At 34.7% G+C, this 57,613-nt stretch overlaps 4 protein-coding genes across 6 annotated transcripts; 3 read left to right on the top strand and 1 right to left on the bottom strand.

Moving 5' to 3' along the window:
* Positions 1 to 7,352: 7,352 nt before the first annotated feature.
* On the bottom strand, positions 7,353 to 9,295 carry LOC105120828 (geraniol 8-hydroxylase-like). The gene is made up of 3 exons (XM_011019214.1): positions 8,344 to 9,295; positions 8,091 to 8,242; positions 7,353 to 8,040 (listed from the first exon to the last, which is right to left on the bottom strand). Exons 1-3 carry the CDS (start codon positions 9,247 to 9,249, stop codon positions 7,596 to 7,598), a joined length of 1,503 nt encoding a protein of 500 aa, XP_011017516.1. The 5' UTR covers positions 9,250 to 9,295; the 3' UTR covers positions 7,353 to 7,595.
* A 5,044-nt stretch (positions 9,296 to 14,339) lies between these two features.
* On the top strand, positions 14,340 to 39,902 carry LOC105120826 (uncharacterized). Its single transcript, XM_011019211.1, has 32 exons — positions 14,340 to 14,556; positions 14,957 to 17,037; positions 17,536 to 18,323; positions 18,651 to 19,358; positions 20,136 to 20,270; positions 21,249 to 21,353; positions 21,557 to 21,670; positions 23,279 to 23,355; positions 23,727 to 23,808; positions 24,654 to 24,968; positions 25,138 to 25,760; positions 26,969 to 27,053; positions 27,284 to 27,478; positions 28,215 to 28,760; positions 28,853 to 28,996; positions 29,161 to 29,619; positions 30,333 to 30,469; positions 31,714 to 31,783; positions 31,874 to 31,957; positions 32,087 to 32,143; positions 32,242 to 32,310; positions 32,389 to 32,475; positions 32,557 to 32,673; positions 33,533 to 33,682; positions 34,765 to 34,849; positions 34,936 to 35,056; positions 35,223 to 35,319; positions 35,413 to 35,526; positions 36,150 to 36,519; positions 37,766 to 38,553; positions 38,879 to 39,001; positions 39,408 to 39,902. The coding sequence occupies exons 2-32, from the start codon at positions 15,003 to 15,005 to the stop codon at positions 39,483 to 39,485; spliced, it is 8,958 nt and encodes a 2,985-aa protein (XP_011017513.1). The 5' UTR covers positions 14,340 to 14,556; positions 14,957 to 15,002; the 3' UTR covers positions 39,486 to 39,902.
* A 7,535-nt stretch (positions 39,903 to 47,437) lies between these two features.
* LOC105120825 (DNA-directed RNA polymerase subunit beta (DUF616)) lies at positions 47,438 to 52,266 on the top strand. Its single transcript, XM_011019210.1, has 6 exons — positions 47,438 to 48,032; positions 48,764 to 48,981; positions 49,189 to 49,365; positions 49,451 to 49,606; positions 51,212 to 51,488; positions 51,811 to 52,266. The coding sequence occupies exons 1-6, from the start codon at positions 47,642 to 47,644 to the stop codon at positions 52,041 to 52,043; spliced, it is 1,452 nt and encodes a 483-aa protein (XP_011017512.1). The 5' UTR covers positions 47,438 to 47,641; the 3' UTR covers positions 52,044 to 52,266.
* A 451-nt stretch (positions 52,267 to 52,717) lies between these two features.
* Positions 52,718 to 56,950, top strand: LOC105120823 (zinc finger protein-like protein). Of its 3 annotated transcripts, XM_011019208.1 has the most exons (8): positions 52,718 to 53,210; positions 53,299 to 53,729; positions 53,862 to 53,976; positions 54,300 to 54,971; positions 55,324 to 55,401; positions 56,218 to 56,331; positions 56,549 to 56,849; positions 56,882 to 56,950. In XM_011019208.1, the coding sequence occupies exons 1-7, from the start codon at positions 52,896 to 52,898 to the stop codon at positions 56,819 to 56,821; spliced, it is 1,998 nt and encodes a 665-aa protein (XP_011017510.1). In that variant the 5' UTR covers positions 52,718 to 52,895; the 3' UTR covers positions 56,822 to 56,849; positions 56,882 to 56,950. The 3 variants fall into 3 exon arrangements, with proteins under 3 accessions (XP_011017510.1, XP_011017509.1, XP_011017511.1); XM_011019207.1 differs by having other exon boundaries at positions 56,549 to 56,950; XM_011019209.1 differs by having other exon boundaries at positions 52,719 to 53,210; positions 56,552 to 56,950.
* Positions 56,951 to 57,613: the final 663 nt, after the last annotated feature.

Raw genomic sequence — 57,613 nt, 5'->3', positions numbered from 1 at the left:
GATCAGCTCTATTGGATAGGCGGTGTGCTCCGGATGCTTCATGGACGTGTCCTGATCTCAACACGGTGAAGAGGAGTTGACCTAGAAAGAGCAAAAAACTCTCAAGTCAGGTAGTGCTCTCCGGATGCTTCATGGACGTGTCCTGACCCCAACACGATGAAGTAGAGAGAAGTAGAGGATGAAAAATCCTGGTTGGCAGAGAGTGGATGGATAAATGATCGTTTGAGGAGAGGCTCGGTGGTCTTTTGTTCGAGGGAAGGATTGTTGGGTATGCGATCAAAGTCCCACATTGGTTAGAAATGGGGAGGATCAAGGGTATATAAGGATGGACAAATATCTCCATTGGTATGAGGCCTTTTGGGTATAATCCAAGAGCAAATCCATGAGGGCTTAGGCCCAAAGTGGACAATATCATACCAATATGGAGATAGTTGATGTCCGTAGTCCTTACAGCTTCCAGTTGTATATCTTATATTCACGACACTAACCGATCATGATAATTACTAGCAATAGCGGTTGATTTATTCTATAAGGAAGTATTAAAGAGTTGCCACTAGAGTGAGACTTAACTTTTGGAGAAGAAAACTTGGTTAGCCAACCACCAAGAGCTTCAATATATACCTTCTTTATAGATATATTAATAGTGAAACAAAAAATGCATTTGTCAAATTCTGCCTGAAGATGAATAGTAGCGCGTGAGATGATAAGAGTCATTGGAGAACTTTTTATATGCTACTAGATTATGCACTTACCATTTACCAAGAACTTTTTATTTGGATTTCTGATTTTCACACGTGATTGTTAGTTAGTTATGTAGTTATAATCATCTGGGAAGTTAGTTGACAATTAGTTTTTTCAGTTAATAGGTGGTTAGTTGAAATGGAATTGTATAAAGGAAGAATTGTAAAAAACATGATGGTCACTACTCAAATCAAACCCTTTTCCCAAAGCCTTGATTGCCCTCACCTGTATAGGCTTCTCTTCCCAGTGCTTTTCCTTTTCTGGAAGCCAGTTGAACCTTAAAAAGAAAAAAGCCAATCCTTTTTTCTTCAAGTAAAAAGAAGTGGGGTTTGGTACTTTATAATCGAAGAAGAACTGGAAGATGGATGGCCTACAAATTCGACTATAAGGAAATCAAGTTTGCAGCTTGATCCATGGATATACAAAGAAAACATGGTTTAAGGTGTTTGATACAAGTATTGCCAAGTGGATTGTAGATACATATTCAAAATGTGGTTCCATAGTGATAATATAGGTATTCCAGGAATGAGTTTTTTCTCAATTAACGATAATTGAGAAACAAATCTTTTGCATCATGATGGTTCATATTGTTGGGAAAACTAGGAACAACCGGACACCAATTTACCCGGATCAATTCAGCGGAATACAATTACAATTCATAAGTCCCAATTCTTTCCCTCTTTGTGCAATAAAACAGAATCAAACAATGATGAAAAATAATGCAAAAATCACAAAATCAACACCAAGATTTTTAACGTGGAAAACCCGATGCGGGAAAAACCACGGGACCGTAGTCCACCTAAAAACTTCCACTATCAACAAATAATGGGTTCATAATCATTCTTCCTCAGATTCAACTAAGGGATACAACATATATATCATCAAGAACAACTTATTCTTGGATTACAACAAGATTAAAGGAGAAATATTTGAGAAAAACTCACAAAACTGACAGCCCCGTTTTCTGTCAAAATGGCCAGCTTTCACACCACCAATCTTCGATCCAACCGTTCAGAATGAAGATCAACATGTCTAGAAGCTTCTGTCAAAATCTCAGCCCGATCCAACGGTAAACAAGCTGGAAATTGAAGAAAGAATGAAGGCTGCTCTGCTGCCTTTTCTTCTCTTTTTCTCTCTTGATTTTCTTCTCCTCTCTTCTCTTTTCAAATCTTGTGCTACAGTACCCGAACCACTTAATTTTAAAGTGGTCAGCTGCCTCTCTTCTCAATAAATATGGTGGTCCCACTATCACATGGTGTGGGACCATACACAACACATACTTCATGAGGGTTACTTCAGAAAGAAATGGAAGCCATTAAATCTATAAGAAATCAGAAAAGTGTTCACAGGTTTTTCATGGTCATTCAGAAGTGTTCAGATGTGTAAAGACTATCCTAGAAAACTGGTTTGATTTGAAAATGATTTCCATTTTTCCATTTTTCTCTAAACATAAAACAATATAGTTTGAACCGGTGCGACGTCGAGCTCGATAACGTGTTTGAGGACAGGGCTGACGATGAGCTCCCTGGCCCTCGTGCACATAAATCAGCATCTTCCATGGTTGCTCCCACAGTTGCTTCTGCAGTTTCATCCAGCTCCTTCACTGGACCACTAAGCAGCCCAGCCACCCCAGACCATGTTTTACCCAGACTGTGTAATGTTTGAATTTCATGTTCTTAGAAACAGGGAAAATAATTAATCACATAGTTTATCGAAGAAGAAATTCAAAAGTTGGCTGTGTTAGCACTATATCAAATCCAAGGATAAAACGTGAACTTTTTTGCTATTCTGTCATAGCTTACGTAGTTAGCTTAAAGCACCTCTTGTGGTTGGCATTTTGACACGCGCGCGCACATGGAGAAAGTTAATTTCTCGTGTAATTATTTGCTGGACATATATACTAACACAATCGTTGATAGAAAGCTTTAAATTTTATATTGTCAAATTGTCTCCTATTTTTTGCTACAAGCATAAAAGGGCAACAAAACCTACAAATGATGTTTTTTCATACAAGCTTGTTTCACTACACCATTAATAATAAGATGTTTTTTTAATTATAAAAATAAATAAAAATAAATAAATAAGAGAGAAAATAAAAATCAAGATTTATAAAAAATGATAAAAATATTTTTTTCTATAATTTCTCTTTACTCTCTTTCATCAAAATAAATCACAGAATATAAAAAACATCATCAAATTTCCAATAAACAACTTAGATTCCAACAAAAACTTTTAAAATCCTTCAAAATAAGAAACCCAACCTCATGAATTATCATATAATTAACATCTAAAACCACCAGTCTATATTAAATCTAGAAATGCAGTAATAAATCTAAAATCTTTGAAATCTAGCCTTCAAACAATCCCCAAACATCCATTACTGTCCGACCATAAAAAAGAGAGCATGGATCCTTAAAAAAAAAAAACATTAAACCCATCCATAATGGAAGGTGTTTATAGAAAGCAGAGAAATTTAAAATAAAAAATGAGGTAAGAAAATCATTAGAGAGAAGAATAGAATTGCCGAAACAATCATAATGGTAGTGCTCAAACGATAATGAAAAGGAATAAAAAAATCCACATGCGATGGGCGATGCCGAATAATCAAAGAGTAAGCAGTGTTAGGTTGGTTGCCATTAATGTGCAACAACCATTTACTATTGCATCAACCATGTGCACTCATCCAAGATGTCAAAGGTTGGCAGCCACCATTGTTGAAGAAGAGCTGGAGTTGGCAGCCACCTTTGTTGAAGAAAAGCCTCCATGAATGCCTATAAATAGAGGCATATGTAAGAGAGCAAAGTGTGTGAAGAGTTTTGTGAGAATGTGAAGAGAGTAGAGAGAAAGAGAGAGCTGCAATGGCAGCAGCCTTGCTGCCATTGCAGCAACTGTAAGTGCAGCAAAGGAGGACTAGGAGTAGAGTAGAGTGAAGTTATCATTCTTCTCCATGTATTTATTTTGTATTCTTTCTCTAATCTCTAATAATATAGACTCTCTCCCGTGGATGTATGCGGTTTTGCCGAATCACGTAAATATTGTGTCAGTGTGTTTGGCCTCCTATGAGGAAATATCAGTACATCACCGATCGGATTTCCCAACAATTGGTATTAAAGCTTTTGGTTTAAAGTGGTGTTTGATTTTGCTCAAAAATAAAAGTTGTCAAAATTATGTTTTGACCATATCACTGTGTAGAGGAGGAAGAGACGAAACCATTGGTGAAAACCGCTTTGAAATCGAACGTCAGAAACCGCCACACGCGCCGACGGGGTGACTGTCCACGTCATCAGCCACGTCAGCTGTTCTGCACAGTCATCAGACACGTCACCACTCTGACCAGTCAAACTGCCACGTCATTAGCAGCTCCGTCAGCTCTGCCACGTCACCCAAAAATCCATCTGGGACTGTCACATCAGATTTGCTGACCCCATATGTCCTACGTGGCTGACACGGCATCACAACTACGTTAACTCCCTGGGTTTTGATCCAGTGTGGTGCAGTGACTATTCCTCCTGCCACGTGGCGTCATCTGTAGTGTCCAATAATCCCAAAGTTTGATTGTTTAAATCTGAGCCATCTGAAGTCCAATTCGGATGATCTCAGTGTCATTTCTAATATTTTTGGCCATTCCGGACACATCTGTAAGGTTAGATTTTGCATATTCGAAGCCGAGCCAAACTGCGAGCCGAGGGACAGGATTCTGTGTGGCGGAGTCTACGTGCAACCGGTTCTGAGATTGAATCTGGGCCGTTTAACAGGCCAGAATTGTTTTGATCAAATCTTAGCCGTCTGAAGTGCGATTTGGACTATTTCAGACTTGTTTCCAGCTAATTTGATCATTCCGGATGCAATGGTATGGTCCGATCATTGAGATTAAGATCAGAAATGGCAGTGATGAATTATTAAAGAGAGATTGGCCGATCAGGAGGCATCTGATGGTCATCATGGTGGTCGATGGAGCTGAAGAAGAAGAAATCACACATGTTTGCCCAATTACATGTGTTGAACTATTATGTGGGGAATTTTAATTACCTTGAGGGAAGGTACAATTGGGACACTCTGGACACCCGATCATTTGGACAATTTGAGGTGGAGAGTGAAATTTTATGAAGACCAATCTTGACGAATCTAAGCACTGGTAGTCTCACCAGATGTTGAGAAATTAGGTATAAAACAAGGATACCCTAGATTACTTGTAAAGGAAAGCCGCGACAAAGCTAGCAAATGGTTGTATATACGAAAAGACAGTACGATGGATAGATATGGCCTAAGAAGTTCTGGCTAGGAGATTGGGTTTTAAGCGGGACCGTTATGACCCCTCTAATCTTTCCTGGGAACTTGCTTAGTGGAAGGATTATCCATACGGTACTATTTTTATATATGTGATAGTTTGTTGTGAAACTGTTGAAGACTAGTAGGATGATGGCACAAAGGAACAGTTGGGTTCCATATGATCAAGGATCTGATAAAGTGGTGATTTCTCCAAGGAAGTTAGATTTGGTGACTGTAATTTCTCGAGGGGAGAATTGATGAAGACCCTGATAATGGTAGAGAAATACATCAAGGAAATGAAGATTGGCACCCTATTTTGACTTGGATAGATGTTATGACAGGATGAGCTGCTGTCAAACATAAGCAAGAAATAGGGAGAAATCTGGAGAACAGAAAATGCACGAGGACACACGGAGATTATGTAGGAGTACCCGGAGGATCCAACGAGGTACTATAATGAGATAAAAGGTGCAAGGAGAAGAAGAGTTCCTAAATGAAGCTCAGAGCAGAGGCTATGAAAAAGTTGTACAACAAGAAGTCTCTTGTGCTCTTGATAAAGGCAACAAACAAGGACCTTTCCAATACATGCAAGGATGGAAGGATGAGTTGTTGCAGATGCACCTAATTGAGGGGGTGCAAACGCCTGTGATAAAAGGCGACCGCCTATGATGAAAGGCGATGACACCAAAGGGAGTTGGTATAGGTGGAGCTGTCAAGTGTAATGATGAAAGACATAGAAGCTCCAAACATAGAAATTGAGGTGGAGGATTGCGAGGAGTATACCGCAACTTTTCCTTTCTATGTAATCAGTGGCAAATAATTTATGAAGCCACTTTGAAGCATCTCAACTGAAAGAGGATGCGGTCGCCTATAAAAGGCGAAGACACCTTAAAAAGAAGGTATGAGGACTGTGAGATGAGCTCATGATCAGACCGCCGTATGATGACGAGTGGAGACACCTCAGGAGAAGGTGCAAGGGCCGTGGAAGGAGCCCAGTTCAGAACGCCCCAGAGCCAATGTGATGGCTAGGTATGAATGGACAGATAAATAGCCAATGAAAGGGCTATGATGAGTATGGAGACAAATACAGGATTGACTTTCATGGATATTGCCCCCATGCTAAAGATCAATGAGCTAGAAGACATTTGCCTTGGACAATAAGTGGATGACTTGTGGAGCATTAAGACGCGACTGCTATGAAGGAGCAGAGGGCATGCACAGGTTCTGGGAACAAGTTGACTCTTGTCAAGGTGGTGAGCTCGGTAATGGTATTGTAATACTCAGAATATGAAGACAGATATGGATCAACCTTTTATGGGCTGCCCCCATGGTTAAAGGTGGAAAGCTATCTAGACTCTTGAGACTAAGAGCGAGAGACTCATGGAGAAGTAAAGCGTGGTTCCTAGGGTGGAACAGAGGGCAGGCGTAACTCCTGGATGAGTAGACTCTTGGAAGAGTGGTGAGCTTGTGATCATATTGAGATACTCAGATAATAACTGTCTCACTTGAAATATCTGTTTGAGGGGGTGTTATAAGCCTTGATGTGAGGCTTGATGAATCATTCCGGACCGAGCATGGTTAATACGCTCGAAGGGGAATGTTGTTCCAGAGACAAGCGTTAACATTATTCATATGTGATATGGCAGACCATCTGGTTATAGTGATCCTTTTGTGTGAGAAAAGGTGTGTTTAGGTTACTCTGATGATTGAAAGGTTTGGCAAGTACCTGTAAACTTGGCCACAAACGCTCTCAAAATGAAAAACTTGGAAGAGCTGCAAGATGCAAGCTTGTGTTGAAGAAGAAAGAGGACAGTTGCCCCACATGAATGGCAAAGGGGGTGATTGTTAGGTTGGTTGTCATTAATGTGCAACAACCATTTACTATTACACCAACCATGTGTACTCATCCAAGATGTCAAAGGTTGGCAGCCACCATTGTTGAAGAAGAGTTAGAGTTGGCAGTCACCTTTGTTGAAGAAAAGCCTCCATAAATACCTATAAATAGAGGCATATGTAAGAGAGCAAGAGAGAGCTGCAATGGCAGCAGCCTTGCTGTCATTGCAGCAACTGTAAGTGCAGCAAAGAGAGGGCTAGGAGTAGAGTGAAGTTATCATTCTTCTCCATATATTTGTTTTGTATTATTTCTCTAATCTTTAATAATATAGATTCTCTCTCATGGATGTATGTGGTTTTGCCGAACCATGTAAATATTGTGTCAGTGTACTTGACCTCCTATAAGTAAATATCAGTATATCACCGGTCGGATTTTCCAATAAGCAGAAAATAAGCTAACGAAAGGAAAAGAAAATGAAATAAAGAGGAGACAGTAGAACGAGGGAGAGAAAGCAGACCAGAAACCCATAAACATAACAGAAAATATCGTGCGCAAGATGTGTCGACTTCCCCTTTTCAGAGTCAATAAAGTTTGGACAGCTCGGTTTTTATTTTATATTTCTAATTTCGGGAAACAGTTCCCCCAGTTACTTACAAGGCGTTCCCTCTCCAAATCCAGCAAAAGGGAATAGAACGTAATAATATCTCATTCATCGTCCCAGAGGCCATGGTAACATTGTAGAGAAATAAGTTCACGTCTTCAGGGGTATAGCCCGGAGAGGATCACTCTTATGTAATGTAAGCCCAAACGCTTCACTCATGTCTATATCCTCTGGTGTCAAGTCATCAGCAATCTTCCAATCAAAAGAGTGGATGAGAGATGCCAACGTCAAATGCACCATCTTGTGGCCCAAAGGCAATCCAGGGCAACTCCTCCTTCCTGCTCCAAATGGAATTAGCTCAAAACCTCTTCCTTTCATGTCAGCTTGGCATTCTAAGAACCTTTCAGGCTTGAACGAATTAGGATCAGGCCATATGGCTGGATCTCTTCCTATTGCCCAAATATTGATTAGTATTTGTGCATTTTTGGGCACTGTGAAGCCTTGCATCTCTACTTCGGATACGGCTTTACGGGGCAGCAGGAATGGAACTGGTGGGTGCAGCCGAAATGTCTCTTTAACTATTGCTTGAAGGTAAAGACACTTGGAGATGTCTGATTCTTGAACTGGTCCTTCGACTTAAGGTAAGGACACTTGGAGATGTCTGATTCTTGAACTGGTCCTTCGACTTGTTGGAGCTCATTTTTGGCTTTGAACATTTTATCAGGGTTCCGTAATAACTCTGTCATTGCCCACTCTACTGTGCTTGAGGTAGTGTCAGTGCCGGCAACGAAAAAATCCTGATGTAAACACGTAAGATAATTAATTTCTGAACTGAAGGTTAATGTGCAGAAAAACTTGGTCATAATTAACAATTAGATAATCTAATCTCAATACTTACAATAAGCAAAACCTGTATTTCAGTGGAGCTCAATTCAGAATTGTTTTCTTGGGCTAGAATCAGCAGGGTATCAAGTACATCATGGCTTGCCTTGGATGCAACCGAAGAAGAACGTAGTCGTGTCCTCTCGTTGATGATACTATCAAAAATTTGAGTTAATCTTTTCAAATAATTATTCGTCTTTCGCCTTATACCTTGTGGATCTACTAATCGAAGTATTGGGAAATAGTCGGCAATATTTGACTTGCCAATTTGTTCCAAGAAACCCACCACAAGATCGCTGAACTCTTGAGACAAACCAGAATTGTAATTGGTTACATCAAGAGAGAAGAAGGTGTTCGAAATTAAATTAAGGACAGTTGTGAAAACAGATCTACCAACGTCGACAGCATGTCCGTTGTTGCAATTTTCATGAACATATTCTAGCAATTCTTGAACCTTTTTTTCACGGAGGGCTCGGCTGGCATCAAGCCTTTGCGAAGTGAACATTTGTGTGGCAGCGAGTTTTTTGAGAAATTTCCAATGAGTCGACACAGGCAACCATACCATTGAATTTTTGTGGTAGTTATAGTGTTGTACACGAATAGCATCTGGGATTGTTCTGCTAGACAAGGCTTGGTCATGTTTCTGTAATGCTTCTTTGGCAATATTCGGAGAGGAGATGACTATTGTGGTTCTGCTACCAAGCTTGAGGGTCATTATAGGTCCATAAGTTTGTGAGAGTTTAGCAAATGTTCGGTGGGGCTTGTCACTGAGGGCTAATATGTTTCCAATAATCGGCAATTGGCGAGGACCAGGTGGGAAGACGGTGCAACCGGACTTCCGGCGAAGTAGAAAGGATGCGTTGAGCACGTGTAGACATGCCCAACAAAAAGAGATTAGTAGCAGGTAAATAAGGTACTCCATTGGCTGATATTTTCTTATGGCCTCTCTTTATCTCCTCCCTAGTGTGCTAGAGGCATGCATATATAAGGTTTTTTTTTTTTTTTTGGGGGGGGGGGGGGGTTTGAAATGGATTTATTAAAAAATTTAGGATGTATTTAAGATAAAAAAAATTTAAAATATACAAACAAAAGTTTTTTAAAAATAATTTTTTATTTACTCATAATTTATTTAAATCATATTAATATTTTATGTTAAAAAATTTAGGTTAGAAATTAATAATAATAATAATAAAGTTTTAACTCTAAAAAAATGAGAGAACTCCACTTTAATCCTGGACATGTCCGTTAATTAATCTGGCTTTAACAAATTTTAGGTGAAATGTTTTGGATGGAGGAGAGATGATTGTCACTCCTTAGCTCTTTTTCTTGGTGACGGTAAAAGTTAAAAAACATGACTGATGTCTATGCCGTCCGTGACCATTTGGTTACCCCAAGGCAAATCCCAACTCTTATCCCGCTTCCGTTTGGTGGTTTAAATTGGATAGTTTATCTCAAAAAAAATTTGTCAAGTGCAGTCATCGGTTTTTTAAAGTTTTTATTTAAAAAAATAAATTAATGTTTTTTAGATATCTTTTACATGTTAATATAAAAAATATTTTTTAATTAAAAAATACAGCTCTTATCTAGCTGTAAAATTCATTGAATCAGATCTAACCATGAAGCCCTAAAGGTTCAAATAAAAAATATTAACACATTTCAGGCGTTGCAGGATTAATAATTTGCTAATTTTCTTGAAACAGTGAAGGAACTCCATCAATCTGATTAGAACTCTGACAATATCACGTTCCTGTTGCTGGTTTGTGTCCACAAGTTTAATGGAAGAGTGTGAGCTGGCCCAAATGCCGAGACTAATTTCTACCTCGTTGGGTCCTGCTGGTCTTCATCGATTGTCTGATATAGAATCCTTTTCATGAAATGCAGCCATATGTTCCACAACTTTCATCAATTTTCAATGTCTTATTTTGACAAGACATTGGCAATCGTTTCACTCACGTCCATGATCTCTGGTTTCCAGTCATCTTGGACAGATCAGCGCCAGCTCCAAATAAAATTAAAATTAGCTCAAAATTTATTATGTTTAAATTTTGTAAAAATACTTATTTTTTAAAACATTTTAAAATAATAAAAAATTTCTTATCATTAATAATAAATTATTTATTTTAAAATTTTATTTTTCATCACACCTATACACCTAAGATATTGCAATATGTCCAATAAGATCATCTTAGTTTATGTGCATTTATAAATAAAATATTTAAAATTATTTCATAACAAAATAACTTAAAATTTTAAATTTAAGAAGATAATTAAGGCATAAAAACATAAGAAAAATATTAAAAATAGGTTGAAGAAGAGTGTCAAAACTTGGAGAGAGAGAAAAAAACTGGTTCGAAAATGTTTTTTTATCATTATCAAAAATACAATTTTTCAAATAAAAACTTATATTATTTTCACATGTTTTTTCACCCTAAACACATGAAAAAAAACATGTAACCTACTTTTCCTTGCATGATTAAAGTTTGAAACCACTTTTATTAAAAAAAAATTCAAAAATAAATCAATCCACGTCAAAATATAAATTATTGATGATGAGAGTTGGGTCAATTATAGAACTCTCTCTCCTTCACCTTTTCATACCTTTCTTTTATCTCTCTAAATCATGATAAACAACAAAATTTATAATCAAACTATAATAATTTAAAACAACATGGACTTTTAATAAAAAAATTAAAATTTGAGATATTAAATTGTAATATTTGACCAGGCATAATATAAATAAGTGAAACTAAATTGGAATGAATGTCAGCATATAAAACCAAGCATATAAAACCATGATATCATTATTTTAAATGGCTAAATTTAAAAAATTAATAATTAAAGTTTAAAATAATTAACAATGCAGGCATCCTAAAAAAATTAACTAGAAAATGTAAAAGTATAAATAAACAAACAGTGAAACACCCAGTTAATTAATGATTACCTATGATAGAAACAAAAGGTAGAGTATGATATATAAATACTATGATTGTTTTTAAATAATTTTTTATGTTAAAATACATGTTAGGAATTTTAAAAAAGAATTATTAGAAAGCTAGTACTTGCCTTTAATAAATTAAACTACAAATTTATATGAATAAAAAAGTTTATTAATAATAACTAAAAATTAAAACAAAAAACTAAAAGATAAATACATATAAATGACGCTGCTTTCATTCCTCAAAGAAACAATTAGCAAGTGAACTTGCTTTATATTGCTAGCAGTATTTCAAGTTAATTTTTAAGGTGAAAAAGTATATCAACATTATAAATGCATGTTTCGATATTTAAAGTTTTTTTAATTGAAAAATGAAAAAAAAACAATATAAACACTAAATAAAGTAAATTGAAAAATAAATAAATAGATTAATCATAAAAAGTGTTATTAATACTAGTTAAAAACTAAAATAAAAGGCTTATCGGTCTTTCTTGCAAAAAAAAAAAAAGATATACACTTGCAAATATTTTATCTCTATTATCATTTTCATTAAGCCATATAATTTTTATTCATACAAGTAAAGCTTATCTATTTAAAATTTAAGAGAAATGAATTTTTAAGAATATTTTTATGATAATTAAAATAAATGTTTTTAAAAACTATAATGATTTATGTTTTTAAAAAATAAATATATTTCTCTTGTAAATATTCTCTTCTGTTATTAGTGATTTTTTTTATTTTGGTGGAACATTCTTTCATTTATAACATGGTTATTTGAATAAATCCTTGAAGTAATTAAAATAAATACCTGTCAAAACTCCACTAATTTAAATTATATAAGAAACAATGCATTTATTTAGTCAAAAATTCATTTTTAGTATTCATAAATTTCTTTTTATTTTTGGAGGGAAAATGTTTTTTTTTATTATCATCAAAAACATGTTTTTTCAAATAAAAACTTATATTATTTTCACCTTTTTTTCACCCTAAACACATGAAAAAAACATGTAATCTACCTCTCCTTGCATGATTAAAGCTTGAAACCACTTTCATTTTCAAAAATACATCCATCAACATCAAAATATAAATTATTGATGATAAGAATTGGGTCGTTATAGAACTTTTTCTCTCCTTCACTTTTTCAGTGCCCTTCTCTCATCTCTCTAAAACATAATAAACAATAAAATTTATAATCAAATTATAATAATTTTAAATAACATAATGAAAAAAATTAGAACTTAAGATACCAAATTATAATATTTGACAACGTATAATGCTAGTAAGTGAAACCAAAATGGAATTAATATCAGTATGTAAAAACATGATATCATAATTTTAAAGGGCTAAATTAAAAAGAAAAAGATCAATGATTAAAGTTTAAAACAATTAAATCCTAAAAAAATTAATGAAAGTATAAACAAATAAATAGTGAAACACCTTGTTAATTAATAATAAATTTGATAATAAAAATAGAGTAGAGCTTGTTCGAGAGTGTAATTGTAGTTATTTTTTAAATAACCTTTTGTGTTAAAATGTATATCAATAATGTTTTTATTTTTTAACAATTATTTTTTATATTAGTATATTAAAATAATTTAAAAATACTAAAAATATATTAATTTAAAATAAATAAATATTTTTAATACACATAAACAACAGCCTCAACATATAAAAAAATCGAGCACCATCTAAAATATGTTTTTTTTCTTTACTCTTTTTTTCAATACAATACAAGATTTCCAATTTTATGTTTTCGTTTACGAATTGGCCCGGTAATATTCGTTTTTTAAGCCCACGTATTCAAGGCCTATAAATAAGCCCCAAGAGCCCATTTGTTTCATTCATGTAGATCTCAGTGTCTAATCTGGCAGCCCATATTCCCAAAGCCCTGTTTATTTATTTCATATACTCAACGTATCTCCAAAGCCCTGAACATGGAATTTCGAGCCTTTTCTTTTTGTTTCAACATAACCTCCAAAGCCCTAGGAATTTTTGGTTTTATATTTTTTAAGCCCTTTTATTTAATAAAAAATAATGTTTTAGAACTATTTATTTAATTATTTATTTTTATTTATCATAATTTTTTTGATTAAAACTACTTTTAATAACGTGGATTTTAAAAAAATATGTTTTTTATTTTAGAAAAAATATACTTTCTAAAAATTATAAAAATATTTTATTATTTATTAATTACACCTGATTTCACTATGAATCTTTTAATTATTATATATTTAATTTATTTTTATATATATTTTTATTTTTATTGTTATTTAATTTTTTAATTCTTAGTTATAAATTTGATATTATTTTTTTATTTAAATTAATTTATAAAATTAATTTTTTTATCATCATTTTTCAACTTTTTATTTGTTAGATTTAATTTATATTCTTTAATCTATATTTATTTTATTTAAAATAATTTATAAAATTATATATTTTTAAAATATTATTATTTTTCAATTTTTTTATTTATCAAATTTAATCTTTATCATTTTAATCATTATTTATTTTATTTAAATTAATTTATTACAATAAATTCTTTAATTGTTTTACCCCATTAAATTTTTTGATTTGTTAGATTTAATATTTATTTTTTAATTTTTTACCCCATTAAATTTTTTTATTTGTTAGATTTAATATTTATTTTTTAACAAGTTAAAAAAATTAATAAATTATTTTGTAATTTATTTTTTATAACATAAATAAAAACTAAAAACTATTTTATAAATTATTTTTCATGATGTTATTAAATTTAAAAAATAATTTATTTTTTTAAAATGTATTTTTCATAAAAACTAGAAACTACTTTTCAAAATAAATTTGTTTTACAACAAAGCCTTAGTTTTTTTTAAAAAAACTTAAAATTAAAATTTAATAATTTTAAATTTAATTTAATTTTAAATTTTAATTTTAATTTAATTTTAAATTTTAAATTTTAAGTTTTTAATTTTGAATTTAAATATTATACAAGACATACAAGACAGGAGTATAAATTTATTTTATTTTACTTGCAAGGAAAGCAAGACAAAACAAAGATTTTCTCACCCATAAAAAAAAGTTTCAAAACTCAAAACCAAATAAGCCTAATAATGAAGTCACTAATTAATTTAACCACCCTTTGCTTTGCATTGGTTATTGACTGGGCTTGCTGAATCCATATCTCTCTCGCGTTCAATTCGCCTCCTCTTTCGTCTTCTCCGATCCTCTCCTCTCCTCTCCTATCAAAAATAATTTTCTTTTCTTAAAAAATCATTACTTTTCCAAAATCGAACCTGACCGATTCTTTTCTCTAATGTAAGGATCAATTTCTTATTACATTTTCAATTTCTTGCTGTCATTGGGGATTTTCTCTGATCTGAGCCTCGTCATTTTATTTTACATCTCATTTTCTAACTTTTGATATTGAATGTTATGTGTGTTCGAGAGAGGGACTTACTTGATTGGTTATATGGTGATTAAAGAGATCTTGTTGTGATTATTCAAGTAAAAAGGCAGATTAGTGTATATACTTCATTTATTAAATTAAATGTATGTGATTTCGAAGCTAGATCCGCTGAATTCAAGTGATTCAAAATCATTTGAGCTAATTTCTTTTGCAATTCGTATAAGCTATTTTGGTTCTGTAGTATTGAAATTGTCTAGCATTGGTTTGAAATGGTATTCTATTTTGAATTTTCTTCTGTTTGGTTAATAGGTTTGCGTGCGGTGGGTAAATGTGTTGTCTTTAAAAGAAGTGGAAAATGGAAGAAGAAGAAGAAGAAAACAAGGAGATTGGAGAAAGTTGTGGTGCTCAGGAAGTAGATAGTTTTCTAGAGGAAGGTAGGGTAGGAGAATCTCCTCAGGAGAATGTAAATGTGATTAGTCGTGGTCAAGAGGAGATAGAAAATGAAAATCTGGTTATGGATGGGGATATTTCTGTAGATACTGATGATGATGATCAGTTTGAACTGGTGTCTTTAAAAGATCAAGAAAAGAGTTTTGGTGAGTTTCCGGCTAATAATATCAATTCTAACCGGTCATCGAATTCAGAGAGTGAGAGATTCTCGTTTGATAGGTTTGGAGAAATCTCTCCTAATTCATACAGTAATTATGGTGTTGAATATGATTCTTCCTCTGTCATGGAAATTCAACATGATCGCTCTGCATTGAGCCCTGGGCCTGAGACACAATTTGGTTATGCAATTAAGCAGTCACACTCGTCAACCAGTCTAGATTCTGGTTACTTTATTGATGGATTTTCACCAACTGGTTCACCGCAAAAGGTTAAGCCAAAAGCTGCAATGCCAAATGTGTCCCCAGAGTTATTGCATTTGGTGGATTCAGCTATAATGGGAAAGCCTGAAAGCATGGACAAGCTGAAGAACATTGTCAGTGGAGTTGAGAGTTTTGGAAGTGGAGAGGAAGCTGAGGGCATTGCTTACTTGGTTGTTGATTCCCTTTTGGCCACAATGGGTGGAGTTGAAAGTTTTGAGGATGAGGATCATAATCCTCCTAGTGTAATGCTGAACTCTAGGGCAGCCATTGTGGCAGGTGAGCTTATTCCTTGCCTTCCTTGGATAGGTGACAGTGAGGTTTTCATGTCCCCTAGGACACGAATGGTGAGGGGGTTGCTTGCCATATTACGGGCTTGCACAAGAAACAGAGCCATGTGCTCTATGGCTGGTTTATTGGGAGTACTTTTGGGGACCGCAGAGAAAATCTTTGTTCAGGCTGGTGGGTTAACAGAACATATGAGATGGGACGGGACTCCTTTATGCTATTGTATCCAGTACCTCTCAGGTCATTCTCTTAATGTTGTTGATTTGCATAGATGGTTGCAAGTAATTACAAGAACGCTTACTACTTCATGGGCATATCGCTTAATGCTAGTGTTGGAGAAGGCTATGGGTGGAAAGGAGTCAAAGGGACCAGCATCTACTTTCGAGTTTGATGGTGAGAGCTCAGGTTTACTTGGTCCAGGAGAGAGTCGTTGGCCGTTTACCAATGGTTATGCATTTGCGACATGGATTTATATCGAATCATTTGCAGACACATTGAACGCAGCTACTGCTGCAGCTGCTATTGCAGCTGCTGCAGCAGCCAAGTCAGGAAAATCATCTGCTATGTCAGCTGCAGCTGCTGCCAGTGCCCTTGCTGGTGAAGGGGCGACCCACATGCCTAGATTGTTCAGTTTCTTGTCTGCTGATAACCAGGGCATAGAGGCTTACTTTCATGCTCAGTTTTTGGTTGTTGAAAGTGGTAGCGGAAAGGGAAAGAAGGCATCTTTGCATTTCACTCATGCATTCAAGCCACAATGCTGGTACTTTATTGGTTTGGAGCATATTTACAAGCAGGGACTGATTGGGAAAACAGAGAGTGAACTGAGATTGTATATTGATGGATCCTTGTATGAAACTCGTCCTTTTGAGTTCCCTCGGATTTCAAAGCCACTAGCATTTTGCTGCATTGGGACAAACCCTCCTCCTACAATGGCTGGTTTACAACGACGTCGTAGGCAGTGTCCTTTGTTTGCTGAGATGGGGCCTGTTTATATCTTTAAGGAGCCAATTGGTCCTGAAAGGATGGCACGCTTAGCTTCCAGAGGAGGGGATGTGCTGCCTTGTTTTGGTAATGCTGCTGGGCTTCCCTGGCGAGCTACAAATGACCACGTTCGAGCAATGGCAGAAGAAAGTTCACTTCTGGATGCAGAGATTGGAGGGTCAATTCACCTTCTCTATCATCCCAGTTTGCTTAGTGGGCGTTTCTGTCCCGATGCTTCTCCTTCTGGTGCTGCAGGTATGTACATTATGCAATTATTTCCTTTTCCTTTATCTTCTACATACCATGGTGCCTGTTGTATCACTATCTGAAAGAAGATTTTATGTCTGAAGATGCCCCTCTGCTAGTGCAGCTATGCCTGTCTTTTTTTTTTTTTGCGCTCAATTTTTATCCAATCCTCATGTTTTCACTATAATAAATAATTCAATGAGTGGAGTTAGAAGATTTTATATTTCTTTACTTTTCTCTTTCCTCTCTTTTTTATTATTCTTATCATTAACAGTTAAGCCCAGTTTAAATTGTCTTCCGTCTGGTTCACCTGTTCATTGCCGGATTCAGTCCTAAATGACCTGACAACAAGTATTAATTTTTTTTTAGTTGAGGGCTACAGCATCAATTTTAACAAAACCTTTGATATCTTTTTGTGTATGGTTGAGGGCTTTCTTTTGTTTGATGCCCTGAATAATTTGGTCACTTATATGTTACTTCTTAATTTTTCTATTTGTGTCCGCTAAGGCATGCTCCGACGGCCAGCTGAGGTTCTAGGACAAGTCCATGTAGCTACACGAATGCGACCAGTGGAGGCTTTGTGGGCGTTGGCTTATGGAGGCCCCATTTCCTTACTTCCTCTAGCAGTAAGCAGTGTGCATAAAGATAGTCTGGAACCAGAACAAGGAAATGTTCCCATGACCTTTGCCACAGCTACTCTGGCTGCTCCAGTATTCCGAATAATTTCCATAGCTATTCAACATCCTGGGAACAATGAAGAATTGTGCCGCACTAGAGGGCCTGAGGTTCTCTCAAAAATCTTAAATTATCTTCTCCAAACTTTGTCTTCATTGGATGCTGGGAATTGCAATGGTGTTGGAGATGAGGAACTTGTTGCAGCCATTGTTTCCCTATGCCAGTCCCAGAAGCATAATCATGCCCTCAAAGTGCAGCTTTTCACTACGCTGTTACTGGATCTGAGAATTTGGAGCTTGTGCAACTATGGATTGCAAAAGAAGCTTCTGTCCTCACTAGCAGACATGGTTTTCTCAGAGTCATTGGTGATGCGAGATGCCAATGCTATTCAGATGCTGCTTGATGGCTGCAGAAGATGTTATTGGACAGTTATCGAGAAGGATTCTGTGAATACGTTTTCATCGAAAGAGGCAACCCGTCCAGTGGGTGAATTGAATGCTTTGGTTGATGAACTCTTAGTGATCATAGAACTTCTAATAGGAGCAGCATCTGCTGCAGTGGCCACAGATGACCTCCGTTGTCTGCTTGGGTTCATGGTTGATTGCCCTCAACCTAATCAGGTAAAGTTACTTTATTGACCATTATGTTTTGCTTATGATGTTAAATGTATATCAGCCATTTCAGCAGTCTGTATTTCCCCACATTTAACATGGCCTCCCATGTGAGTTTTCTCTGTGAACTTTGTCTGCTTTTTTTTTAAAAAAATAATAATAAGATTCATATATGCAGAATAAAAAAATAATAATAAGATTCATATATGCAGAATCTTGCTGCTGTATAGATGTGATAAATTATATGGTCCATTTTAATATTTTATGATGTTCTACACTGGCCACTTGCTTATAAATCTATCCTAAATGACTCCTGCCAAAAAAATCTTCTTTCAGGTTGCCAGAGTTTTGAATCTCATCTACAGGTTAGTCATACAACCAAATACAGCTAGAGCTTGTACGTTTGCAGAGTCATTCATAACATGTGGTGGTATAGAAACACTTCTTGTTCTGCTTCAGCGAGAAGCAAAAGCCGGTGAACATAGCATTCCAGAATCAGTGGCAAAGAGTGATGATAGCTTACAAGTTCAAGAAACTGAACTAGATATTGGTAAGGGTACTTCAGAAAGAAGAATGAATGATGAAAAGGAAAAGGACTTGACTTCTCTGGATCAAGATTATGAATCTGAACGTTTAGATAGTGGCGGTGGTGGCAGTCCTGCCACCTCTTCCCCTGGCATGAAAATTGAAAGGATGTCATCTGTTTCTGAAAACCCATTTATTAAGAATTTGGGTGGTATAAGCCTTTCTATTAGTGCTGATAATGCAAGGAATAATGTTTACAATGTTGATAAAAGTGATGGCATTGTTGTTGCAATCATTGGGCTAATAGGCGCTCTTGTAACTTCTGGTCATTTCAAGTTTGGTTCACATGCACCCTCTGATACTACTAGCACCTTTTTTGGTGGTGGCCTGCATGATGGCAGCGGTACAATGTTTGATGATAAAGTTTCTCTACTACTTTTTGCACTACAGAAGGCTTTCCAAGCAGCGCCCAATAGGCTTATGACAACCACTGTATACACAGCTTTATTGGCAGCCTCGGTATTTTTTTTCCAGTCTCATCCATTTCAATGAATGTGTTTATTAATGAATATTCTTGTTTTTCAAAAATATTTATTGTCATTGCAAAGTAAAAATATGTAAATGTTTCCTTATGATTTCAAATACAAATCCTCGAATGTTTTTCCTTACTATTTTGTTTGCTAAATCCTTTTGAATTTTGATGAGGTTTTTATTCCAAATCAACAAAACATGAAAGATTTAGTCATTCTATCATTATATCTCTAGGAGACCATAATTCTATATTACATGCTTTTTCCATTGAGGGAACATGCATGACTTTTTTGCACACACTCGTGCTTATTCTTTGCACTAGAAAGTCAAGGCTTAACGGTGATGTTAAGATTGGCAGTTTGCATTGCTGGTGCACCTTGATATTTCTTCTTGCCTTGGAATAACTGCTTTTTTATAATTGATCACAAGCATTCTATGTATCTACCTATCCACCAGTAGCATGCATAACTAAATGTTTGGTCATGTTTCATAGTTAAATAAAGTTGTATTTCAAAACTAAATATTTCATAGGAAATGTTGATTTTATTTCTGTTGTGAACGCTTCACCATATTTTATTAGAATCAGGTAAAACTGTTGTTTTAACTGTGGTCTGTAAGCACATTTAAAGTTGTGAATGAGATATTATGAGATTGTCTGTTGTTCTTAAATGTCTTGAAAACTCTAAATGGATGGCTTCATTATGATTTTTTTATTCACCAAAACTTCAAAACAAATCTTGTAAATCACTCCTTTGTTCTTTTCAGATTAATGCTTCCTCAACAGAGGAGGGGCTGAACTTTTATGATTCTGGACATCGCTTTGAACACTCACAACTTCTGTTGGTTCTGTTGCGGTCTCTGCCTTATGCATCTAGAGCCTTGCAAAGCCAAGCATTACAGGTATTTCCTTTTTGTGCAACATGCTATGTTTCTGTGCTGTTATTTCTGTGCAGGCATTTTTTTTGCTTTTCAGATCATTGTTGAACTGGATTTGTTTCTGGTATATAAATGAAAAAGAATGAAGCTTTATAATTGCCCAAGTTGTGCAGAAATTCAGTCTGCACTTTTTTGTCACATTAGTGTTGTTATTAATAAAGGCTACACAAGTTGATCTATGAGGTTTTATATGCTTTAGCAAATTTACCTTTAGCTACACTACTATACAAGAGTTTCCAATAGAGGGAATTTTTGAACTCTATGCTAAAAACACAGTAATAGTTTATGTTTCTTTAAATAATTGGAAAGCCAAAGGTGGACACCAGATATGGATTCTTGTAAGGGAGTGCTAATTTTATGTCATTTCTACTATGAAAGAAGTGGGTTGTAGATGCTATCTTTATTTTATTAAATGAGGTGACAGCCAAGAAGCTCCCTATAATACATTATTTTAAAAATCATTTAGACAGTAAGATTTAACAATGAACAACATATTCTCTAGTTTTTGGAACTTAGATATTGGAAGATTTTGAAGTACAGGAACTTGAAGGCTTATAATTTTCATTAGTATTCTATTTATTGGTTCTCCATAATATAGTTAAGTGGGTTTGCTCCTGCATCCTATAGTGTTTTTTCCCCATAGCCCTAGCTGATCAGCTAACAGGAGTATAGATAAATGTTCAGTTTTATTTCAGTCATCATGTTGATGCATAATTATTTTGTGGATTCTTATTTCTACAACAAATGTTTTTACGAAGTGTTCGAGGTAATGCATGATGTGCTGAATTGCTAGAAATGGCCATGTCAAAACCCCTTTACAAATAGTTGAAATAAGTTGAATATGTAGTCTAAATTCTCTTTTTAATCTCACATTTCTAGTTTTCCCGATCAAGGTCCTCTGTATTTTTAGTTTCTGAGCTGCTGCATTCTATATGATTTCAGGATCTGCTGTTTTTGGCTTGCAGTCATCCAGAAAACAGAAGCAGTCTGACAAAAATGGAGGAATGGCCTGAGTGGCTTCTAGAGATTCTAATCTCTAATTACGAGGTAACATAACCTGACATCATTATGGATTTATTTTGCTGATTTTATACTTAAATGTTATTTTGTAAGGGGCATGACACCTAGTTATGATAAGAACATTTTATATTTAATTGAGAGCTTTTATATTGATGTAGCAAGCTTTTGGAGTCATACTTTGATTATTCTTATTCATTTTGTGTTTTTAATTGCATTACTTGTGTTTTCAGATGAGTGCAACCAAAGATTCTAATGTGGCTAGCTTAGGAGACATAGAGGATCTCGTACACAACTTCTTGATTATAATGTTAGAGCACTCAATGCGCCAGAAGGATGGTTGGAAGGTGGGTGTTTTTCAATACCTTTTCTTATATTTTTTATATTATACATATACTAAAAGGACATGGTGTTTTCTGGTAGAAATGGTATAATGGTATAATTTTCCTTTTTTTATTGTATCAGTGGCAAAATTGTAATTTTCAGTTTTTCTTATATTTTCTCTCTTTATACTTGGCATTTTTATCATTTTACATTTGGTCTATTTATCACCATTTTTCTTCTTATCTTCATTTTTTTGTAATATTTTTCTAGTTTTTCCATTTTTTTCCCTTATAGTTTTTTTTGGGGAAAAAATATTATTTTTAGTTTTTACACTTTTAATATTTATCACTCTACACTAGGCCTATGTATGCTCTTTTTTTTTGTTCTTATCTTTATTCTTTTGTATTTTTTTAATTTTTTTACATTTGTTTTGAAAAATTATTATACAAAGACTAAGAAAATGATGTTTCACTATAGTAGTTGCAACATTGTTTCATTCATCTACTACATTAAAAACTAGTTTAAGATCTTACATGTTTTTATTGACGCATATGATCTTTATTATATGTAAGTATCAATTTTTTAAGTCATGGCTATATTTTTTACTCGATGTAAAAAGACATGTTAATTACACCTACATATTAATTCTTTTGTGTAAGAAAAAAAATTTATTTGACTCGCAACGAGGCGAGTTGGATAGATGCCTTAACACTTTGTTATTTGCATTTATTGGCACAAATGATTCTTGGTGTATTTAATTAAATGCATGTATAGGCCTTTTGATTTATAATTAGAATTAAAAAAAAAACACATTTGAAAAGCTTGCATATTTAATTTTTTTTGCCATAAAAATTATCTGACCCATGGTGAAGTGTGGGTCAAATAACTAGTATTACTCTATTCCCTGTTGGAAGATAGGATCCATAGACTACTTTTGATTGCTTGACCATTATGTTCCTGTTCTCTATTATTGATTCCAATAAAATATGTTTATAGTTTCTTCTGCGTATCTTGGTGTTTCCTGCATTTGACTAGAGTTAATGAAGCATCATTGTTGAATCAGCTCAATAATTGCAGATTTTGAAATGATATCCTGGAATTACTTCAGCTCAATAATTGCAGATTTTGAAATGATATCCTGGAATTACTTTCACAAATTATAAGCTTTGTGACAAGTGCAGTATACTGAAATTTTAAAGATATTAGAATCCTGCAAGTTAGAAACAACCTCAAAGTTCTCTTTGGAAGCTGATCTTCATTCCTACCTGTGGTTTTAAATTAAAAATAATATTGTGTTTTACAGATTTACAGCTATTACATAACTGTAGCTGTCAGTTATTGCCCTTAGGTGACAGTTTGAAACTTACTAGTTGTGCAAATACCTTCTGCATACACTGCTATGAAATCACAGCTGTTAATGGTGCTTATTATGTGGCAGCTTGAAACATATTACTAGTGTAAATATCTGTTACATATACTGTTTTGAAACAGTAACTGCCAATATTTTTTACCTGTACTTATTTTCTATATGTCAAATCTTTTCTGATATAATACACCCTTGTCAAATCTGTGTTGAGTGGATGTGTTTCCCTTAAACCCTGCTTATATTAGCTTTCATTTCCCCTTTACAGGATATTGAAGCTACAATTCATTGTGCAGAATGGCTTTCTATTGTTGGGGGATCAAGCACAGGAGACCAACGAGTTAGGTATTCCCCTATCTTACCGGCCTGTTATGAGGTTCAGTTAATTTCATGGATCATGATTGTCCCTATGTTGGCGGACTCAAAAACTGATAACATCAATTCTTGTCTCTTAGTGGGTTTCCAATGAGTTGATTCATTTTGTTTCCTTGGATTTTTTTTTCAATGATTATTGACTGTACTGCATGGACCATATGGTTGTTATCCAGATATCTATAGAATTCCCAAACGAACTTCACACTAGCTTCATGTGATATTTTATTCCTTTTCTGTAACCCATAAACTCTGAGCTACAGCTATTATTCCTCTCTTATTGATGATACCTAATAGCCAATATTTGATTTCTCTATTTGGTCAATCTTTTTCATCATTTAAAGACGGGAAGAATCACTGCCTGTATTTAAAAGAAGACTCTTGGGTGCATTGCTAGACTTTGCTGCAAGAGAATTGCAGGTTCAGGTAACTTTTGTGTTTCTCTGCTCTTTGGGAATATTATGCCATGTCATTTTTTATGCAATCTCGATTTTCATTTTGGATGAGTCTTAAAATGTATAAAAAGCTGAAGCAGGTGTGACCACCAATAGAATTATGCTAGAATAACACCAAAATGTAGAATTGAATCTGCATGGAAAATGTGCACAAGGAGTGGCAGTAGAGCAAGAAAAAACTTCCACTTGCTAATTGATATGTTCTTTTAATACTTTTAAAGCATTCATATGATTTCCCATTTAGGTTTTATCAACTCTCTTCTATTCCATTTGGAACTTAGTTCATTTCACCCAGAGTTCTATCCAGTTGTGGCCTAGCAGCATGTGATCTGACAATAACTTGCCTAGCATAATGACGACTGATATGCTGTTTTAAGGTGTTACATCCAAAATATATGTTGCCAGAAGGGGATATCCACATTATTTATTAGGGCATGCCAAATTTTATTTTTACCAATTCCATGTCAAGCACTACCAGCCCAGACTTCAACATAACATTCTTTATGATAACAACTAACTTCCATAATCAAACAAATTGGCCTAGTGTATGGGGAAACAAATATGAGTGCTGTGACTTTGTTATCATATGCATCCACTTCAAAGACTTTGTGGCTAGGTGGAGAGCTAGAACATTCTGTGACCATAGTAAACTTTGTATTTAATTGATGAATTTGCATTATGTGAAACTGTTATTACTGCTTGATTAGTTGAAACTCTTACTAGAAAGAATGGTGACAGCTATCTTTCACCATTTCTGGTTGGATTATGAGAGGATAATTGCACTTACATCCACATCAAACTTTTCTTTTGCTGCAGACTCAAGTAATTGCTGCTGCAGCTGCTGGTGTTGCAGCTGAGGGTTTGCCACCAAAAGATGCTAAGGTTGAAGCAGACAACGCTGCTCAGCTTTCGGTGGCTTTGGTTGAAAATGCTATTGTGATTTTAATGCTTGTTGAAGATCACTTACGATTACAAAGCAAACTTTCTTGTGCATCACGTGTTGCTGATAGTTCACCATCTCCGCTTTCTCTTGTATCTCCCCTCAATAATCGCTCAAGTTCCCTTGGTGTGGATTCATTTGAAGCCTTCGGTGATCGCAGATCTAGTGACTCTGGGGGACTCCCTCTTGATGTATGTATAATTTTTTCCCTTATGCTTGGCTTCTTTATTCATAGCACTTGGCAGCAAAAGATCTATGAATTTTATGCTAATTTCTACTCGGGATGTTTTGACATATATTTTCATCAGTTAATAGAATTTAGAATTTTATATTTCATATACTAACATGTGACTTCCTAAGGTCCTTGCTTCAATGGCTGATGCAAATGGGCAAATTTCTGCGAGTGTGATGGAACGTCTTACCGCAGCAGCAGCAGCTGAGCCTTATGAATCTGTTTCATGTGCTTTTGTGTCATATGGGAGCTGTATGATGGATTTGGCTGAGGGTTGGAAATTTAGGAGCAGACTATGGTATGGTGTTGGCCTGTCTTCAAAAACAGCTCCCTTTGGTGGTGGTGGAAGTGGATGGGAATCTTGGAGGTCTACTCTAGAAAAAGATGCAAATGGAAACTGGATTGAACTTCCTTTGGTTAAAAAGTCAGTTGCCATGCTTCAAGCTCTGTTATTAGACGAGTCTGGACTTGGTGGTGGTCTTGGTATAGGTGGAGGATCTGGTACTGGAATGGGTGGAATGGCGGCACTATATCAGCTATTGGATAGCGACCAACCATTTCTATGCATGCTCCGTATGGTGCTTCTGTCTATGAGAGAGGAGGACAATGGGGAGACCAGTTTGCTCATGAGAAATGTAGGCATGGATGATGGGATGTCAGAAGGATTTGACCGACAAGCTGGCAACATCATGTGTTTAGAAAACAGTGCTCGAATGCCTATGAGACAACCACGATCAGCTTTGCTGTGGAGGTAATAGATGTTTTTTCTTTAAACTTTTTTTTTTCCTTGAAGTTTCTTATGAGATAATGATCTTCCAAACTTCTAAATGAAATCCAAATTCTACCACGGAGATGTTCCTTTAAGTTTTGTCAAACCACTGCTAACACTATGTTGCCGGAGAAAATTGAATAAGTTTTCATGGGTGAGAACTCCCTCTGAGTATCTTCATACTTTTTCATAAGTATTTCTGAGTATGATGATTTAGTTCTCTTTACATGAAGCAACACTGATAAGTTGTGGTTGTAAATCAGCATCAAAAGGGGATAGGAACTGATTTTAAGAATAATTAGGCATATGTTATTGGCTGCAACCTCTTGCAGTTGGGTAACTCAATTAAGAAATCAAGCTACTTGATATTTTATACTGAACTGGGTAGCACTTGTTGGTATGCGTTTATTATAGGCACTCCCTTCAGACTTGCTCAAGTCAACACTGACTGGGGTGGTGCATCATTGTATTGGAAGAATCTCCTAGTTTCAGTTCTTGGGATTTTTTTTCATTTGATCTGAAATTATGGTCATCATGTTGCCTATTTCACCTCTCCAGCTACCACTGTCTTGCTTCTTCGTCTTTTTCACAACATAAAACCTGAATGTTTTAATTTCAGGTTATTGCTGTTAATTTATAGCGGGAAACAAGTGCAGTTTATGTTTTTCCTGGGCTTACTTGGACTATAGACTTGATGAACTGCTAGGGAACCTACACCATCAAAAATAGGCATTTAATGTTTTTCTTTTAAACTAATGAATACAGCACATTATCAGATAAATTACTTTACAGCTCATGTTTTGCTTCTTCATAATTTACTGCAATCTTTGTTCAGGTTTTTGTTAACCAATATAGGTAGTTAATTATAAACAGTTTAAATTCTTACCGGGAAAAGTGAGTCCTGCTTTCTTTGGGGTGCAAGAAGCATCATCATTTTCAGTGTGATTCAGCTCTCTCATGATATGTGTGGACTGTTCTGTGCGTTTATTTTTGTTTCCTGTTCATTCTCTTCTTTTCTATACCAATGCATATTCACAATAACATGTTGCATAGATGCTATTTTATTTATTACTGCTTTGACATGGGTTTTTGTTATCCTCAAGTCCTTAGTGTAATCTTTTTGGCTGTTGTTCACTACCATGTGCTATTGGCATGCAATTCTTGAACTAATTTGTGCTATCCATCTACAGTGTGCTTTCACCTGTTCTGAACATGCCAATTTCTGATTCAAAACGACAGAGAGTGTTGGTTGCATCTTGTGTTCTTTACTCTGAGGTTTGTTCTGCATAAAACTGTCTTGGTATGGTGTAACTCTAGACTACAGCTGTCGTTATATCCTCAGCTCTTATCCATTCTGTTGTTTATTTGTATCTGAGATCTTATTTTACAGGATTCTTATTTCTGCTTTCCACTTGCCACATGCTTATGCAGCTGGATACTGTGGTTGTTTTCATTTATGCAGATTCTTTTTTAGAAGTTAACATAGTGTAACATGTATGTTGCAGGTATGGCATGCTGTTGGCAGAGACAGGAAACCCCTCCGTAAACAGTACCTTGAGGGTATCTTACCACCATTTGTTGCTGTATTGAGGAGGTGGCGGCCCCTTCTTGCTGGAATTCATGAGCTTGCAACTGCTGATGGTTTAAATCCTCTTGTTGTTGATGATCGTGCATTAGCTGCTGATGCACTACAAATAGAGGTTAGTGAAGATGTTTACTTTGTTTAGTTATTTTCATGACTGTATTTTTTTGGCACCAATTCTTTGATGCTTTACTGGAGGGATTTTATTTTATGCTAGTTATCATATTCTTGTGCACCATGGTAATGTATGTTCCTAACAGACTTTTGATAATTGTTCTGCTGATGTATTTGGAGGCTAAGTTTTTTAGCAATTTTGTGTCCCAGAAGGCATATAAAGTGTTAGCTCATGTGGGAATTGTATTTAAGGAACTTATTATGATTTAGCATGTTAGGAAATGGAAGAAGATGGGTAGAGGCATATAATTGGAAGCGAATGTCTGTAAAACATCTCTAGGGTGAGTGCATGCCTGAAGTGGTGTTCATTTCTTTGTTTTTAAGCTTACGGTTGTCATCTGTTGCTAGCCTCTTATGGCTTAATTTCTTTCAGAACACAGTAAGTGCATTATTTATTTGTCTGTTGTCATTACACTGGTTTGGAAAAGTATTATAATTCTGCACCTAAATACTACCAAGAATTCATCTTTGCTTTTCTTTCATATTTCATTTAAAATTGTTATTTATTCTTGTTCGAATGTTTTTTCTTAAACCTTGGATAGCCAGCACCTGCTATGCTGTGGTTTCCATTCCACACCTTAATCACTTTTTAGAAATCTTTGGCGTTTTTCTCAAAAACAAAATAAAAATAAAGTTGGAATTGCTGTATTACATGAGGCATTTTAATCCATTTTCTCCAGGCTGCTCTCTGCATGATTTCTCCCGCTTGGGCAGCTGCTTTTGCATCACCACCAGCTGCAATGGCATTGGCAATGATTGCTGCTGGTGCTGCAGGTGGAGAAACCCCTGCTCCTGCAACAACTACACATCTTAGACGTGACTCTTCCTTGCTGGAGCGAAAAACTGCTAGATTACATACCTTCTCAAGCTTTCAAAAGCCTTTGGAAGTGCCTAACAAAACACCAGCTCATCCTAAGGATAAGGCTGCTGCAAAAGCTGCTGCGTTGGCAGCTGCGCGTGATCTTCAACGTAATGCTAAGATTGGTTCTGGACGGGGCCTTAGTGCTGTTGCAATGGCCACGTCTGCACAGAGAAGAAATGCTAGTGATATGGAGCGTGTTAGGAGATGGAATATTGCTGAAGCCATGGGAGTTGCATGGATGGAATGCTTACAACCAGCTGACACAAGATCAGTCTATGGGAAAGATTTCAACGCTCTATCCTATAAATTTATTGCAGTCCTTGTTGCTAGCTTTGCTTTAGCAAGAAACATGCAACGATTAGAGGTTTGAGTCATGCTAGCCTTGCATTATAATTTCTTGTATGATATAACTACCTGGATGAATTTTTATTTTTATTACTATCATTATTTTGCTAGGTTGACAGGCGTGCTCAAGTTGATGTTATATCTCGTCATCGTTTATCCAGTGGAATTCGTGCTTGGCGCAGACTTATACATTGCTTGATAGAGATGAAGAGTCTTTTCGGGCCCTTTGGGGACTCCTTGTGCAATCCTGAACGTGTATGTTGTGTGAGATAACTTACAGAAGTGTATTGCATCATCAAAACTGTTTGGCATTGACATGTTTTTATCTAATGTATTAGGTTTGCTGTTCTCATATTAAATTTCTTATTTATTAGATAGAGTAGCTTCTTTTCTGAAAAATTGTTTTTACAATTGTGTAGGTTTTCTGGAAGCTAGATTTTATGGAAACTTCTTCAAGAATGAGAAGATGTTTGAGGAGGAACTATAAAGGGTCTGATCATTTTGGTGCTGCTGCTAATTATGAGGATCAAATTGAGATGAAGCATGATAAAGGAAATGTTCCTGTTCTGGCAGCAGAAGCAATCTCTGTGGAGGGACTAAATGAAGATGGGGAACGTACAGAAATTGAGAATTTTGATGGTAGATCCTTTGATACTGAGCAGAGTGGGCAGAGTCAGCTGACCTTGTCTGGAGCAACTGATCAAAATATGCAGCCTCCAGCTGAACCTAATGACATTCAGCTTGTCAGGGACCAAGACTTGGAAAATGCATCTGCAGTTGCACCTGGTTATGTACCCAGTGAACTTGATGAAAGAATCATTCTTGAACTTCCTTCATCTATGGTCCGGCCGCTGACAGTTATGCGAGGAACATTTCAAGTAAGCTCTATGAGACTAGCATGGCATCCTTTTTTAATCATCCACCAAATTCTTTCTCTTTTTCATGTTTTTAATCTTAAATTTATGATGTTAGTCTCGTATAATTTCAAATGGTGCTAAATCAAGATCTTAAAACTGGGTGCAAGAAACCAGAAGCAAAGAAATTTTGTTTCTGATGAGGAGCACTTGGAAATTGAATTCAACCATTTAGAGCTTCCTTGGTTTTGTCCAATTTTGGAATATAGAGACGCAGGGAACTTTAAGTAACACTGTAATTCATGCTTGTTGATTTTATAATTATGGTGGAGGATCATGGAGTTGACTGATACAACTTAGATGCCATTTGTGGTAATTTTCAAGCCCAACTTGTAGTGGAAATGATGCCAGTAGGTGTGAGATGTGGCCCTATGATATTGTTGCAGTGTTCAACGAGCAGCAATTGTCTTTGGTTTGGAAGTTTTCCGTATAAAACCATTCTGATTTCTTTTCATCATTTACCCTGCTGGTGGTGTGTGCCATTGTAGCACGTGGCATTCAATCTTTTCATAAATGTGTCTGCAAAGCACTCTACTGCTTTCAACAAATAGGATGTAAAGTAGAGCATTTTGCCTGTTTCCCTTTTGAGAACTTGAAAACTAGAAACTCTTGACATTTTTACTCTGAGCTGTTAAGTTGGATGTATTTACTGAGCAAATAAGTAACTGTTTCTTCAGGTAACTACTAGGAGAATAAACTTTATAGTTAATACCACTGAGAGCGATGCTGATGGAATGGTATCTTCTGAATTGGGAGTCCAAGAAAAGGATCACAGTTGGCTGATGTCTTCCCTCCATCAGATTTATAGCCGACGGTAAAATTTTATTTGGCTTTTATTAGTGTAACTGGAATTGTATTTCTTACTGTTTATTCTTTAATTTTAACAACTAAGAATCTTTATAAATTTTTTCGAAGATGAACAATTTGAGTGTCTTATATTCTGATAACATGTTTGATTACACAAGTTGTTTGTCAGAAGAATGCAATTGTATTAGGTGGGTCATAAGTATATGATTTTAAATTGAGTTACAACAAGGAAATATAATAACTTTGGCTTACCAAAAACAGCTGACACACTCTTTTCTTTCGTAATATGTGGGGGGTGCAAGTTGGTTTGGTTTAACGGGTCATCTGTTGGTTGACTTTAGGGCTCTTGGTTTGCTCCAGCTGATTTATGATTTTACATGTTCTGGGTTCACATGTTGCATTAGCATGCTAGCCTGATATGCAAGCATCATTGATAGAAAGTTTCTTGACTTACTTTAGAAAGATAACACCAGATTCATGCAGGTTGCCTCTATTGAGATGCTTTATTTATTGTTTTCCCACACGAGACACTACATTAAATGTCATATATTTGAGTAATTTGTATTATAGATATAATGATTTTTAGCAATGTCTTCTGAAACACAACCTTGATTTTCCTTGATCTGGAAGGATTGATGTGTTATTTGGCACGGTCCTTATCTTTCCTTAACCTTTGTAAAATGGGAATAAGGAACCTGCTGTCAAGTGACTGTACTCACCTTAAAGCTTTTTACCTGCTCAGTGCTTATTGCATTCTGTCTGGTCATGAAATCATTGTGCTTTCTCAATTGCTAACAACTATGAAATCTTTAGATTTAAAATACTTTAGGAGTCATTCTTGAAGTTATTTTTTTTCTGAATTCAGAATGTAAGCAGCTTTTCTATTGTATACTATTAAATGCATTCTGGTCCTACTAAGAACTGGCATTAGCACATTATCTAAATGTCAGTCCTACTTTCCAGAAATTGAGCTGTTTAGCAGGTGTGATTCTTGGTTGACAGACATTAGAAGTGTGCATTATAACCTGCAACACGCATATCCTTTTGCCCAACTTCATATGATGCCTTGCTTCCAGAATTTTATTATTTTTTCAACTCATTTACTGACCATAATAATATCTTCTGGTATCATTTTAAATGCATGAAGTTATGACACTTGCAGCAGAAATTGTTATATTGTGTAGCAAGGCCATAATATCATTTTGCTTTTGCTCTTCACTCATCTCCATACTGGTTTGCTGCCATCTTCAGGTATTTGCTAAGAAGAAGTGCTCTGGAATTGTTTCTGATTGACCGATCGAACTTCTTCTTTGATTTCGGGGTATTTCACTTGAAATTTATCCTGATCATTTTCTTCTCCCATGCTAATAGAATTCTGCCACTAATATTTGGTTCTTATTTGTCTCTTTAGAGTACTGAGGCACGGAGAAATGCTTACCGAGCTATTGTTCAATCAAGACCTCCTCATTTGAACAATATTTATCTGGCTACTCAGGTTTTTAAATCTCTACCTGACTATAAAGTTCTTAAATGGGTGCACGTGTGTTTTTGTGCCTGTTGGATGTTTTTTTGTCTCTCACTTTGCTATTATATCAAGAAAGCTGCTTGTGTTTTCCTGTTGTAGAGACCTGAGCAACTTCTGAAGAGAACTCAACTTATGGAACGTTGGGCAAGGTGGGAGGTATAAACTCAAATTGACTTCAGTAATATGGCAAGTTTCATTCACATTTGCAACATTAATTCAGAATAATAACAAATTTCAACGCAACCATTGTGCAGATTAGCAACTTTGAGTATCTAATGCAACTCAATACTCTAGCTGGGCGTAGTTATAATGACATCACTCAGGCATGTTTCTCGGGTAATTTCTTGTTCTAGTGTGGAAGGTTGTGCTTGATATTTCTAAATTTTCTTGTTACCTTGCAGTATCCAGTTTTTCCATGGGTTCTTTCCGATTACAGTTCAAAAAGTTTGGATCTTTCTGATGCTTCTTCTTATCGAGATCTTTCAAAGGTGACATAACTTGAATTAGTCTTCAATTATAGTAGAACTGCACTCTCTCTACTGTCATTATAGCTTGATATATACTTGCAGCCTGTTGGTGCTTTGAATCCTGATCGGCTGAAAAAGTTCCATGAGAGATATTCTAGCTTCGATGATCCAGTCATTCCAAAATTCCATTATGGTTCTCATTACTCTAGTGCAGGGACAGTAAGTTATTTTTCCCACTTAATCTTGTGAAGTTTGTCCTCCCATCATAATTGTCTTTACCTGTGCATTTCATTTCATGAAGATTCTTCATTTCCATAGTTTTCTCGTATCATGATTATGGGATACTAGTTACGAAAGTTCTTGAAATCAAAGTGTAGCATATCGGGGAATCACAAAGAAGAGAAACCTATATGGGAAGAGGGTACTTGACAATGTTTATGATGCCTCACAATTTACAACATAGTTATCAGAAGATAAATGCCTAAGTCCTACCTGAATTAGCCTAAGTAAAGATGCAAATTATCAGACCCTATTTAAAACGGAACCTGGTTGCAAGATACAGATTTTGGATGAATGTTACAGATTTTGAAACTACTAGTGATTTATGTAGGTTTTTATGAATAATATTCATTTAAAATTATAAATAATGCATTCTACATGTGATTTATGTAGGTTTTTATGAATAATATTTCATTTAAAATTATAAATAATGCATTCTACATGTGGTTTGCAGAGTAGAATTGAGGTTTTTGGATTTTTAACTCGATTCTTGTATTTAATTGAATGTAGATTTGTGTTTATGCACCAATTCCATCCAGCTTGTGGCACAAGTTCATGAAATACTAATCAGTTGCACCTGATTGCCTTGCTCCCCCCTCCCCCTTTCTGATTTTTCAAATGATGTCTTTTGTTCCATTTGAACCATTTTTCCCTTGATATATTGTGTTTTCTGTGTTTCCTTTTGTCTATACCAATAAATTTAATGCCAATTGGGCATGTTGTTTAATGCTATTGTACAGCTTGAATGCTTGATGTGCATTTACTGCAGTTTATATGATTAATGGTGGTTCTGTGTCAGGTTTTATATTATCTTGTTAGAGTTGAACCGTTTACAACACTCTCAATTCAATTGCAAGGTGGAAAATTCGATCATGCTGATCGGATGTTTTCAGATATTGCTGCTACCTGGAATGGAGTTACTGAAGACATGAGTGATGTGAAGGAATTGGTATGTAATATGTTCTGTCTGAAGATCCGAAACTATCAATAAAGCACTACCTTTGTTGAAACATTTGATTAGAGTAAAATGCCCTTGTTATATTATTTAATGATTGAATTGAATTTAACTTTACTTTCATTTTGTATTACTTCAATTTTTTGACAGTTAATGAAACCTTTCATGAAAAAAAGAAATTACCTCAATTTAAATACCATATCAATCTTCTTTCTCATTATTTTTTTTAACAGGTTAAAGTTTCTTTTCTTGATCAAGAAAAAAATATTACCTTAAGTTACTTCCCCTTCCCTGTGTTTGTGTTCTTTCTTGCTGTTTTTCACCTTTCTTTTGTAACAAGTCAAAAGGCTATTTTTAGTCTTGATGATTATTTAATATTATCTTTTACTTTTTATTCAGTAAGAATTGTTTAAACAAGATAAGTAAGAAAAACTTAATAATAATAATTATAATAATAACAATAACAATAACAGTAATAATAATACTATTTTATAAATTGTCTTTATCATTCTTCAAAATTTTATGTAGAATAGAGAACAGATTTGCAATTCACAATCTTAACCAAACATTTGATTCAACTAAAATATTTTAAATTAAAAAAAAGGAAAAGTTCATCAAATTTTGAAAACCCTTGAAAAAAGAAGAAAATAATCTTCGAGTTTTATTCATTTTCTTTAATGGTAAGGATTATATTAGATACAAATAGAACTCCAACTCACAAAAGGATTTATATTTTTACAAAATATTTTTAATTTATTCACATAATTTAGTTTGATAAACTCAAATGAGTTATTTTATTTTATTTTTCCTTTTAACTGATGATACATTAAATTTTTAACAACTTGAGTAATGCATGTGCTGAAATGACTTGTTAGCATAAAAGGAACCACTTTATCTTATTGTATGCTTTGATCCTTTGTCTTGTGTCAATAATGATCACTTGTTCTTGTGTGCACTTTTTACATTTTTTTCCTATGATAATAAGTTGTTGCTCATATCTTTGTCTACGTAATGGCAATTAATAACTTCTTCCTTTTTTTTTCCCTTCTGGGGTGGTGGGTTCTTGTTTGCCTTAGGTTCCTGAGCTGTTTTATCTTCCCGAGATCTTAACCAATGAAAATTCAATCGACTTTGGTACAACACAGTTGGGTGGAAAGCTCGGTATGTTTACTGCCATATTTTAGTGAAGTAAATGAAATTCAAAGATACAGAGTTGAAGTCTTTACTGTGATTAAATGCTCTTTCAGATTCTGTCAAACTTCCTCCTTGGGCTGAAAATGCTACTGATTTTATTCATAAGCATCATATGGCTCTTGAAAGTGAGCATGTATCTGCACATTTGCATGAATGGATTGATCTCATATTCGGGTAAGATTTGAGCAAACTTGTTTGATTCCATCAGTAATGTCTCATTCTTGCACGCCCTTATGTTTCATTATTTGCAATCTTATTATTTTCCTCCCGGAAAAAAAAATTATATGCAATTTAACTCTGGAATTTTCATTTCAACTGTTTAATGAATTGGATCATGCAGCTTTAAGCAACGTGGTAAAGAAGCTATAGCAGCAAACAATGTTTTCTTTTACATCACCTATGAAGGGGCGGTAGATATTGACAAGATTTCAGATCCAGTATGGGAACTCTACTATCCTCTGTTGTTTGTTAAAATGAGGTTTTGTTTCTTATTTCTTATTGTTATATTTTTTTGGTTTATTTACAAAAAGGCACAACAACATGCCACACAAGATCAGATTGCATACTTTGGACAGACTCCATCCCAACTTCTGACTGTTCCTCACTTGAAGAGGATGCCCTTAGCTGATGTTCTTCACTTGCAGGTATGAATTTGGCTTAAATCTGATACAGTTGTGGAAGCATGTAATACTCTTATCAGCATGTATGAGTCCAAGTTCTTGTTTCAATTCATTTTTCACTTAGCCTTTTGCTCTCCATGTATACTGTGATTTAGTGTGTGATAATGGCTAAAGACTCTGCTATTGACACATGCTATCAAACCTACACCTGTATAGCTAAGATTTCATGATTATATAGATGATATAAATTTGATATTCTTCAAGGACAAGAACACTCAATTGGATATGCTGGTTTAATAAGTTAACCTTGTTTATGAACAATATATGTACCTGCTTCTTAGAGGAAGGTCATGGTAATTGGTGATGTAATGATCATTCAGCATGGAGGAACATATTTCATTGGTTTTCCCTGGACTAGTCCTAGGGTTTCAGATTGAGATTAGAGGCTGGACATTTAGATAGCTGATCCATTAGATGCAAGTTGGACAACTTGATAACAGTTGATGGTGCTTTTGATAGTAATTAAAAAAAAAAAACCTTCTTTTGTGTTTGAATTGGTGAATTGCATGTTGGGATATTCCATCATAAAAATCATCAGTATTAATTTAGAGCACGTTATTCTGATTTAGATTTTCATTTTATGTCAGACTATCTTCAGGAACCCAAAAGAAGTCAAACCATATTCTGTTCCAGCCCCAGAACGCTGCAATCTACCTGCAGCTTCCATTCATGCATCTTCAGATGCTGTCATAATTGTTGATATAAATGCACCAGCAGCACATATTGCCCAGCACAAGTGGCAACCCAACACGCCAGATGGCCAAGGCACACCTTTCCTCTTTCAACATGGAAAGGCCTTAACAAGCTCTGCTGGTGGAACATTCATGCGAATGTTTAAAGGGCAATCTGTGTCTGGTGGAGATGAGTGGCATTTTCCCCAAGCACTTGCATTTGCTTCATCTGGGATTAGAAGCAAAGCGGTGGTTTCCATCACTCATGACAAAGAAATAATTACTGGTAAGTATTGATTGATCCACAAACTGTCTGCATACAATCCAAACTGGAATGAGATGCTTGCATTCCCTTCCTAAATCTGTCAAAAATATTCAAGGCTTAAAAGTTTCACCTCCTTTGCTAGCATTGGCTTCCACTTCAAATTAGAAAAGAAGTGTCATTTGTTACTATCCAGTATCATGTTGAATACTTGCCTTAAAACTACATGAGTTTCTTGTCATTTCTGTTATGATGATATTAGATGCAATCCCTTCTCTACTTTTGTATGCCTGGCATGCAATGTTCATTGCCTGGCTAAATTGAAATTTATGTTCGCATGAAATAATAGAGGTCTTTAGGGCCTTTATATTTTTTTATTATTTCTTTTTCACTTATACCAGAAAGGTTTTAAAACATAATTTCTGGCAAGCAGGGGGGGGGGACTGTTGCAACCATTTGATGTTGTATGGTGTTTTAATTCTCTGCAATTATCTAGGAAATTAGACTGAGCATCGACTTTGCTTATTTAATTCCAAGCTTTGAAGGTCAAAGGAATTAGAAGTATCCTGTGGACTTATAATGTGAAGGGTAAATTCTTGAATCAGTTCTAATCAGGAATCAGGAGTTGGTCCATGGTACATGGTGAATTTCACAGTTCTGGCTGATAGGGTTTACAAGGTCATTTTGCTATCCGAACTAGTGAATTTTTGTTGGATGGTCAGGGTGTGACAGGGAAGACCTCAAGGGCTTGAATGGGTAGGAAATATAGAAGATTCTAGAGTTGATATTGAATTAAATTGCTTGCAAAAACCATTGAAAATATCAAAAAGTGGTGCACACTAGGGAATCTTTATCCAAGATCCTCAATCAAATGAAAGCAAGCACATTTTCCTACCCTTTTCTTTCCAAGAAAATAGAGGGAAATATTTTTATGTGAAAAATCATCACTGCATTCTTTAATTACTTTTCATTTTCATTTTTATTTCGACTCTTTTTTCACTTGAAAACTGTATGGCACCTTGATACTCTTAAGGGTGCCAAGGGTTTCGGCCAAAAAACAAAAGGAGAAATTCCACCCTTTGATCCATGCTTATATGTGCTCTAAGTCTAACATCTATGCATAAGTTGTGTTATTTTTTGTCATTTTTTTTCTTTTTATTTTGTTTGATTTATAGTTGTGTTTTGCTAAATTTTTCCTCACTATCATATGAAATTTGTTTTTCATTTTCCTGAAAAACCAATATATTGATTCTTCTATGGCTATATTTAGGTGGACATGCAGATAGCAGTATCAAGCTAATATCAGCAGATAGTGCAAAAACCCTAGAAACTGCCATTGCACATTGTGCTCCAGTCACTTGCCTTGCTCTTTCTCCAGATGGCAACTATCTTGTCACGGGATCACGGGACACTACTGTACTACTCTGGAAGATGCACAGAGCTTTCACTTCGAGCTCAAGTAGTATCTCAGATCCTTCCACAGGCACTGGAACCCCACCTACAGCCGGTAGCACTCTAGCAACTAACCTGGCAGAAAAAAGTAGGTGGCGTCATATTGAGGGTCCGATACATGTCCTTCGTGGTCACCACAGAGAAATACTGTGTTGTTGTGTCAGTTCAGATCTTGGGATCGTTGTTTCTTGCTCCCAATCATCAGATGTACTGTTGCATTCTATAAGAAGGGGTCGTTTGATCAGAAGGCTGTTTGGTGTGGAGGCCCATTCTGTTTGTCTTTCATCCGAGGGGGTTGTAATGACTTGGAACAAATGTCAAAATTCTCTAAACACCTATACTCTTAACGGGATACTAATTGCTAGAGCACAACTTCCTTTATCTGGCAGTGTTAGTTGCATTGAAATATCTGTGGATGGGAAGTGTGCTTTGATTGGCATGAACTCATGTCCAGAAAATCATGGATCCTCTAATAACAGCCAAAACTTAAGCTTAAAAAAGACAGCGGCTGCAGATTTTGATCTGGAATCAGTGGACACTGGTGAAGATAACAGATTAGATGTTCCTGCCCCGTCGATTTGTTTCCTGGATCTCTACACACTAAAGGTATAAGAAACTGAGAATTTTAAATTGTTAATATGTGTGACCGTCATCTTAGTATTTTAAGTGATGACCGCATGTGCTCCCTGACATATGTTAAATGGACTCTGGTACTCTTGGCTGCTGCTGCTAATTTTCCCTCGCTGTTTCAATAGACAGACCTGTTATTTATATGTCCTGGCATGATAACATAGACATTTTATGTAGTGCCCAACAGATACTTCACTTAGTTCTGAAGTGTCCTTAGTTATTCAAGATTTTGCTTATGATACATCTGTTACATCTCACTGTTAATTGAATTTTAGTAACTAGCATGCCACATTTTGTCCAGGTATTTCATGTTCTGAAACTTGGAGAAGGCCAGGATATTACTGCTCTGGCTTTAAGCGATGATAGCACAAATCTCGTGGAATCAACTGCAGATAAACAGTTGATAATCTTCACTGATCCTGCTGTAAGTTCAATTTTTTCACGTTCTTGTTTCTCTTAACAGCGGGTAATTCTATGATAATGTGCTCCTGGTCTTGTTAGTACACGTCTAATGGACCTTTATCCCCAAAAATCTCATATTTAAGCATCATGTGTTCAACTTGCTAAACCGTCTCATGGCAACACAAAAACTGCTAAATGCTTGGCCCTTTATATTTTGAAGTAATCTACAGCGTTCTCACAAATTTGTATTGTTCAGTTTGCTTTGCCTTCTTGTGTGTATTTGAAAACAATGCTTTTTGGGGGGAAATAGTCCAATATTTTGTAATCTATTTCAGTTGTTTGTGATGCACGTAACCCTCTCATTATTTTGATTGAAATGCTTGCTGTTAATGAAACCTTATTGTGACTCCCTTGATATCTGCTTGCAGTTGAGCTTGAAAGTGGTCGATCAGATGCTCAAGCTTGGTTGGGAAGGCGACGGACTGAGCCCACTTATAAAATCATAGCATTTAGGCCTCTGAAATTTTTTATTTAGTTGAATCCAGAAAATACGATATCCTGCTTTAATGTCATTAATGTATACGAGGGTATGCTTGCTGCCCTAGATCAGATATGAAGTTGATTTACAGTCCGCGGCTGTCCTGTGGGTGTAACATGTATTTGACCAGCGGAACAACTCTCTATGTCCTGAGCCTGATTCCACAGAGTGTTTACAGCATTTTTTGATTCTTTGTTGGGTTGTAGTTTGCTGTCTTGGACGAGTTATTATTCCCTCAAGGCATGAGTTCATTTTTGGCCATCAATTCTTCTGATGATTTTGTAAATGAAATATTACAGCATTCCATCTCGTATCTTTGTACATGTATTTACCCAATTTACTTCGTCAAAATTGAATATAGATAGTTGAAGGTTCTGGTTAAAAAGTTAGATGGCAGTGTTCCAAAAATATTTTGCCTAACTTTGTAAATGCTGTCCTGAATAACTGTCGACAAGCTTGTTCTTTTCTTTTTCTTCCCTCAAAGATTTTTCTGCTTGTTGAATATTTAATCATTCAAGCTTGGTGGAAAAAAAATCAAGAAAATAGCTCGGTATTGTTGCTAGTTGAGATTTCAGAATCATGGTTCCAAAATGATGGAATCAGTGCTTGGATTAAATACAATGCCTTGATATGATTGGGAATTTTAAAAATTTAGCCGTGCAACAACACCATTCATTAGTGAAAATGCTTTTGTTTTGTGAAAAAAGAGTGACAATTTCACATGAACCTAGATGGTACCTTCCTAAACCTGATTTGGGGTTTGGGTGAGACTCAAAGGTGAAGGGTGGGGTTTGAATTGGGTATGGGCCCTGATTTAAACCGATGTAAAATAAATAAACTTTAAAGTTAAAAATATAAATTACATGTATATTAATGTAGTTATATATTAAATAATTATAAATTATAGCATTTGGATTGAGATCAGGTTCGAGTATCCATATCCAGTCAGGTGTGGATACTTGTTTTTAATTCGAGTTTGTATATGAATAGTACACTTCGGTATCCATGACCGTCCCTATCAACGAAAGCTAAGAGACCTTGGAAAAACAATGTATCTCTAGACGTATTTGCATTGTTTATTGAAACAGTGTATTGATGGTTTAACTCTTTCATCCAAGAAACTTTACGCTAATTATCAAGAATATTAAAATCCTTTTACATGATTTATTAATTATTGTTAAATTAACTAGAGATAAATCAGTTAAAAATGGTATCAAGAGGTATTTTTTTGTATTTTTTTAATGATTTTTTTATTATTATAATGTCAACTAAAAACCAATTTCATATTTGACTAAATATTAAAATAATAAATAATTAAAAAGCACAATAAAAACTACCTTTAAAAACAAAGATTTTAAAATTGGAATTCATGGATTTTTTTATCTTTTTACAATAATCTTTTTTATTATTATTAAGGTAATTTAGTATTTGATTAAAGAAAAACAAATAAAAAATGGGGCATGTGGGAGGCACCCAAGCTTTTTGGGTTGTGCATGTAGTGCCTACTTGCGTCAAAAAATAATTTTTTATTATATTATTAGAAATGTTGTCAAGGTTTTTTTTTTTGATAGAATAATACATGTTAAAGGTGGTAATCTAGTTTGTTGTTGGTTTTGATAGAATAATACATATTAAAGGTGGTAATCTAGTTTGTTGTTGGTAAATTTTTATTTTTATTTTTATTTTATTTTTTCAAAAAATTACGGCTTAATCTTTTTTATTGATGGTATTCTTCCGTTCTTCTTTTGATTTTTACTTTTTATGCTAATAGTAGATGAGATACAGCAGAACATGCTTATACATCAGCATCAAGTTAGTTTGACTAAGAAGCAGGGCAAGATATTCCTTGGATAAGGAAAATTACTAAGCCAGTCTGCAGTAATACATTCCTGTCCACTCAAAAGAAAATTATTAAATAGTCATAGCAAGCATGTGCAAATCCAGTTCTTCAAACTACGAGGACGCTCCAAGAAAACAAAAGGGAGTTGTAAGCACTCAGATAAGGAACTCTTAACATATCCATGGGCATATATTGCTTAGCAACATGTTAATTATTGCTTAGCAACATAATCCAAGAAGGAAAACGTTACCTGAAAGTCTTGAAACTAATCCAAGAAGTGCAGTACTGAAGCAAGGCTGAGAACCGAATGAGAAATGGCCCAGGTCCTGAAGTAGCAAAAAGATATTGATTAGCAACATGTTAATTATTGCTTCGTCTTTTTAGATGAGTCGTGGGTTAAGATTTGGAGTAGATTACATTTCTCAAGTTGAATCTATCATTTGTCGTCTCTAGATTTTTATGCAAAACCTCCATCAAATAGTAAAGTCAGTGTTAAGTGGTATTTGTTTGATTAGGCAAGGCACTGGCTGTAATTAGACCCGGCTTAAGCATAAATCAGGTGGGAAAGAACGAGGAATTTGGCTCTTTGACTGACTTCTTGTCACAATATGAACTTGATTGAGCAACAAATCACAAGAAAGGAAGGAGCCCACATTCGAGGATTCTTTTTTATGGGAGAGGAAAGCCCCAAATCCTTGTGCTGCTGCTTTTCGGGATGTCATCTCCTCCATGGAGGGTGATTCTTTACATCGTTCTGTATCTAAGATCAGTCCTGGGAACATACAGGTCAATTGTTAGAAAGCACTTTGAGGTTTCACAAATACTGAAATACACCAAAATTTGTAAATGCATTTTCATTTAATTAAGCATTTTTAATACTTAATATATATATTTTATGCATGAAGGGGGAGGCACATGTTGCCTTAATAGGACGAGATTATTAATCATTACACCTCCTGCTAAATTGATCACATGGTAAATAGAATTAATTGCGGATGAACAGCATAAACATTCAAGCTCCATATGACAGCAACGTGAATTTTTATTTTTTTAATAACAAATGCAAACGATTTATCGTTTATTTTTTCTTTAAAAAAATAAATAAAGGGTGGGGGGCATTTTCTTTATGATGAAAAAACAATATTGGGCCTCCTTTTTGCTTTTGAAAAAACATTTGTCAAATTAATTTACTCTTCAGTAGTTCTGACATGTTCTTCAATACTATTATAATTTTATGTATGTGTTTTGATAATATGTTTTTAATTATTATATATTTTATATGAAAATAATAATGTCTAATAATAAATTATTCATGAAAATTCAATTCAAATTGTTTTCTTATTCTTAATATTTTAAATAAATTTTGAATTTTATAATTTTTTTTTACTTGCAATCACACATAAAATATTAACATATTATTTTGATATCTTTTATTAAGCTGCTTTAACAATCATACAATCAATAATTCAAATTGATCTTGATGGGAAAAAAAATCCAAAATGATTTAATTTCCTGGAACTTGAATAGTACTTTTAGGTTTAAATAATTTCTGGTCTCCCTGCAATATTGCACAGGTCAGACCAGTACTAACAACTAAAAAAACCCGATTTAATTGTTTACATGAATATTAAACAAGGTTAATACATGTTTGTCATCGTTTAATTTTAATCAAGAAGCAGCGTGAACAGAACTGTCAATCACTGTTGGAGAGGTGGTGCTGTAACTGGTAATAGTGCTAGAAGTCATGGTTGTAAACATGCTTTTGCGGTTGGCATTAGCAATAGCGATCAAGCAGCTTATTGCAGTGATTTCGAAGTCAGCATTGCTACCAGTGGTCTAAGGGGTACTTCTGCAAGGTGGGGTTTTGATCTAGAAACTTACTTGGGTTAAATTAGAATTAGGATTTGGTTTCTCCAAATTCTTGCTTGAGTTGTGAGACGATTTTAAAGTCTTTTTAGAGTATATTTAGTTTCTGGTTATGATTGTTTTTTATAGTATTTTTTATTTAAAAATATATTAAAATAATATATTTTTTTATTTTTAAAAATTATTTTTGATATCAGTACATTAAAATAATCTAAAAATATCAAAAAATTAGTTTAAAATTTAAAATTAATTTTTTTTAAATACTTTTAAAATAAAAACAAACAAGATTTAAAAAAAAAAATCAGCAGTAATTTTAGAACCTTCCACAGTCTTTCTTGAATGTTGGCAGCCTCTATGCAAATGGCGTTCGTAATTCTCCTGACCAGGAAGTACATCTTTGTTGTAAACTAACACACATGAACAATTATAAAAAAAATAAAAATCTAAATTAGCATATATAAACGAATAATAATAAAAATTAACATGGTACTTGATATGCACATACAACTATTATGTTGTATATGTAGCACATCGCAACTAGTAAATTTCAGTACTCTTACTTAGATTTTTGCTTTTTCAATAACTTATTGATGCAAAAGTAAATATATATGTTTTAAATAAATATAATAACATGAAAGAAGCAAAAACAATATAATGACTAGAAAAAGAAATAAAAAAAAAATAAAAAAATTGAAACATCAAAGTCTAATGACTAGAAAAAGAAATAAAAAAACAAAAAAAAATAAAAAAATAAAAAAATTGAAACATCAAAGAAACACTAGAACTCTAATGAGAAACTATTAATATCATTAAAAAAATATCAATAAAATAAATTTATAAATATCATAAAAAACTAACTTTAAAGTTGTTATGCATACTATTTAAAGATAACAAGATGCTTCCTTGTTAGTATTTCATCACTAACTTTAAAGTTGGTTTTTCATAATATTTGTAAATTTATCTTATTAATATTTTTTTATGATACTATAAATTTCATCTTAGCATTATAACGTGTTTTTAACTTTTTAACACTTCATTTTTTTTCTTTTTCTAATTTTTTTTTTCATGTCATCTTTTTTCTATTCTTTAAAAAAAAAAATTCATGTACATTGATCTTTATAAAACATGCATGTTGACTTTTACATAAATAAATTATTGAAAAACAAACACTCACATAGAAAAAACTAAAATTTGTTAGTTGCACATGTGCTACTTGCACAACATTCATTATTAAATAATAAAAAATTATTAGTATTTATACTTATATTTCATCTATGATTATTTTACCTATATAATCATAGAGGGAAACTATTCATTAAAAAATATTTATTTATAATTTCTGTTTTATTAATAAATTTATTGAAAGCTTTATAGACAGAGAGGATAGAATATACTCACCAAAAATTATTTCCACTTCAATTAATCGGTAACTTCACCTGTACTATTTAACATATTATTAATAGATTAATCATAAATAAATTTATTTTTTTAATATTAAAATAAATATAATTTTATAAAAACTAAAACTAACTTGAAGAAACAGAAAAATCAAGTTTCACGCCAGCCACAGATTTTTTTCCGAAAAAACAGGAGTCCCTAGAAGGATGTTACATGAGAGTAACAAATCCCAACATGTTTTATAACAAGTATAAATCTCAACTTCTTCAAGTTACGGACAGCATAGTCGGAGAAGCGGGAGCCCCGCACGTAAAGCATTGTTTGACACGATGATAATGAAAATAAATTTAAAAAATAAAATATCATTTTAATATATTTATTTTGAAAAAAATCTATTACACTCTCAAACCGCACATTTTCTAACAATTCCTTTCCGACAAGAGGGGAAAAAATAAAAGAAAAAGAAACAAGCACCATGAAGCAAAACCACTTTTCCAGATAAAATAATAATCACTCCAATAAATATAAACCCGCAGCAACCAATGTAATAGAAGAACACCGCAGGTCTTTAAGCAGCATGAGCTTAAACAAACACAATCAATCTAATTAAAAAAAGCCTATTTTGAAGCTCAAACCCCAGGAAAAATCAAGAAACTAAAACAAGCCTCAGCCAAGTAACAAGTGCGTGACAACAACAGAAAAAAGATAGGGCCAAGAAATTAGTGCGTGACAACAACAGAAAAAAGATAGTACCAAGAAATTAGTGCTGTTAGGTTGGTTGCCATTAATGTGCAGACTTTCAGCTTGGGAATTGCCGATAAAGATCGCCACCGCTAAAAGAACAGAGAGAGCTACTAGCAACACTATGCCAAATGGGAACTGCAAGGTCAAGAGGCACGGGAAGACCAGCTACTATATACGTTCTTGAATATCGAAGCTTCTTGTTTCAGCTCATGCAACTTGGTCCCCGTAGGGAACACGTGTCTGTCATCTTGATCATCAGCACCAATCCCAAGAGACTTTCATCGGCGGTGCTGATTCTTCGGAAACTCTTTCCTCCATTGTCGTGAAACTACAGGAACAAAGAACAGACACAGGATTGTGTACTTGAATGTGTTTATGGGTATTGACAGGGAGATAGAGGGGGGCAGAGGTTTATTTAAAAAATGTGAATTCAAAGGCTAATTAGGTGTTGTTTGTTTACGTGGTTGGTTGCTGCTGTATTTTAATTAAAACATAATTTGTAATTGTTTAATAAAAAATATTAGTTTATTTTATATAAATCTTACATAATTTTTATGATTAAAAGAAAAACAGATAAATATTATTTTTTATTCACTATATACACTATATATATTAATTGTATTGTTCACGGAACAATGCAATTAACATGAATAACTTTTATCAATTTTATACTTGATAATATTTTATATAATTTTATTATATGCTTAAAAAATTATAAAAACTGTAATTCTTATCGAATAAATGTTATATATAATGTAATTATAAATAATTTAATAAAATAAAAAAATATTTTATATAAAGTATTATTTATTTCATCATATAATAAGAGTAATTAATTCTACAATAGTTAAATTTAAAGTCATCAATAGTAATATATATTTTTAAAATTATTTTATAACTTCAAATTCAAAAAAAATTTTAACCAAACATATTAAATTATTTTTCTTTAATTTCAATTTCAATCATAATTTTAACCAAATATTTATTTTTTCAGATCAACTCTAATTAAAAATATCTTTTATAAAATATTTTATTTTATTTTATTAAACTATTTATAATTACATTATGTATAACATTTTTACTAATAATTAATTTTTTTACTACCATGATTATCTCATTAATCACCATTATTTTATTATTATCATTTTCATTTCTACTATCACCACCGAAAAATATTTTATGTAAAATATACTTGCACTTAATTTTGAATTCTTGAGAGAGTAACTTTGATGTCCAAGACAAACTAGTTCATGTGTATAGGGGGAATCACATTATTAATTTTTTGTTCACAGTTCCTTGTTTCTTTCTAGTTTTTTAGATCAACAGAATCTAATAGAGCGTATGTCTGGGCCTTTACTATATATATGATGTTGTATTATGTGATTAAATGAATTAAATTATTTAGTAATTAACTGTTCTTTATACTGTGAGTGAAATCATTTAAATTATTTGGTAATCTATAGTCATGTTGTTTGGATTAAAATATAAATTAAAATATTTTCTTAAAAAATAAATGAATTGTTAAAAAATGAATTATTTCTTTTTTAGAACATACAAATATAATAAAAAAAGCAAATAAAAAATAAAAAATTGCATAGTTAGTTTTTAAAATAAATAAAAATAAAAGTAATTAAATTAATATACATATAAGGTAGGAAATAATATATTTAAAATGAAATAATTCATGCTAGCTGATTTTAAAATATTTAAGATTATCAAAACTATGTAACTATATATCAGTAAATATATATTTATAATATACTTTTATGAAAATAACATTCGTGCTCAAAATTTATTTTTTAAAATCTTTATGAAACATTTTTTGGTATTTTATTTTGAAATGAAATATTAAAAGCTAGAAAAACAAATGAGACTGGCTCTAACTCTCTTACATCTGAATTGGAATAAGAATATCCGCATTCATATTTTTCGTAACATAATGGCTCTCGAAGACAATGACGATACCAATTGATGGCATAAGCCCAAACAGACAAAGGGCTACAGTGAACCCTATCCACTATTAATAAGGGCCGAGAAACACGAAGATGGCCCATAAAAAATATATAAGAACAAAAATCAGTGTGTTTTGCTTCCCCTCACTTGTAAATGATTATTCATTGCTAACGCTATTTTGTAGCTTAAAAATTTTCACCAGAAAAGAAAAATCACCGAATAAAGGAGGGGAGAGGAGAGTATAATCACCCAAAATCCCAATTTCAAAATCCTCATTTTTCTCAACACTTTTATTGCAAACAATCACAGTTTCTTTCCTTTCAATGGCGTCACCAAAACTCCCCAGCAACAGCAGCAGCATATCAATCTCCGTAGCTGACGACGACGACTCAGACGAACTGGGTCGAATGCGAGCTCGAGTGCGTAGAAAACGCAAGAAACACCATCACCGACTCAAGAACAATTTTTCACAGAGAATCATTAGGTTTGTTTTAAAGTACTGGACGCTCTTGATCTTCCTTCCCGCTGCTGGATTGCTAATATTTGAAGCCTCGAAGATTGGTAGAAAACCGAGCTTGGATGATGCAAAAGTATCTGAACGAGTTATTGAAGTGAGAAAGCTGAGTTTTCAAGCTGATCTGAATAATAATAAATCAGGGGGCAATTTGAACCGGCTCGATCCAGTGACTCACATTGTCGGTGGAGTTAGAGAACGTAAGTAATTACCGAGATTTACCTCCTTAATTTGTTCAATGTTCCTGTAATTTTTTCCCCATCGAGATTCCGTTGGCGCAAACTATTTTACTTGTGATTAGTTTATATATAACTGGAATGGAAGAGATACATTGTGTTTTACTGCGTTGATTTTCACTTGAATATCCTGTGTTGTCATAAAAATGATAAAAATCTTGGTGATTATTACATTGCTTGCCCATTGTGAATAAAAAATCTTAGGCTAGAGTAATGTAGGCTTTTTTTTTGTTTTCAAAACGTGATTTTTTTATTTACATAAAAATTAATATTTTTCTGTGTTTTTATATCATTTTAATATATTGATATACTGTTGTAAAAAATAATTTTGAAAAATAAAAAAAATGTTATTTTAATATATTTTCCAAGAAATCACTTTGAAAGGCAATCGCTATCATATTTTCAAACACCCCCTAAAATCACATCACAGGAGAAAACCGTGTTTTCATCACACAAGCAATACTTTCAAATATGGTTCTGTTCAAAATATGTGTTAGAGGGAGGAGAAGAGAGAAGAGGAGGAAAGATAAATCTTTTCATTGACTTTATTGTAGCATGTGATTAGCTGGTTTATGGTGTTGATGTTTGGCAAAGTTTTAAATCTTGATCTGTTATTTATGGCATTTATCTATGTTGATTCTTAGTGGTGTTGAAATTAGTTCGATATGTGACACAGAGCTTGTGGATCGTATCAGGTTGCTTGAAGCTGCTACCTTATGAAGAGCTTCAACACTTGGATATTCCAATCCATGATGATACCAGTGGTCCTGTGAAAAACGTGGTGTACATATCAGAGAAGGATACACGACATATAGGAGGGAACATTACTTTGTCTGGACAGCACACAGAGGGCACAAGATTTAATTTATTTACTGGACATCAAACTTTTGATCAGAGGGAGAGAAGTTTTAAGGTTATAAGCTACATCTCAAAACCTTTGGCTTTATTTAAGATCAAATAGATCATTATTCCCTTCATATCTAAGGTGCAGCATAAGGTTGCCTTGGCTGGAAACTCTCAAACTGCAAAACATACAGGATTCTTTGACCTCAAACTTCTCTAATCCTTTGGTTTTATATGCCAGTTGTTTTTCATACTGCCTGTAAATTTGTGGTTTCAGGTGAATGAAACAGCTAAGCTGCACTGTGGGTTTTACAGTGAAAACGGTGGGTTTAAGATTTCCGATGAGGACAGAAGTTACATGCAAACCTGCAAAGTTGTGGTGTCTACATGTGCTTTTGGTGGTGGAGATGACCTTCATCAACCTATTGGAATGTCAGAGGTCACACTTGAGAAGGTCAGTCAGCATGCGGAGTCCAGGTGTCTTACGTTATTTCTTTCTTACATCCAGTCTTTACAAACACTTGCAATCCACTATGCAGGTTTGTTATGTCGCCTTTTGGGATGAAATTACTCTAGCAGCTCAGGAGTCACAGGAGCACAGAATTGGTGAGGACCATTTTATTGGGAAATGGCGTGTTGTGGTTGTAAGGGATCTTCCTTTTGCAGACCAAAGGTTGAATGGTAAAATCCCTAAGGTATCGAAGTTATATGCAATCATTCTCCTTTCTTGCTCGTTCTTGAATTCCTTTCTTTTCGGCATGCTATTGCTTCATTTGAGATTTCATTTCCATCTTCATGGTTATTATCTCCGTTCTATTTGTAGTCTTAACAATTTTTGCTTATCCCACATAATGCTGCTTTTATAACCTCCCTTCCATTGCTTAATCCAAAGATTGTTGGAAAACAGTTATTGTACATAAGTTTTGATTGGGTATGAATTTTCAGTTGTTTGGTATTTGCTTCAAATTTCCTTATATCTTGTTTTTTCAAACCAGAGTGTGTGTGTTTCTTGCTGGAAGGGGGGATTCATTGGATATTTCATACCTTTCGAAATCTTAATTATGGGAAAGCTCAGGATCTTCTTTCCCTAATTCCTATCTTGAATGATTGGGTTCTAGATGGGAGATCATAGAGTTTGATTCTTGAAGGGGTCTGGAAATTTTTCCTCTTAGTCTTTTTTTGTGCCATCTCTCTCAGAACCCAAACTTGCTAGCTTTTACCTCATCTCATTTTTCTGGAAAGCTAAGGTTTCCTTCAAAGTCCAAAGTTAGGGCTTTCACGCGGACAATGGTTCTCAGAAAAGGTTAGTACTAACCATCTGTTGCAGATTAGAAGTCCTCTCAGGACCTTATCTCCTAATGTTTGTGTAACTTGTCACCAAAATGGAGAGTCTTGTAGCCATTTTTTAATTTTTAATTCGCCCACTGGTTTATGATGGGAATTCACGGGGTACCTCGAACAGGGTGGATGGATTTCTACTGCTTTCCTTTGTGGGTTTTGGGTTAGGGAAGATTGTCAGATTTTACAGTCACAGTGGGTCAGCCTTCCATTGCATTTAGCTGGAGAGGATCAGAGGAATTCTAGAATTTTCATGATTCAATTCACTTTCAGTAGTTTGTTATGGCATATTAGTTATCCATGCATCCTTATGGTTTCATGCTTCATTTGCCTTTAGCGGTGTATCATGAGCCCCTTTAATAAAGTCTGTCTATGAGAGAGCATTTATAAAGATATGGTCCAGGACAGCATTTCAGATCAAAAGGATCTAAGGAGGTCAGTGCTTAAGAACCAACCATGGGAGTGATGAAACCTGCTATTCTTAATCTACTTCTATTCAATATGTTTTTGTTTTAGAAAATTATTGATGAGATGGGGAATAAGAAAGGATATCTGCAGGGAGTTAATGGGATCCTACTTGGTCTTCTACATGCTTGTTTAACAACTGTCTGTCTAAAAAAGGCAGAACAATATGGGGCAGCAAAACTATTTTAACCATATTATAATTTCCATATGTTGATTGCTGTAAGCAATTGTTTTTCCTTGTTTTGTTTGTAAACTGGTAGTGCCATGCAAATATTAATTAGTACTGGCAGAAAACAACCACTGTTTGGATAACTGGCCAGTATCACGTATGAGATCATACAATCTATGTTGGAAAGATCAAAGTAATGCATGATTCCTTGTATATTCTTTTTGGAAGATAGCATCACTCATCTGCTTTTCCTCTGTTGTCGGCATGTTTCATGTCTGTGTTTTGATTGTCTTTGGAGGGTATTCTTATCAACTTCTGCTGTTGCCAGATGTTGGGACATCGCTTATTTCCTCAGGCAAAGTATTCTATCTGGGTCGATTCAAAGTCCCAATTTAGGAGAGACCCTTTAGGTGTTTTGGAAGCCCTCCTTTGGCGATCAAATTCTGTCTTGGCAATTTCTGAACATGGAGCTCGCAGTAGTGTTTATGATGAGGCTAAGGCTGTTGTCAAGAAACACAAAGCCACCCCTGAAGAAGTGGAAGTGCAGATAACTCAGTATCGGCATGACGGCTTGCCTGAAGACAAAAAATTATACGGAAAGAAAGGTAAATTCTATTTTGTTTTAAGGTGATGATGGTATTAAATAAATATAGGCTTCAGGTAACAAACACTAGACCAGGCTTTCCGATCCAAGCCAGTTTCCTCTGTTTTTTGCTCAAATATTTGGATGTAATAGTGGAAAGGGAAAGTCACAGAAACACATCTATATTCGCACCCTGAAGCCCACAGCCTTATTTGATTCGGCTGGAATGAGTTGCATCGATCCAATCCCCCTCCTTTCCTCCCCCAACCCACACACACACACACACCCACCTTTTGGCGTTGTAGGAACATGATGAGTGATTGCATAATTGTTGGTCTTTGCAGCTCTCAACGAGGCCTCAATCATTGTGAGGGAGCATACACCATTGACTAACCTGTTTATGTGCCTCTGGTTTAATGAAGTAGTTCGTTTCACATCTAGGGATCAGATGAGTTTCCCATATGTTCTTTGGCGGTTGAAAGTGCTCAAGGACATCCATAGGTTTCCAGTTTGCATCCGAAAAGATCTTGTTAATAGTATGGGGCATGTACGTAAGGCAAAGCCATTGACAAGTTGATCCTTTGGTGCTTATGGTACTCGGGCATCTGTTTCGCCTCATTGCTCAGATACTTGCAGTTGGATTGTATTCATTCATATAATCAGGCTTACTTGCAGTTTGATTATTATCCTTCGCAGTTCACTTGTAGTTATTTTCAATCCTTGTTTTGCATTTTGAATTCTTTGTATTCTTTTGGCCCCCATAAATGGCTCTATTATGTGTATTTTAGTATTTTTGCTCCGCTTAATTAGCTCAATAGATGTAGAACAGAACGAATTGGATTTACTACTTTGGAAGGTTTAAAAGTTGGTTACCTTGATCTAAAAGTTAAGCTTTATGGGGTTTTTTTTTTCTTTTATCAAATTGATCTAATTTTACTAAATATATTTTCCTCAAACTACATCCTGAAATAAGCTGATCACATAAATCTATAACAGGACGGGTGAAAGTCTTGAGAACAATCTTTGCCCAAGATTAGCATTATTCATGATTGATTTTTATTTTTATATGTAGATTTAATGATGTTGAACCAGGTGGTTATAAGTTTGTTTCTCAATTATCCATAATTATAATTATATTAGATTCAAAGAAGCTTATTAAAATATATAATTATATATATGAGCTTTATTTAAAACACTATCGTTCATAAAAGTAAAAGATCTAAACTTAGGCACCATATTGACAACTGAGATGACGGCCTCCTTTTGAATGAGACTATGAGAGAACATAAAGCATGAAACAACCTCCTATGTGGGCCGACGTCGTTTCAAGGAAGACAAACTGGAATGACACCTCTCTCTCTCTCTGGATAAATCAACAAAATCCCTAATACGCGTACAGAAGTAATCCAACAGACAAGCAGTGGTGACTATGGCGACCGCACCTCTCCTCCCCGCCACTAACTCAACTTCACAAGAGAAACGGCACCGTTCTATCTTCGACGTCCCGACCGATTTCTTCGATGCGTGTCGTTTACTCTCCCCTTCCTCCTCCCCCTCCCCTGCATCAACTTCAGTTGCACCCGAAATTCCCTCTCCCATCGAAACTCTAGACGAAGTCGATACGATTTCCAAAAACGGCGTCGAAGTCACAATTCCTAGATGGACCTGTAACACTTGCAAAGCCGAATTCGATTCTCTCCAAGACCAGCGGTTTCACTTTAAATCCGATATTCATCGAATCAATGTAATTACAGAGGTTAACTTTTATGTATGGATGTATGTATGTATGTATGTATGTATTTTAAGTAGAAAACCAATTGTTTTAATTTCAGGTTAAATTAAGCATCGCTGGAAAAAATATTGTTAAAGAGGAAGATTTTGATGAATCATTCAAAGATTGTGATATCTCGAGCGTGTCAGGATCAGAAGATGAAGCTGAAAAGGTGTCCATTTTGCGGACTGATGCGCAAAGAGGGTTAGTAGAGAGTGTGAAGCAGAAGTTGTTTATTCGTCTTAAAACGGGAGAGAGAGTTTCGATATGGAAGAGTCTGGTTTTGAATGATAGTGAAAGTGTTTGTTTTGAGAATGATAATGTTCTTGGGGGGTGTTTGAGAGAGAGTGAAGTGATTGAGAGGTTGAAGTTTTTGATTCATGAGGAGAGGAACGGGACGCGTCTGAGGATTGTGTTGCTTGCTAGTGGTGGACATTTTGTTGGGTGTGTTTTTGATGGGAATTCGCCTGTTCTTCATAAAACATTTCACAGGTTAGTGTAGAGACTGCACAAAACCATGATCTTTATGTGCCTTTTGAATTGTTGCTTGGGAATTATTAAAGTTGTCCTGCGTTTTGTTGTGGAAATGTTGAATTCTTTGTTCTTCCTGCCCTTGTGATTTAGATATGTTGTAAGAGCCAAAGCTGGTAAAAAACAATCATCTAAAGATGGTACTGGTAGAGCTGCACATTCTGCTGGAGCTTCACTTCGTCGGTATAATGAACTGGCTTTGAAGAAGGTATCAAGTGTGAACTGTCGCTGTTATCATTTTTGGATTATGTTGTTAAGCATAGTTCTATTTTCAGTGCCTCTATAAGCAGTTTGGCTCCCATGATCTATTTGTAAAATAAAGTAACTACACGGTTAATCCTGAAATAGTGAAGTAGGGATCTAACAGAATAAGTGTTATAAAGTTGGTTTCCATCTTTTTTCCACTAACTTATCCTAATATGGCGATTCAAAGTTTTGGTTTGTAAATCGATTGTTTGATGTCGTTGTGACATAAATGTTTTAATTCCTGTCCTCGTTAACTGATTATTTTCTCATAAATATGAAATGTAGGATATTCAAGAACTACTTGATGTTTGGAAGCCTTATTTTGACGCTTCATCATGTATTTACTTATATGCACCTTCAAGCAATCGGCAACTACTTTTTGATGGCAATAAAGCATATTTCAGCCATCAGCACCATGTTCGAAGTATACCATTGAGTATTAGGAGGCCTACTTTCAAAGAAGCACGGCGCCTTTACAACCAATTGGCACAAGTCACCTATGAAGTGGATGAGAAGGAAAGCCTCCCAGACACCATTGATGACTTGGTGTCAACCACAAGCACCATTACAAATAGCTGCCCTGGCCCCAGCAAAGAGGACTTGAACAACAGCATTAATAGTGCTGAATCTACCGAACCTCCTTCTATTAAAAAAAAATCTGATGATCTGCATGTATCAGGTGGGAGTGAAAGTGAAATTGCTGGCACGACAACACCTTTGCATGAAGCAACACAATCTGGTGATGTTCATAAGGTTTTGGAACTCCTAGAACAGGGTTTGGATCCTTGTATCAAAGATGAAAGGGGGCGGACCCCTTATATGCTGGCAAATGATAAGGAAGTCAGAAATACATTTAGACGCTTTATGGCTTTAAACATTGATAGATGGGATTGGCATGCTGCTAATGTGCCTAGTGCATTAACAAAAGAAATGGAGGAATCTCAAGCTGCTAAGCAGGTAGTAATTTTATTTATGCATCTGTCTTAATCAGGCTGATTCATAGTGGAGCATTGATGCCTTATCCTAGCTTGTCAAATGCATTGGCTTTCTGTAACCTAATTGTTATAAGATTTTATTGGTCATTTTCAATTGGAGCTTTGCTCATAAATTATTTGTTAACTTAACCATCGCTACTTATCTTGTATGGAGTTAGAATTATGAAGTCATTGGGACTTCTGGGCCACTTCATAAAGTCAGTTGCCTAATGTAGAAGCATATACTTTAACGCATCCATGATTCTGCTGCTTTGTGATTTTGATACATTCAAGTTCAATGCTTAAATTGATATTTTATGTTTGTGGTTGTTCAGACAGAGAAAGAGGAAAAGAGGAAAGCTAGAGCAAAAGAATTGAAGAAATTACGCAAGGCTAGAGAAAAGAAGGCTCAGGTATTTCATGTTTTTTAACACTGGGATACTATGTTCCTTCTAACCTGTTTATTCATTGTCTTAGGATGAGCTTGCAAGGACACAGCTGGTATTAGCATCATATTTAACGTATAAACATTCAAATACAACCATTTAATAAAATTACAGAAGTCTCCTATTTGAATGGCAGGCAGACCATCAACTTCTCATCTACGTTAATTAAAAACGTTTGCTAGCTATTAAATTTAAGATGGCTATAATTTTTTTCTTCTTCTTTTGTTGTGTTTTTCTATGCCTGGTTTAAGGAAGAGATTTTTGAACGAAACATGTGACCTCTTAAAATGATGAAGTCATTCAAACTGGAAAGAGATACACCCACTCCTTTTTTTCTCACCCAAGTGGAACCTGAGCTTTCTTGATTCTATAAAATGACGAAGTCCATTGAGAAATAGAGTCTAGATTATCTTCAATGTTTAAGAGGCTGAATAACAGGCCTATTAGTAATGTCATCTCCTCAGGGAGTTTTTTGGTAGCCCATTATTGATCTATCATCTATTACATACAGAGATAACCCAATCTTATGCTTGCATTGCAATTCAATGGCAGTATACCAAAACAGATGATTTGACATCTTTACTTCCAAGATGACTTTTGAATCATGTGAGCATAACCTGCATGTAGTAACCCAAAAGCATGCAAAGCGTGTTTTATATGAGCATTCAGGATTTGCAATAAATGATCTGTATCATGAAATAGGTGTTTTTTTCTTTTTCTTGCCTTTTGACAGTTCCAAATTTCTGTAATATGTTGATAACACTTTTTATGATGTTAATTCAGGCTGAGGCTGCATCATCCCAAAATGCCGCGGCAGTTCTAGGTAATCGAGCTACTCCAATTTCAGCTATCAAGGGACAATCTAAGCCTAGCGGAGGATTAAAAATATCTACAGAGGTAAGGATTTTATTATTATTTTTTAACCATTTTTGGGTTGAGAATAGGAATATTGTGACAATGAAGATCCTCCAAAGCACTTTTGTGATGTGATGCTGTTTCCTTATTAGTCCTTTTAACATATTTATTAGTTTTTAATACTCTTAAAGAATTCAGGTTCATTGTACTCTTATGGGTTGTTCAATTTTTCCTCTTTTGATATTCTGTTCTCGTCCAGCAGGAACTTAAGAGGGCTGAAGCTATTGAGAGGGAAAAGAGAGCAGCTGCTGCAGAGAGGAGAATGGCAGCAGCTGCTGCTATCAATGCCCAAAGCAGTAGCACGAGCACTGTGCCAGCCATGGCACAACCCAAAAGTGGCTTAACATCAGATATAACATGCTCCTGTTGCAGAGTGTCGTTAGCTGGTAAAGTTCCCTTTCATAGATATAATTACAAGTACTGCAGCACGTCTTGCATGCACGTACATAGAGAGATCCTTGAGGATGCATAACTTAATTGCATTCAGCTGGTATTTTGCAATTATTTTTTCTAGTTTGTTGCACTACATAACATTATTTTGTAGTTGCAATTGCATATTTATAACTAATAAAAAGAGTTAATACATTTTCCGCTTCCTCTCTTTTGTGCATCGTCTTGTGTTTTTTCTATGTTTGGCTTTAGTTTGAAAGCCTATTTTCACATTTAATCATATTTTGAATGCCATACATGTACAAACTCAATAGAAGTTTCATGCCGAGACAAGGGGGACCTTTTATTTTAATTTAGTTAATTTTCGCCTTAAAAAACAAAATACGCCGCAGGCCGTGTACCTGATTGAGCCCAGATAAATTTGATTAAAAGAAGATAACAATAGTAAAAAGATTTTTAAAAAAAAAAAAAAACGTATGATGATAATGCAAAGGCATTTTAAAGAGAGAGAGAGAGAGAGAGAGAGCATGAGCTAAATTTTAAGCGAGAAAAAAATGAAAGGATGAAATTGTAGGGAAAGAAACAAGAAATAAAACAAAACAAAATCAAGTCAAAACTGGCTATGTGCGCTTTTGAGCCTCGGTGCCTGGCCCATTCAAAAAAAAAATATATGTTCAGCGGGCCAGGGCTCTCTTGTTTATTTTATATATGTTAAAGGCCGGCGAAGATGAAAAACAAAATCTGATGAAGAAAAAAAACTAGCGAGAGCACAAAAACTCAGTTAATACAAGTTAACATATAAAATCTTCAATCTTGAATATGAGATCTCAACATGCTTATAGAATATAGAATGGAAACTAGAAAAATTAATTAA

This window comes from Populus euphratica, unplaced genomic scaffold (genome assembly GCF_000495115.2).
Source record: "Populus euphratica unplaced genomic scaffold, PopEup_1.0 scaffold6.1, whole genome shotgun sequence".
NCBI lineage: Eukaryota > Viridiplantae > Streptophyta > Magnoliopsida > Malpighiales > Salicaceae > Populus > Populus euphratica.
The sequence above is the reverse complement of the archived record's forward strand: the minus strand, read 5'-3'. Positions and strand labels throughout refer to the sequence as shown.

What these genes read in the sequence shown, in the direction of transcription:
- LOC105120828 (XM_011019214.1), bottom strand. Translation starts at nt 9,249, where the DNA reads ATGGAGTACCTTATTTACCTGCTACTAATCTCTTTTTGTTGGGCATGT. An exon ending in AAATACAGGTTTTGCTTATT is followed by an intron (nt 8,243 to 8,343) that starts GTAAGTATTGAG and finishes TGTTTACATCAG; the next exon opens with GATTTTTTCGTTGCCGGCAC. An exon ending in TCAGACATCTCCAAGTGTCC is followed by an intron (nt 8,041 to 8,090) that starts TTACCTTAAGTC and finishes CTCCAAGTGTCT; the next exon opens with TTACCTTCAAGCAATAGTTA.
- LOC105120826 (XM_011019211.1), top strand. Translation starts at nt 15,003, where the DNA reads ATGGAAGAAGAAGAAGAAGAAAACAAGGAGATTGGAGAAAGTTGTGGT. An exon ending in AACGTTGGGCAAGGTGGGAG is followed by an intron (nt 32,144 to 32,241) that starts GTATAAACTCAA and finishes ACCATTGTGCAG; the next exon opens with ATTAGCAACTTTGAGTATCT. An exon ending in TGGATCTCTACACACTAAAG is followed by an intron (nt 38,554 to 38,878) that starts GTATAAGAAACT and finishes CATTTTGTCCAG; the next exon opens with GTATTTCATGTTCTGAAACT.
- LOC105120825 (XM_011019210.1), top strand. Translation starts at nt 47,642, where the DNA reads ATGGCGTCACCAAAACTCCCCAGCAACAGCAGCAGCATATCAATCTCC. An exon ending in TGAATGGTAAAATCCCTAAG is followed by an intron (nt 49,607 to 51,211) that starts GTATCGAAGTTA and finishes TGCTGTTGCCAG; the next exon opens with ATGTTGGGACATCGCTTATT. An exon ending in AAAATTATACGGAAAGAAAG is followed by an intron (nt 51,489 to 51,810) that starts GTAAATTCTATT and finishes TGGTCTTTGCAG; the next exon opens with CTCTCAACGAGGCCTCAATC.
- LOC105120823 (XM_011019208.1), top strand. Translation starts at nt 52,896, where the DNA reads ATGGCGACCGCACCTCTCCTCCCCGCCACTAACTCAACTTCACAAGAG. An exon ending in CCGATATTCATCGAATCAAT is followed by an intron (nt 53,211 to 53,298) that starts GTAATTACAGAG and finishes TTTTAATTTCAG; the next exon opens with GTTAAATTAAGCATCGCTGG. An exon ending in CTAGAGAAAAGAAGGCTCAG is followed by an intron (nt 55,402 to 56,217) that starts GTATTTCATGTT and finishes ATGTTAATTCAG; the next exon opens with GCTGAGGCTGCATCATCCCA.